Genomic DNA, 72,089 nt, shown 5'->3' with positions numbered 1-72,089 from the left:
TCTGGATCCGTCATTGACAAAAACAAGCCTAATCAAGAAGTACATCACGTGTCCTGACCTTTCATGGTCAACCCGATTGAGTGGAAGACATGCGTGACTGAGATGTTGGAAAGTGGAGACAAGAACATCGCCTTGCTGTTTCAGGACTAGATACAGGAGGCGAAATGCATTATGTGCGACCTTATACTCATATTTTATCATTTTACCGTTTTGTGTTAAATCAATGCAATATCACTACTCTTCTCCATCTTTTATCACAATCTTTCAAACTAGCTATGTGATACCCATATTTATTAATAAACTTGGAGATAGGAGAAGAGATAAAATTTTAGACAACTATCAAACTGTGGGATAAATCGAAAAGAGACATGTAGAAAGTGGCAACGACACTTGGCAAACCAAAATATCAAAATCAGGAAAGCAACGCAGAGTACCTACAAGTGTAGGGTACAAGACTCATAGCACAAAGTTAGACATAATTGTAAATGCATAAATATTTATTATTTTTATGTATATTTAATGTGGTTCAATGGTAGAACACTTACTTTACTACTAACAGATATGAGGTTCAAACCTCACTATTACCAATTTATATGGGAGATATGAGGGATGACCCTGGCTTACCAGGGTTCGAGTACTGATCTCACCCGGTTTTACCGGCTCCTCGCTGTCGTGTCGTTTTGCGGGCGTGAGGGTTGGGTTTTATCCCGGGAATCCCTCAATAGGTGGACCGCTAGGGGCTCCGTCCGTCCGGACTCTTGGCTGGCTCAGGCTACCTTTAGCCATTGGGGGCTGCGTACGGAGTACCCGGCGTTATTTAGTTGGTCGTTCCAAAAAAAAATATGTTTATAGGGTATATAAATAACAGTGTATTTTCCTCCACGCACTTCTTCTTTCACTTTTATTAGATGAGAATTTTTTTTCTCAAAAAAGGTGCATTGGTTTTAAATAATCCTAACAATTACCTTCTGATAGCTGTCGGTCTAACTAATGAATTGACTGGTAAAGGTCCCATCTTTATCAATTTTTCTTACATCAAGCCAGACTAATAAACAATTAACTCCGTTAACTTCTTGCTGACATGTCAAGCCTGCTTGTTTAAAACTTATCATGTGGCAGTCTACATGCAATCTGTATGTGTTTAAAAGACTTTTCTTCAATCGTTATTCTGCATCCAAATCCTAAAAACTTCAATTGATCCTATGAACCGGTAAGAACATTGAATCTTCATCATCTAGTTCCAAACTTTAATCGATCCTCTGAACATCGAAATGAGTCCATCGTCATCTTCTACATCTGGTTGCAAGAAAAACCCTAAAAGGTTTAAACAATGTAGGTCCAACAACCATACGAATTACAATCATCGCCAATTAAAGAACTTGATAATTAAACACCATACTTACCAGCCATAAAGGGCAACAATAGAATTCATCCCCATTTAAGAACTTCTAAGTCCAGCAACCCTACGAATTGCAATAATATTCTAGTTGTAGTAGACATTTCCCTCTAAATCAAGTTTAAACCTTCTAGGATTTTTCTTGCAACCAGATGTATAAGACGATTATGAACTTATTTTGATGGACGATTATGAACTTATTTCGATGTTCAGAGGTTCGATTGAAGTTTGCAACTAGATGATGAAGATTGATGTTCTTATCAATTCATTGGATGAATTGAAGTTTTTAGGGTTTGGATGTAGCATGACGATTGAAGAGAAGCCATTTAAAGACTCACAAATCCATTTAGGCTGCTACACAATAAGTTTTTGAGAAGTAGGCTAGACATATTAGTAAGAAGACGAAGCTAGTAGTCTGTTAGTCGGGGTTCGATGGAAGAAAAAATGGTAAAATGTGGAACCGTTACCAACTAATCCATTAGTCAACTTAACCGCCATAATCGTTAACCGAACCATAACCGACATAATCGAACCAATTTTAACCGATAACCGTCATAACCGATGGGTCGGTTTAATAATTTTTTTCAAACCGCTAAATAAGGGTCGGTTTTGGTTAAAGATAATTCCAAAACCACCATAACCGAACCAGCCCATTTATTTAACCAACAATATGTTTGCGATTAACTTCCACAAACATATTGTTGGATTACACCATTTTGATGTTTTTTGGTTCTACGCTTGTATAAAATTAAGTCGAATTTCATTGTTGGATTATATAATGTCATTCATTTTTGAAAATTTGGTATTAATATTATTGATTATATACTTTGTTGAGTTATGTCATGTCGGCTTTTTGTTACGGTTAACTGACCCATAACCGACTCACTATAACATTCAAAACCGATTAACCAAAACAGCCATAGCGGGTCGGTTATGGTTATGATTATCCATTAACCAACATATTAGTTATGGTTATGGGTTTGGCTCAAATCCACCCCAACCCAACCCATGCACACTCCTAGTTGGGATCGACAATGACTAAAATGTGATAATTGGGATTATCATAGCCAATGCATCTAACATAAAAAACAATCCTTGTATTATACATTTAAAAGAGGGGTCAAGTTATTATACAAAGGGGGACAAAAATGAGAAGGATTTTTGCCACGTCAAAAAACTCTCAAAATTTTTTTTTAAAAAATTAATAAAAAAGTCATAATTCAAAATTTAATAAAATACAAAAAAAAAAGTAAAAACACAAAAATATTTCCACCGTCTTCCTCGTTTTTATACAAAATGTTGAGGGAAAAAGATCATTGTGTTTTTTATTTATTATTATGTTTTGTATTTGTTTTCGTCATTGATTGTGTCTTTTTTTCTTGATGTTGTGTTATATTACTCAACATTGTGTTATATTTTGTTCTAAATTATATTATATTTTGCGATCTAATGCGTCTTTTTTTAGTTATGATTGTGTCTTTTGTTCAGTTTCTTCATTATGTCTTTTTTTGGGCATTGTGTGTTTTCGGCTTTTTTTTTGAACGGGAATTACGGGGATAACATTTTAGTTTTTTTTACTTTTTTTGTTTTCTATTTATATCTTGAGTAATGATTTTTTTTATTATTATTTTTTGAAATTTTTTTTGAAGGGTTAACTTTTCCATTAAAAGAGTACTTGAGTATCTAATATCTTATCTTATGAACAATGTGCTTTATAATTATAGAAACTAAAAAAAAAATACATGGAGAAGTGGCCGGGAGCGGGGCTTCATACCGTGGGGCACGTCACCGTCGCAATATATGGTGTGGTGTTCCATCAAGGCTGGCTGTTTAGGTAAGGAACTAAGGATAACGCATGGCCAAGTTTTACAAGACATGTGACCATTATTTTGTTTTAGAAATTTGTTTCCTATGCTGGACAAATGTCAAAAACATTAGAACCCAATAAAGTTATTAATAAAATATACTTATTACTGGCCAACGAGGGGCTAGAAAGAACACAAGCATCAGAATTCACATTCACAAGTTAGGATAAGTTACACCAGGCCATACATGGATCCCAAAGACCACTCAGATCCAGGTGTTTATGGCCCGATTAAACCTGTTTGACAAAATTTGGTTCGAACCATTAACTCAAGTCTCGAGTACTAAAAAAGAAATTGGCCGGGTTGGGTTGGTTGTCCGCATTGGCCATTTGGCGGATTAATGATTTAAACAATTTTTAAATTATTTTAAAAGTTCATTTGTATTAAGATTTTTAAAATGATATAAGTTTGTTTGAATTAATTACACAGTTAGTTTCAAGTTTCAAACAAGACAAAAACGCTATCAAAACACAAAAACCAAAACGTTTGAATCTCAAACTGGCTAAACTAGACGATTTAATTCGGTTTTCACAGTTCAGACGGTTTCAATTGTTTTTAAATGAGCGAACACCTAAATTAGACAAATCCTAGCGCATTCCCAAACATATGACCATGATCAAATCTCGGAGATCAATTATGACGAGGATCTCACTATGTTACTAAATACAATCAAATTGCCAATCACAGAAGTCTTTAGTTAGATTGTTCTGGTTTATCAAGCACATTCAAAAGAAGATAAAATGTCTTTTTTGGTCAACATGATGAAAACCTTTTTGATCTAGATCTCTGGAGCAAGACCAACTAAAGAGAACATGGTCGTCACTTTACACAACATGCACACGTTGGGAACAAAATCAAGTGTCTAGAATAGATTGCTTCTTCCAACAAGTATTCATCCCAAACGAAAAAGTGGTGGTGGCAATTTCCAATACAAACATGTCGCACAAACAATTAGGTTTCGGGTTATTATACCTATACTCGTTTAACAAACGGGTAGCACTTAGGTTGGCGCTTAATTAAATAGGTGGACTTGCTAATTCGTTTTAGCCCATTGTATACAACCTACCAATCCGATTAACACGTTCACAACTTAATTAATTATTACCCACCAACCCGCTTTACATGTTTAGATAAACTGGTTAAATATGAAGTAGCTGGCTTAATATCTTGATATTTAGTTGTGTTCATCTGGGTTGATGTTTTTAACTGGATTAAAGAAGGGCATTACTTTGCCTTATGCTTGAAAATTATGTGATTTCACTTTCTAATGTTTTCTGATGCAAATTGTTTAAAAAATTTGTCTTTCAAACAAACTTAGTCAAAACTAACCCCAAACCAAAAATTGGATACAGTATTACAATTTAACTTTATGCTTAGTGAGGAGTTAAAATGTGTACCTTGATCGATGCTATTTCCCAACAATTTACTAGAATGTGATGTTCGTTCAATATAACACAATACATATCCTTTTTTATTTTGTAGTTACAAACTTGCAATCCCTTATTTGGTCTATGAAGAACACGAATAACCTTTCCCCGGTCCAAATTGGGCGTGCATGTTATTTTCAAAGTGGCAAACCACGTTTTACAATATAATGCATACAGGGCCGGCTCTGAGAAAGGCTAAAAAATTTTGGGCCAGAGACGAGCCTAAATTCGGGCCTAAAGACTTAAGCAAAATAAACTCGATAACTCATAAAAAAAATAAATCATACGATGATAATAGTAATTTCAATACACAAAACATAAATATTGTAGCAAAATAATCTAATTTAAATACCTAAACGAAACGTGATGCTCTCCTTGCATTTTTTGAAGCAAAACTCTCGATCAATTCTTGATATCTATGCTTTCCAACACATCGCTCTCAATAGATATCATCGCCAAGCCGTTAAGTCTTTCTTGGAACATTGTGGATCGCATGTAAGTCTTCAACAACTTCCAATTTTAAAAAGCTTCTTTCAGCCGAAGCCACGGTTACCGGACTAGTCAACAACACTCGATATGCATTTACCACGTTAGGAAAAAAAACCGTGTTGCACCGCATTGTTTAAAGCATCTAAAGGGGTGACAATATCACTAAATAAAAATGTCTCAAACAACTTCAACTTCAACCCCAAAAAAAGTTCCTCGACGTCAATATCGGACTCTTCTCCATGCTTCAATGCTTCATGAAGAGTATAACAACACGACTTAAGTTTTGTTTCATCAAGCGCCTTCACCCTTTTAGGAAACAAAAAACCAAATAGTTTTTTCGTATTGTTCGAATCTTGTTTCAAGAGAAGAAATCGATTGGTCAACAATACATAAAAAGTAGTTGACTTTAAAGTATTCCTCGGGTAAAAATAAAACTTCTTGCTCACGAAACTCATCAAAATGTTTTTTCCTAATAATCAGACGGCTTTGAGAGAATACCGGATCAACACCCATTTCAATGGCAATTTTTTTAGCATCAACAATTGCCTTAGAGAATCCCACTTCTCTATAATTCTTGAAGTATTTAATCAATTTCTTCACTTGTTTAATAGCCACATCGAGAATCATATCCTTGGATTGCAATCTTTTGCTCACAACATTCACCGTTGATAATATTTCATACCAAATGACAATTGCTAATAAAATTCAAACTCACAAAATTCATTCTTTATTATCGTTTTGATTCGTTATCGGTGCCCCTAACTTTAAGCAAAGCTTCTCTTACATCCGAAAGTTGAAATCTAATCGGTTTAACGCCATCCACACGACTTTCCCAACGAGTGGGACACATTGACTTAAGAGTGATCCTTTAACATTGTCTTTCAAAACCGCACAACTCTTAGTAGAATTAGCAAAGACGCTATAAATCCGTTGTATGACACCAAAGAATTCCCTAGATTTAGTGCAAGCGTTTGCCATGTCACATGGTACAAGGTTAAGACTAAGACAACCATATGCGGCATAAAAAGCTCTAGGATTTATATTTAAGAATCTCTTTTGAACTCCTTGATGTTTTCCTTTCATATTCGATCCATTATCATAGCCTTGATCACGCATATTATTGACATCAAGACCAAGAGAATTTAATTCCTCAAGTGTAACATCAAAAAGTCCTTTGCCAGTGGTATCATCAACAACTAGAAAACCTAAAAAAGATTCCTCAACGGTAACCGCATTAGAATTTAAATTGATATTGACATACCTCACAATTATAGACATTTGTTCTTGGTGACTTATATCCGGGGTGCAATCGAGGATGATAGAATAATACTTTGCTTGCTTTATCTTCTCGGTGATTTCCGATCTAATCCGATGTGCTAGTAAACCGATTAACTCGTTTTGGATATTGTGACCAAGATAATGTATGTTGAGTTCATCACTCATAATACGTCGTACATGTTCTTTTATAATTGGGTCGAACACTTCCAACACCTCAATCAATCCCAAAAAGTTTCCATTATTTTTCTGGTATAACTTCTCGAAGGATCCCCGAAATGCTAAACCATTTTTAGCAAGAAATTTCACAAGTGCAATAATCCAAAAAATAACTTCTCTCCAATAATGTCTTTCTTTCTTGAATTGTTCGTACGCTACTTTGTCGATGGTTTCCTTACAATTCAACATTCTACGCATTTCAAACCATTGTTTCATACTCTTCAAATGTTCGATGCTAAGATCATGATCTTTAAGTCTAATGGAAGCGTTCTTCCAATTCCCAAAACCATCGCTATCTAACCCACCTTTCGGACGCCCTTTTCTAAAAAGTTTACAACAAAAACAAAATAGCTTGTCAACCTCCTTTGAATACACTAGCCATACTCTATCATAAGTCTCCCCATTAGATAGATGTCTAGTATACATGCTTGAAGGAAACTGTCTTCCAATTGAATTCACCGGACCCTTATCAATAGACAAATCTCGTTTTGGACCTTTCTCAACCAAAATATTGATCATGTAAGGATTAAGGCCATCCTAATTTCTAGCATAAAAAATATCAATGTTTGTATTTATATTAGCTCCATCTACATTAGCACCATCCATATTAGCATCAACATTATCTTCATCCACATCATCTTTATCTACACGAACATCCACATCAATACCATCTTTATCAACATGAACATCTGCATCAATATCATCTTCATCGACATTAACATTAGCTTCGACATTAGTCACATTTTCATCAACATAAACACGTTCTTGTTCTTCATTAACACTTGAAGTTTCAGGTTGTTTTGTAAAAAACTTAAATATATCCCTAGATTAAGACTTTCTTAGTTCTTCCTCACGTTTCCTCTTTTTACGTTTTTCATTACCCGATAGGTATTTGTATTTAGGAGGCATTTTTCCTGCAAAAATAATATATATTAATATTAGTTATTTAGTTCTGAGTTCAGTTAGTTACTTAGTTAAATGTGTTATTCGTCTTACCGTTTATTCGCTAAACAAACTGATTAAGAACTGAATTTCAAGCATACTGTTGTTGACATAAACAACAAATCAACATAATTAAATAAACAAACAAATCTGAATTATGAACAATTAAATCTAAGATACTATAATTCTAAGTCAATGACTTTTATAAAACTAATCAAAAAAATAACTAACCTGCATTAGAAATTCAGAATTTTGGAGAATCGGAGGCTGGAGGCTGGCGGCGGTGGTGCTGCAGTGGTCGTGCAGTTCTGGACTAGAAACTGCGACCGGCGGTCCGGTGACGCACGGACAGAGTGACGGAAGCAAAGGGCCGTCGTCAGTCATGCGGTGCAGATTAAGTTTGTTTTGCTTTCTAGCTTTCTGCCTTCTACTTTTTGAGCGCTATAACAAATTAACAATCAAAAAAAAATTTGCAATTGGGCTATGGGCCTACAAATAATTTGGGCAATTGGACATGATTTTATATGGGCCTAAACAAAATTGAAAATTTAAGACTATAAGTTCAAATACAATTTTTTTATATCATATATATATATATATATATATATAATTCTTTTTAAAAATTTCAGGCCTAGCGGGTAGTTGAGCCTATGGCCGTCGACCACCCTGCCACATATAATAGCCGGCCCTAAATGCATATCCCTTTTATTTTGCAGTTACAAACTTGCAATCCCCCATTTGGTCTATGGAGAACATGAATAACCTTTTTCTGGTCCAAATTGGGTGTGCATGTTGTTTTCAAAGTGGGAAACCACGTTTTACAATATAATACATATCCCTTTCATTTTGCAGTTACAAACTTGAAATCCCCCATTTTGGTCTATGGTGAACATGAATAACCTTTCCGTGGTTCAATTGGGTGTGCATGTTGTTTTCAAAGTGGCAAACCACGTTTAACAATATAATATATATCCCTTTTATTTTATAGTTACAAACTTGTAATCCCCCATTTAGTATATAGAGAACATGAATAACCTTTCCCCGGTCCAAATTGGGTGTGCATGTTATTTTTAAAGTGCAAAAAAAAAATATGTTTTACAATATAATACATATCCCTTTTATTTTGCAGTTACAAACTTGAAATCCCCCAATTGATCTATGGAGGAAATGAATAACCTTTCCATGGTTCAAATTGGGTGTGCATGTTGTTTTCAAAGTGGCAAACCACGTTATACAATATAATATATATCCCTTTTATTTTACAGTTACAAACTTACAATCCCCGTTTAGTCTATGGAGAACATGAATAACCTTTTCCCGGTCCAAATTGGGTAGGCATGTTATTTTCATAGTGAAAAAAAACATGTTTTAGAATATAATATATATCCCTTTTATTTTGCAGTTACAAACTTGAAATCCCTCATTTGGTCTATGAGAACATGAATAACCTTTCCGTGGTTCAATTGGGTGTGCATGTTGTTTTCAATGTGGCAAACCACGTTATACAATATAATATATATCCTTTTTATTTTATAGTTACAAACTTGAAATCCCCCATTGGGTCTATGGAGAACATAAATAACCTTTCCATGGTCCAAATTGGGTGTGCATGTTGTTTTCAAAGTGGCAAACCACGTTTTACAATATAATATATATCCCTTTTATTTTACAGTTACAAACTTGCAATCCCCCATTTAGTGTATGGAGAACATGAATAACCTTTCCCCGGTCCAAATTGGGTGTGTATGTTATTTTCAAAGTGAAAAAAAAACACGTTTTACAATATAATGCATATCCCTTTTATTTTGCAGTTACAAACTTGCAATCCCCCATTTGGTCTATGAGAACATGAATAACCTTTTTCTGGTCCAAATTGGGTGTGCATGTTGTTTTCAAAGTGGGAAACCATGTTTTACAATATAATACATATCCCTTTCATTTTGCAGTTACAAACTTGAAATCCCCTATTTGGTCAATGGTGAACATGAATAACCTTTCCCCGTTCCAAATTGGGTGTGCATGTTGTTTTCAAAGTGGCAAACCACGTTTTACAATATAATACATATCTCTTTTATTTTGCAGTTACAAACTTCAAATCCCCCATTTGGTCTATGGAGAAAATGATAACCAATCCGTGGTCTAATTAGGTGTGCATGTTGTTTTCAAAATGGCAAACCATGTTTTACAATATAATATATATCCCTTTTATTCTATAGTTACAAACTTGCAATCTCCCATTTAATCTATGGAGAACATGAATAACCTTTCCCCGGTCCAAATTGAGTATGCATGCTGTTTTTAAAGTGGCAAACCACGTTTTACAATATAATTAAAAAAGTGAGGTGTCCTTTTTAGCTGTCAATTTCTTCTTTTATTTAGTCTAAGTGTCTAACCATGCATGAAAAAAATATATTAAATAAAAAATTGATTTGTTGCATTAGCTAGATAGAGGATAAACATGTATATCTATCTTTCATGTTCCATACTTTGATGCAACATTATTTTGAGACCTCTCTTAGAGCATCCGGCCAGAATGGGTGTGTATTTGTGTGTGCTTTTGGCATGCTACATGGCCATTGCCCAGTCAAACAAATTGTTTCTTTCTTTTGCCTCTCTTGCACGTGTACGAACACCTGGTTCCTCTCCTCTCTATAATTAGAGCGTCAGCAATATAGATATATTGTATTTAGGGGTTTATTAGGTGCAAACAATATATATTGAGATGTAATTCCTAAATCCTTACTTTCCCCCTTGATATGTAGTCTTTTATAGTAGGCAAACACTCCGAAAGAACAAGATAAAGAAGCTAGATATTGAAGCAACTTTTCATCATAATTATCATTACTTCAATTCTAATAGAAACAACCTTTTATAGGCAAAACAAGTAAACAAGAAAACTACCCACTATCCTAATAATTAAACTCATTACCTAGAATACTAAATAATAAAACAAACAAAACAAACTAGAATTCCATGCATGAGAACATGGAGTTGAGTTGTTGCATGAACTGGGAACGTGGGTATGGCCGTATGTATCATGCACGTATCAATGCTCTTGCCTTAAAAAATGTCCTTGTCCTCAAGGACGAGATCCGTTTCCTATGGTGGTCGCCACTCGACTCTTCCCACTGCATTCGGTGTGGTCTCAATATCACGCCACGGTGGTCGTCACGCATGTCTTCCGATGGCATTTGGTTCTTTGTTGTTCAGAGTCAAGACCCAATTGGTGTGTTTGTATGGGTGGGTGGGTGGTTCATGTGGTTGCAGGTTTAGGGATAGCCTTTGATTTCGGTTTAGCGTTAGTAGCAGTGGAAGAGGGTTGTTTTGGTGCGGGTTTGGGGTTTGGTTTGTGGTCCTGATGGGTCCTTTTTTGGTTTTTGATGGGCGAATTTGATGCAAGAAGGGTTTTGGAGCAAACAGTTTCGATGGCGGTGTAGGAGGTGGCAATGGCGGTTCATGGCGTAATAGTGGTGGGCGAGCAAGTAGCGGTGGTGGAGGCCCTAAACCTAATTGAGCGTTAAGAAGCATGACTTGTTGGCTCTTCTCAAGAATGGTCCACAAGTCAATCGAGCAAGGACGTGATGTGAGAGACCATGGTGGAAGGTGAGTAAGCAAACGAAAGCACCAAATGATAGGTAGCCTTTTGTAGAAGGCAAACTCTCTCAAAAAACAAGAAAAAGAAGCTAGATATGGAAACAACTTTTCATCATAATTTTCATTACTTCAATTCTAATAGAAACAACCTTTTATAGGCAAAACAAGTAAACATGAAAACTACCCAGTATCCTAATAATTAGACCGATTACCTAGAATACTAAATAATAAAACAAACAAAACAAACTAGAATTAAACTAGTGGTGCATGCATGAGAACATGGAGTTGAGTTGTTGCATGAACTGGGAACGTGGGTATGGCCATATGTATCATGCACGTATCACCTCTCCTCTCTGAGAGCACTCCCAATCCATCCCCTAAAATTATGTGAGGAGGGTTTGTAAATTATAGGGTGGTGTTGTGAGTGGTTGTTAGTGTAAGTTAGTGGAGAGAGAAAATGTAGTAATTTTTTTTAAATTTGAGAAAAAGAGAGTTTTTTTTACCAAATAGGTGTACATAAAAAAAATATTTATCTATTTGGTGTACCTTGTAACATATTTACCTATTGGATACTTTCAATTAATTCTATTATTTTTATTAGAAAAAATATTGTATATTATTGCTCTCCCATCAGAAGATGATTTGATTCTTTCTCCAACATCGACGGTTTCATTCAATTTTGCTCGGTTCGATTTATCTTCGTTAAGTTTGGATATTCGACTTGATTTTCAGGTGATTCGATTTCAGCCGACCGCGGTCATTCGGTGAAACCATGGTGGTAACCGTTGGCATTCCGGTGGCCATCGGAATTTCCCTGATAAGATTTACCACAGCTCTTGATATTTTTATCTAATTCTTCTCCGGTGATGTCTTTTCTTCTCCGGCAACAAATTCCGGTGGCTTCAGACAGCACTTTTAGATGACGATTTCAGATTACGGTGGTCTCAGACATCGATTCGAATGATGGTTTGGGTTTGATTAGAACGTCGGGTTTGTTTTGTGAATGACGTGTGCAGAACCTTTTAATTTATTACAAAAAAAAAAAATGTTGAATTGATGCAGAGTTTTTATGCTGAATTTTGCAAAATGTTTTGTAAAATTTGATTCGAACAAAAATAGATTAAATAATACTTGTTTCTGTGCATCTAATTTTATGGTTGGATTGAAAAACATAAAAGAAAGTATAAATTATGCAAATTAAAGAGGATAGTAAAAGTACCCAAATAGGTAAATATGTTTTAAACTACACTAAATAGGTAAATACTTTTTTTATTTACCCCTATATGGTAAAAAACTCGGAAAAAGATAGTGATTTTTTGTAAATTATATGATGAAGAGAGAAAACTGTAATGATAAAGGTATAAAAAAGTATTATCCAATTGAACATGAGAGAGAAATATAATGTATTTTAGTGTAATTATAGAGATGGGGATAGACATGCTAGAAATGCTCTCATATGGAGTCTTCATCACATAGACACTTTGTGATTATTACTTGGAAATGAGAAGTGGGTGCTAATCCTAACCGTTAGATCTAATAAGGGAGAATGCGTGGTCATCCCTCTTACCTTAAATAAGAGATTGTATATTAGTGATATCTACTATTTTTCAGAGAATCCCAGTGAATCCTTTAATATATATTCGAACTAGTCTGCATCATTGTGTTTGTATGGTGTGGCATGTTTCTGTTAGTGTGGCATGTTTCAGTTAAACCGCACACATTCCTTTGAGTATTTCATTTAAATAAATAAGCATATATTCGACTCTTTTTATAAAACTAGGCGGGTGCCTGCGCAATGCGGCGGGTGTCCGAACGCAAACACTGCGAATCACATAACAATTAAGAGTGTTTATGGTTCGGCTTAAACCTTTTAAACCAGTCATCAGTTTGGTTTCACAGTCGGTTTTTTTTTACTCTCACTCGGTTGGTTGGTTTCAAAATTTTAAAACCGTAGCAAAAGGTTTGGTTCACTTATTATGCTGAAAACCGGCCATATGAAATTAGGCCAAACTTAAATGTTATATACATTTTAATCTCTTTTATTATTTAGTATTTGACAAGTTCTGTTATATATATTAGATATAGTTAAGATATAAATAAACAAAGTTTTTTTTTAATACAAGTAACATGACTATTCCAACTTTAAATTAACCTAATTCCAGTACGATTTTTTATAATCATCGTTCTTGTTATAATTTCGCATCCTAGGTGTTCAATTAATCTTTATCATTTATGTAGCTAAAATTATCATTTTTCCTACTTTGTTATATATAAGAGAGTTGGTAACGATTGGGTTTCAATTTTCAATGATTCAATTTTGGTTTGGACGACGAAAAATCGATACTAATGGTTGGGCTCACAAGTATAACTTACAACTCATAAATAACCGACATCGAGCACCCCTACGTAACTTATTAACTTTTTAAAATTGAAAGAATTATAACAATATCATACTCAAATTAAAAGAATAAAAATGCTCGATTTTATGATGCACTTTTTTTACAAAAATAATAGCGTACGAAAAAATTATGGTCGTTTAAAAATCATGGTGGAAAGTTAGTTTAAGATTAAAATAAAAAAGATAATATGGTTAAAGATGAGGGGGGCAAACTTGTAAGTTATGTGAATTGTGTTTAAAAGACAAGTTTACCCCTTCTTACACAATTACTTTCTGTATTAACATTTGTAAAACTCTTAAAATCAATTGTCTTAATTTACCTTTGTCTCATGTATTATATAAAGTATATATATATAGATAGTTAGGATATAATTGAACAAAGTCATTTTTAATACAAGTAAACATGACTATTAAAAGTTTAAATTAACTTAATTCCAGTATGATTTTTTATAATCTTCGTTCTTGTTATAATTTCGCATCAAAGGTGTTCCATTAATCTTTACCATTTATGTAGCCAAAATTATCATTTTTCCTATTTTTTTATATATAAGAGAGTTGGTAACGATTCGGTTTCAATTTTCAATGATTCAATTTTGGTTTGGACGACGAAAAATCGATACTAATGGTTGGGCTCACAAGTTTAACTTACAAACCATAAAAAACCGACATCGAGCACCCCTATGTAACTTGTTAATTTTTTTAAAATTGAAAGAATTATAACAATATCATACTCAAATTAAAAAGAATAAAATGCTCGATTTTATGGTGCAATTTTTTTTACAAAATATTAGCGTACGAAAAAATTATGATCGTTTAAAAATCGTGGTGGAAAGTTAGTTTAAGATTAAAATTAAAAACATAATATGATTAAAGGTGGGGGGGGGGGAACTTGTAAGTTAAGTGAATTGTGTTTAAAAGACAAGTTTACCCCTTCTTACACATGTACTTTCTGCATTAACATTTGTAAAACTCTTAAAATCAAGTGTCTTAATTTACCCTTGTCTCATGTATTATATATAGTATAGATATAGATAGTTAGGATATAATTGAACAAAGTCATTTTTAATACAAGTAAACATGACTATTAGAACTTTAAATTATCCTAATTCTAGTATGATTTTTTATAATCTTCGTTCTTGTTATAATTTCGCATCCTAGGTGTTTCATTAATCTTTACCATTTATGTAGCTAAAATTATCATTTTTCCTATTTTGTTATATATAAGAGAGTTGGTAACGATTCGGTTTCAATTTTCAATTATTCAATTTTGGTGTGGACGATGAAAAATCGATACTAATGGTTGGGCTCATAGGTTTAACTTACAAACCATAAAAAACCGACATCGAGCACCCCTACGTAACTTATTAATTTTTAAAAGTTGAAAGAATTATAACAATATCATACTCAAATTAAAAAGAATAAAATGCTCGATTTTATGGTGCCCCTTTTTTACAAAAATATTAGCGTACGAAAAAATTATGGTCGTTTAAAAATCATGGTGGAAAGTTAGTTTAAGATTAAAATTAAAAACATAATATGATTAAAGATGAGGGGGGGGGGGAACTTGTAAGTTAGGTTAATTGTGTTTAAAAGACAAGTTTACCCCTTATTACACATGTACTTTCTGCATTAACATTTGTAAAACTCTTAAAATCAATTGTCTTAATTTACTCTTGTCTCATGTATTATATATAGTATAGATATAGATAGTTAGGATATAATTGAACAAAGTCATTTTTAATACAAGTAAACATGACTAGTAGAACTTTAAATTAAACTAATTCTAGTATGATTTTTTATAATCTTCGTTCTTGTTATAATTTCGCATCCTAGGTGTTTCATTAATCTTTACCATTTATGTAGCTAAAATTATCATTTTTCCTATTTTGTTATATACAAGAGAGAGTTGGTAACGATTCGGTTTCAATTTTCAATGATTCAATTTTGGTTTTGACGACGAAAAATCGATACTAATGGTTGGGCTCACAAGTTTAACTTACAAACCATAAAAAACCGACATCGAGCACCCCTATGTAACTTATTAAGTTTTTAAAATTGAAAGAATTATAACAATATCATACTCAAATTAAAAAGAATAAAATGCTCGATTTTATGATGCACTTTTTTTTCAAAAATATTAGCGTACGAAAAAATTATGGTCGTTTAAAAATCGTGGTGGAAAGTTAGTTTAAGATTAAAATTAAAACTATAATATGATTAAAGATGAGGGGGCAAACTTGTAAGTTAGGTGAATTGTGTTTAAAAGACAAGTTTACCCCTTCTTACACATGTACTTTCTGCATTAACATTTGTAAAACTTTTAAAATCAAGTGTCTTAATTTACCCTTGTCTCATGTATTATATATAGTATAGATATAGATAGTTAGGATATAATTTAACAAGTTATTTTTAATACAAGTAAACATGACTATTAGAACTTTAAATTAACCTAATTCTAGTATGATTTTTTATAATCTTCGTTCTTGTTATAATTTCGCATCCTAGGTGTTAGCTAAAATTATCATTTTTCCTATTTTGTTATATATAAGAAAGTTGGTAACGATTCGTTTTCAATTTTCAATGATTCAATTTTGGTTTGGACGACGAAAAATCGATACTAATTGTTGGGCTCACAGGTTTAACTTACAAACCATAAAAAACCGACATCGAACACCCCTACGTAACTTATTAATTTTTTAAAATTGAAAGAATTATAACAATATCATACTCAAATTAAAAAGAATAAAATGCTCGATTTTATGATGCACTGTTTTTTACAAAAATATTAGCATACGAAAAAATTATGGTCGTTTAAAAATCGTGGTGGAAAGTTAGTTTAAGATTAAAATTAAAAACATAATATGGTTAAAGATGAGGGGGCAAACTTGTAAGTTAGGTGAATTGTGTTTAAAAGACAAGTTTACTTCTTCTTCCACATGTTCTTTCTGCATTAGTATTTGTAAAACTTTAAAATCAATTATTTTAATTTACCCTTGTATCATGTATTATATATAGAATATATACTAGTGATTGAGTGAAGTTGAGCCTTTGTATTATATAATTGATTATTTAATTATAATTAAGAGCCATCCAAGATTTGATGACTATTTAAGTAATGAGTTTGCAATGAAATCTATTTCCCTTTTACGATTTTGTGTTATGGGCGTCACCCATCTTTATACCATCATGATGAAGATGCCAAACGCCATTACAATCCATTCAATTGAGACGCCAACGTCACATCATTTTATTTTTTCAACCCTTATTTATTGGGCTCTTGTTGTAGTTGTCTTCTTTGTTTGTATGGGCTCTTGTAAATTACAAGTTGCCCATTTTTCAGTTTTATTATATTGGTCTTTCAAAAAAATAAAAAATTAATAAAGTTGTTAGTACAGAAACAATCACACGTTTTTAGGAGTTATTAGTGAAAGCTCTTTTTCTCACATCATGGTAACGTGACAATACTTTTGGTTAATAACACCCCCTCCGTAAAATTCACTCACTCGGTCGAAGTGAGATAGCCGACTTTAAAACTACCGATTGAGGCTGAAATCGCTCTTGCTAGCTAATCACTAATAATTGATTTAATTGATCTAAACCAGGGTTCGTCTCCGAGATTCGTGAAAACTTTTTAGGCTAAAGGCAAAAAAAAATTTGCCCTTAAATTAGTTGAATAATTGGTTTAAACATTAAAAATACTTATTTTTTAAAAATATATATAATTAAAAAAATAAAAATTCAGGCCTATCGGGGTGTCAGGCCGGGATCGGTCGACCACCCGGCCCTGCCTCATAGCCGCCCTTGATGTATAGAAACACGATAATAAATAAATTTAAACACATAGGGTGCAAATTTCTTCTATTTGGTTTTAGAAAGCTTAAAATCGAGACATTACATCCTCTTCTTTTACTTTATCAAACGTTTCTCTTTCGACCACACAAATTAAAGCATTATTAAAATGCTCGTTACCCATTCGGTTGCACAAATCCGTCTTGATAAGCTTCATTTTAGAAAAACATCTTTCAACGGTTGCGGTTGCAACCGGTAAAACTAACGCTAGCTTCAATATTTGATAAACCAAAAGAAAAGTGGTGTGATTTCCCGTTTCCACCATTACACGAGCAAGGTCCACACATTACACCCATTTTTGTAAATTTATCATTTTCCTTTAAAGTGTGATAAAAGGTGGTAAGATCTCACCTGAAATACACTATCTTTCTTCATTACTAAAATCATTCGGACGCATCTCATAAAATGACACTATCTTAGATATATAAAACTTAGAAAATAAATTGCAAGAATTTAAACCAGACATGTTTTCATGTTTTCTAACAAACTAGTTGAGACCTCACTGAATCTATTTTCATGTTCTTGAATTTGCATATCCAACACAATATTAAAAACTTCAACCTCAAAATGGTGTTGTCTGGTGCAACGCTGTTTGATGTCTGGCTAGTTTCCAATTTCCAAACAACGAGTATATCTTTTAAAATGGTTAATGGGTTTTAATTGGTTTGGGCGTTAAACTTTGGTTGGCTTTTCTTTGATTGAACTTTTAAATTTGTTGAGCTTTAAACAAATAGGGGTAACGTCACATTTTTTAGGGGTAACGAAATACGAAAACCTGCCCAAAAAAATAATTTTTTACACTATCGACTAAAAGTTGAGGGGTAGCAGAGGCTACCCCTGATAAAGAGCTAGGTCCGCCCCTGGATTTAAACAAGCATCTATACAAACAATACACTCCATCTACACCTTATCAACTTTATGTTTTGTAATTACAAATTTGCTATGGATTGCAAACATATCCGATTACAAATCATAACCTAATTAATGTTCTCCTATTCAATTTCATACATCGATAATTACAATGACATGTTACAGTGACTATAGTCTATACACAACCCAATAACAGAGAAAAGTAGAGAAGAAAATCTATGTTATGAACTTCCAATTCGATAATTGCAAGTTTGTCTAGATGTATAAGAATCAAATTATCCATGTAACACCCATACTTCCGATAATATGAACTTCCTATTCAAAACATTTTGTCTGCCTTTGGTTAGAATAAAACACCGTAATTATTAAAGCTTTTTTATTTTCATAAAGTAAAAGGCGAATGAGTTTATTTACAACATGTGTAGACATTAAAAGACTTGAGTAGGATTCGTGAACAATGACTTACTTCATTGGATGGATGATGGTGTGTATTTGTAACAACGAATTAAATATTGCGATATTCCTACAATCCTATATACATTAATAAAGAGTCCCACATCACCAGCCCACAACCGTAAACTTGATACGTACACATTACATTCAACATTAATAAACATACTAGTTTATTCCGCTACACAGTAATTACACCACTAAGCTAGTGCAATGACTTCGGTGCACATGATAACATAGCATACAATACTGGCTTACTTTCCTACATAAACACCTATCATGATGCTCGACTGATCGACCAAAGACCTTCAAATCTTGAGTATGAAGGTATCGCAAGTAATTGAAGCACTGAAGTGTTCTTGTTGTCTTTTGGAGTGTGACTATTAATGGAACTTGAGGAAAGAGGATAGAGGGGACTTTAGAGGAGTGGGTCGAGTGTTGTGAGCGCATATGCTATGATTTTAACATATGCGCCGCATATGTTATGCGCCACATATATGATATACGCTACAACATATGTGCCACATAGGTTCTAGTATATAAATACTTTGTTTGTTTCGTTGTATTGTAATTTTTAGATTCTGGAGCAATAAAATTCTCTCTCTTCTTCATTTCTATTTTTCTTTCATTTCATCATTTTATATGATTACATGGTATCAAAGCTTGGATATTAAGATCTGCTCTTCGTTTTAACCGGATTTACCAATCTTTTCTTCGGTTTTTCTTTCTTCATCAACTGCTTTCTCTTGTTTTTCTGATCTTTTGATCATTATATTCATCTTGTTCCTCTGTTTCAGCTGATATTCATCTTGTTTCTTCCATTAATAGCTTCTTTTTCATCTCTTTCTCATAGTTTTATGAGTTTTCACGATCAAAATTCCATCAAAATCTCTCAAATTGTTCTTTTCTTGTTCCTGAACCTTTTCTCAAGGTTTCAGATCTTCTCTCTCATTTTTTGCCAAATTTTCCTTGTTTACACTTACACGCCGCATAAGTCTTTGACTTTGCGGCGCATAAGTTCCATCTTCATTATACTTATATGACGCATAAACTTACGTGGCACATAAGTCTGTTTTCCTTTCATTTCAGCGCATAAGTCTGTTTCTTCCAAACGTTCAAGTTCATTTTCCGTGTTTTCCTAAATGGAAGCCCCGAACACTTTTTTTGTTCAAAACATCACCATTGATTCTTCAAATCCTCTTTACCTTCATCCGTCTGATCACCCTGGCATGATTCTGGTTTCAAAATTCTTTGACGGAAGTGGTTTTAGAGCCTGGAAACGAGCAATGACTATTGCTCTTTCAGCTACGAACAAATTAGGCTTCATCAATAACACCGTCACCATGCCAGCTAATCAACCACATCTTGCCAATTAGCAACGATGCAATGATATGGTGATATCTTGGATTCTCAACACTCTTAATCAGGATATTCGTGATAGTGTTTTGTATGCCGAAACAGCTCAAATACTTTGGAATGATCTTAACTCTCGATACGGCCAGGCAAACGGTGCTAGAGTTTATCAACTTCAAAAGAACCTTTGCCAAATCACCCAAGGAAGAGGTGGCATTGCTACTTATTTTGCTAAGATAAAATCCGACTGGGATGAATTGAATGTTATAAACTCCATTCCTTCTTGCACGTGTGGTGCTGCTCATGCCTTTGCTAAACGAGAAGAGGATCAAAGGTTTATTCAGTTCCTTAATTCCTTGTTGGACTGAATCCGATCTATGATATGATCAGAAGCAATATTCTGATGATTCGGCCCTCCCTTCTATTGATCGTGCTTATGGGATCTTGATGCAAGATGAAAAGCAGCGAGAAATACACACCACCACTGATTTCATTGCATCCTCTGCTTCTATGCATGCAAACAGCGGTGGAACTATGGCGGGACTGGAGAAAACAGAAGAACTTTGGTGTGTACTCATTGTAAAAGGAATGGGCATTCAGTGAGTAAGTGCTATAAGTTGATCGGTTTTTCAAATACTACAAATTTCCTAAAGGAAAGAAATTTGCTAATATGTTGGAAGAACAAGGAAGAAATGATCAACCTCAATCTGATCAGCAAGGAATTACTCAGCAACAATATCATGACTTGATAGAACAAAATTCAAACTGAATTTTCAAATACTTATGCTGCTAATGATGCTACAACCATCAATCATGATTCTTTCCGAGGTATAATGTCTTGCAAATCTTCTAATTTTTTTTTCCAACTGGATCATTAACACTGGTGCTAACGATCATATGTGTCGTGATCAAGATTTGTTTTCAAGCGTTTCTTTCTTAAAACTTCGATTTTCATCACTCTTCGTAATGGCACAGACGTTACTGTTCATCCATATGGGATTGTTCCTCTAACTGATAAAATTTCTTATCAAAAGTTCTTTTAGTTTCATATTTTAGAAATAATCTTCTTTTTATATCAAGGTTATGTTCTGATACTGGTGGTATTGTTCTTTTCTTTAAACACAATTGTGTTTTACGGGCCCCCTTTTTGAAGAGCCCTCTGGTTCTTGGTGAAATGCTGATGGTCTTTATCTTCTTGAGGCAACTAAACAATTTGTTGATCCTTCGCTTGTTTCCAATAATGTTTGTAATGCTGTAAATAGTGAAACTTGGCATAATCGTCTAGGACATTTGCCTGTTTATAAACTGAAACAATTACCTTTTCTTGCTAATATTTCTTTCAAATCTATCGAGCATTGTGACATTTGTCCTAAGGAACGACAACATAATTTTCCTTTTCCAATTAGCTCTACATCAACTAGCAAATTTTTTTAGCTAATTCATATTGATGTTTGGGGGCCTTATCATACAACTACTTATAATGTATAATGGCTTTAGATACTTTTTAACCATTGTGGATGACTATAGCAGAACCACAAGGACACATTTTCTTTCCACTAAAAGCAATGTATTTCCCATCCTTCAATCTTTTATTGAAACAGTTAGCAATCATTTTGGCAACACTGTGAAATGCATTCAGTCTGATAATGCTTTTGAACTAGGGACTGGGTTAGTTCAACGTGCTTACTGATTAAGTAAAGACATTATTCATCAGACTGCTTGTGTAGCTATCCCTCAACAAAATGGTATTGTTGAACTAAAGCATAAATATTGCTTGAGACCTCTAGAGCTCTAATGTTTCAATCTAAACTTCTTTTTCAGTTTTGGGGTCACTGTCTTTTAGCTGCAACACATTTGATCAATCGGTTTCCCATTGAAATTCTTAACAATAAAACCCCATATAAGGTTTAACAGGAAAAATTCCTTCTTATGCTCACATAAAGTCTTTTGGCTGTCTTGCTTATGCTTCCACTTTAGCTCATGGACGAGACAAATTCAAACCAGGGGTTATTCCTTGTGTTTTCCTGGGATATCCTCTTGGTAAAAAGACTTACAAATTATATAATCTTGACGCAAATAAGGTCATCATATCAAGAGATGTCCTTTTCTTTGAAGCTTTATTCCCTTCAATCACCAAATCTAAAGAAAACTTCATTTTTCCATCCATTGACATCATCAATCAATTTTTTAATGATCCTTCTCCATCTTCTACTTCTACTCTGATTCCCGATTATGTTCCTTCTATTCCTAATCCTTCTGATACTTTTTCTAATGATCCATCTGTTAGGTCTTCCAGAACTTCTGTTCCACCTTCTTATTTGAATGATTATGTTTGTAATCACTTTGATTCTTCTCATCAATGTTTCCACGCTATCACTAATTCGTGCTTCTCTTCTGGTTCTTGTTCTCCTTCTAAACTTCTTCCTTTCAGTCAATCTCTCACCAAAGCAATATCTGATTTACATGAGCCTACTTCGTATAAAGAAACTTCAACTATTCTTACATGGCAAGATGCCATGAAAGCAGAGTTTTGGGCTCTTGAAAATACTAATATATGGGTTGTTGTTGATCTTCCTCCTGGAAATAAGGCAATTGAAATAAAATGGGTGTTTAAAGTTAAATATAGAGTAGATGGCACGGTTGAGCGTTGTAAAACACGATTTGTAGTAAGAGGAGATACTCGACAAGAAGGGATTGATTATACTAAGATGTTTTCTCCTGTTATCAAAATGACCACCATTCGAAGTCTTGTTGTTGTTGCTACCAAACGTAGTTTGCCTCCTTTTCAACTTGATGTTAACAACCCTCTTTTCTTCATGGGGATTTAGATGAAGACATCTATATGCTACCACCACCTGGTATGCAGCTCCCTAATCATTAAGTGCTTAAACTTCAAAAATCTTTATATGGTTTAAAACAAGCTTCTCGACAACGGCGTGGAAAATTGTCATTTGCTTTGCGGTCACGAGGGTATATAAGTTCCCAGAATGACAACTCTTTGTTTCCAAATCTATGGGATCATCAGTGGTTTATGTCGCTTTATATGTTGACGACATTCTGGTTACTGGGAACAATTTGGAAGAGATCAATAATCTCAAAACTTTTCTGGATTCTTCTTTCAAGATTAAAGATCTGGGACCACTCAATTATTTTTTTATGAATGGAGGTTCTATCTATCACTAAGGGTGTTATCATGTGTCAAAGCAAGTTTGCTAAGGACATGCTTTCTGAATTTGATACTTCCAATCTTTCTATCATAAATTCTCATTACCTCATCATTTACAGCTGAAAGCTCATGATGGTCTTGCTATTACTGAAGCTTTACAATACAGGAAACTTGTTGGTAAACTCAATTATGTTACTCACACAAGACCTGATATTGCTTTTGTTGTTTAATTTTTAAGTCAATTCATGCAAGATCCACGGATACCTCATTGGAATGCTGCCATTCACACTCATTAATAATCCTTCCTTTGATTTACAAGCCTTTTGTGATTTGGTTTGGGAGGCTTGTCCTAATATTCGACGATCGGTCAGTGGGTTTTATATTTCTCTTGGTGGTTCTCCAATTTCTTGGAAATCTAAGAAACAACCCACTGTTTCTTTAAAATCTGCTGAAGCTAAATACAGATCGTTACGCCGTGTTACGGCCGAACTTGCATGGTTGACTAGACTTCTTACTGAGTTCAATGTCCCTAATATTACTCCTGTCACCCTCAAATGTGACAGCCAAGCTGCAATTTATATTGCCAAGAATCCTGTCTTCCATGAGCGAACCAAACATATTGAAAGCGATTGTCATTTTATTCGCGAGAAGTTACAAGAAGGCCTCGTGACTTTAATACATACAAAGACAATTGACCAGCTTGCTGATCTATTTACCAAGAGCTTACCAGGGCTTCATTTTCACAAGCTTCTGCGCAACTTGGGGTTTTCTCAGCCTCCAACTAGAGAAGGGGTGGGGGAGCGCATATATTCTAGTATATATATAGTTTGCTTGTTTCAATGTGTTGTAATTTTTAGATTCTGAAGCAATAAAATTCCCTCTCTTCTTCATTTCTGTTTTTCTTTCATGCCATCATTTTATATGATTACAAGTGTTGAGATTTGTTGAGGAGAAGTGACTATCACAACAACCTGGCCGAATTCTTCTAAAGAATGAAGAATCGACTGGTACTGTGTCAATGGTTGAAATTGAAGGTGAAGACTAAAGAATAGAAGATTGTCTTAGATTGAATCTCTTGGATTGAAGATAATCATTGTTGTTACACTTGTAATCTGAGTACCAACGACGAATCCGACAAATTATTTGGTCTGGGAAAAAAGAATAAAAAAGAGCGGATTGCAGTTGAGTATTTTGTTTTCTTATTGTTTCTTTGAATAATTTAAATAATTAGTCATTGTTTTTAGTAAGTAATTAACCCTATCATTTCAATCTAATTTAACAAGAGTAAAGGGTATGGGTGGTCTCAGCCCAACCCCATCGGGTAATGGCTTTGCTGATCAGCTACTCAGGCATGTGGTGTTGAGTTTTCGATTTAATGCTGGCTATTGAACATGAGGAGAAATACAGACGCGCAAAGGAGAGAGAGCGCATTGGGTTGTGTGACAACCCTAAATTTTTGATCAATTTTATTCAGCTAATTGTTTAATCAAATTATTATAGCCTACATAAATAACAAGATCAATATGATGATCATATTATATATTATAATATTATAATAAGACAACCGTTGTATATAACGTCATTATACCAATTTAAGTAACATTACATGATACAGTAAGACGAGATTATAAAACACTTTGTTATTAATTTGAAATAATAATATGGAAAGAGAAAAATAAAATATTAATCTTATATGAAGTAAACTATTTAAAATAATTATGTCTAATATGACGTTTAAGTTTAGCGAGCCAGCTCGATATATGCGGTATATCAACACATGTATTATAAAACGTCGTCAAAAGTTTAATATGACTGTTGATTGTTTTATAACAAAGAATGTAAAGTTAGATATTATAATATTTTTGACAAAATAAATTGAATCTACAATATTGATTTACAACTAGTTGTTTAAATATTAAAAATAAAAGAACATAAGGGGCCATTTGATTATATAAGTAAACTTGAGTGGAGTAGAATGAAAATTTAAAATGAAGAAAATCTTAATAATGAAGTAAACTGCTTTCAACCGGCCATGTTTTACTCTACAGATTGACACATACTAAACCTATTGCTTCAAATTAATAAAAATATGAGTATTGTATCACACACATGCAATCAATAAACATATTAACAAAACAAACAGAGTTAAGGGAGCCGGGAGTGTGAGAGCGGATGGTCGATAGCGGTCCTCGGTGGTTCAAGGCGGTGACGAGTAACCAGAGAATATTGTTACGGGTGATGAACTAGCGGTGAGGTCGTGATGATCATTGCGGGAATACATGATGTTCGCTAAAATTCACGGTAGTGCTTTGACCGTGTTCAGTGATGGTGATCGGTGACCATAGTGGCGATGAGCGACGGTTTTATTTATGGCTTTCATCCCTAGTATTCATAAAATAAGATGGCAAACATGTCAGCAGCAACGCTAGTGTTCAACCATTGTGTGGCGGTGGCCGCGGTTCAAGTTCGGACGAACGGTGGTGGTGATTTATATGTCAAGACGAAATGGTGGATGTAAGCCATGGTGGTGTACGACCATATTGTGTCACGGATGATAGACCTTGATGGTGATTGACATATTTTCGCCATTGTTTAGTTTTCCGACAAGTCCGTTTCCCCGCAATGCTAAAATGTTAAGAACTTTTGACAAAAGTTATAGTTTTGTGCTCCTACCAACCCGAGCTATCCATACGAAATGTTTGGGCTGCGAAATGAGAACATCTTTCGGACACGTTGCAGATTCCGGCCATTGTGGTGGTGGCTGACGGCGGCAGAGGCGACGATAATTTTCTAGTGACCGATGAAGAGAGTCGAGACCTTGGGCTTTTGAATCACCCGATTCGGAGTCCATTTGTTCTAGTTATGAGCGATTATTAAAAGATTCGGTTCGCATCAAAGATAAATATTCGGTGTTTTAGTACTGAAAATAGCATGATCGGAAAGGTATAATCACACACGTGAACTCGTTAGACTCACATATATGTTATTTTAACTTGACACACCAAACCGACACGTGAGACGACGCTATAAACTGATATTAAAAAGATATGGACAAATACATATTAATTATATTATGAAATTAAATATAAAATAATAATCAAGTAATTGACGATAGTATATTTAATAAAATCATTTTCAAAAATATATGGAGCTTATATATTACACATATTTATAAAATAAACATTAAAATTTTATAAATAGTTTCAATTTTAAAATCATGATATATATATATATATATATATATATATATATATATATATATATATATATATATATATAGGATCAGGATCAGGATCATGTGTGAACTTTTTGAGAATTGAGAACTATGAGAACCATTTTAGACAAAAAAAACCCAAAAATAAAAAAAATCATAAAACAAAAAAAAACACAAAAATAAAAAAAGTAAAAAAACAAAGTTCTTATTTATCATTCCGGTTTCTAAAAAAAACGTAAAAAAAAAATTCTCGGTTTAGCTATTATACATATACATATATGTATAATATGTACATATATGTACACACATATTTTTTTCCTGTACACATATGTATAATTTAAGGTAAATGATAATGTACATATGTGTACATTACGTAACTAGAGATTAAATGAAAGTATACATATGTGTATAGGTATAATACGAATTAAAAAGAAAAAAAATCGGTTTTTTTATTATACATATATGTATAATATGTACACACGTATTTTTTCCTATACACATATGTATAATTTAAGGTAAATGATAATGTACATATGTGTATATTACGTAACTAGAGATTAAATGAAAGTATACATACGTGTATATATATAATACGAATTAAAAAGAAAAAAAAATTTTGGTCTTTTTTTTAATGAAATCGGATTGAGATATAAGAATTTTGGTTTTTATACTTTTTAAAAATTTTTGATTTTGTTTGTTTTATAATTTTTTTAATATTTTTTTAGAGGGTTTTTTTAGTGGTCCAAAATTGTTCTCAAAGTTCTCAACTTGCCAATGGTTCTATTAGGATCCTTACCCTATATATATATAGAGGAGGGATCTTTTGAGAACCATGGTGAGTTTTAAGAACTTAAAAACTTCATTCTAGGCCACACATTTAATTAAATTGATTGGAATATGTGGTTGAAATTAAATCTGACAAAAAAGTCAAAGTAGGAGAGAGAATAAAGATACAAGCGATTACCACTAACTTTTACGTCCGTTGCACATGTGTAAAAAGTCGACTCGGTGCGTAAAAAATTATGTAATTTTTTACGTGTATGTAACATACATATATTACGCATGTGTAAAAAAAATTCGAAAAAAAAAATTCATTACGTTGAGTTCTTTCGAGTTCTTAAAACTCAAAGGGGTTCTCATTTGAAATATCCCATATATATATATATATATATATATAGATAGGATATTAAATGATTGAAATTATATTTACATAAAGATATAAATATATATCAAAAAGTACTTATTATTTTTTTTGTTTTTTAGTTAAAAAATATATTCGTAAACTAAAGATTATGTATAAATATTTTACATATAAATATACGTTGTTGTTGTTGTTGGTGTTTATATATATATACTAAGAATCCTTTTCATTAATTGTTATATTCTTACCAATAATGTTGTTCTCGTAATATCATTGGTTATTATATATTACAAATCACATTTTTGCAAATAAGACATGTTAGGTTAAATAAGAAAACAAATTAAATTGTGATAAGATCCTATTTGTATCCGTGTCCAAGTGTTAAATATATTTTGTGTTAAATTTAGGAATTCAGTTGTGATTGGATGACTGCTATTAAGATCTTGACATCTGTAACATCCCGAAATTTCAAGATAATATTAATTATATTACTTAATAATAGAGGGAAAGTTTACTCGGGTTATTAGGAAATAAATAAAAGAATAGGAGTTGGTATGGGTCGGGCTAGTGTTGGGTAATGGATGTGGGTTATGGACTTGGATTAATAGAGATGGGTTAAATGAGAATGGGCCTTAGGTCCATGGGATTTCAGGGATATAAATACCCTAACACCCCAAATATCTTCATTTCTATCATTATCCAAACACACACACACCCACACTCACACGCCACAACTTCGCCGGCCGAGCCAAGGGAAGAATCGGGCAGGTCCGAGAGAGGGCGATTAGTGTGCCAGCAAGTTAAACGAGATCCAAACAAGCTCAAAAAGGTATGATTCTTGATCTTTGAGGTTTAAAGATCCAAGCTTTTTAGTGTATAAGCGACCAAAAATGGTCGGGAAGCGTAGTGGGTGATATTGAACCATAGCAAGGGTGTTAAAATCGCTCAAAATGCTGAAAGAAACCGAACAGCGGCTGTCTGGGTAACTTCGCCTTCATCTGGGCAACTTCGCCTTCAACGCGATGAACTTCTCCTGCAAGCTAAGTTCGCCTGATGAACTTCGCCTGCAAGCTAAGTTCGCCTAATGGCAACTTCGCTGTAAAGTTAAGTTCGCCTAACTGGCAACTTCGCCTGAAGCCAAGTTCGCCTGATGGCAACTTCGCTGTAAAGCTAAGTTCGCCTAGCTGGTAACTTCGCCTACAGCTAAGTTCGCCTAAGGTTAACTTCGCCTAGAGCTAAATTTGATTAGAAAATAAATTAAAAAGCGATAAGTTAAGTAAGCTACTACTAGGCCACCAGATTAGATCAGGCGAGTATTGATATGTATAACTTGTACAGTCAGCCGAGCTCAGTTAGAGAAGGGATTTACAGCTATCAGAGAAAGAAGCAGAATTCAGGTGAGTTTCTAGCCCCATTTATGTGTTACGTTTTCGGGGTTGTGTGCATACTCAATATGTTTGTTAATACACTTATCCTAAGAGATAAGTGTATGCCTTATATGGATAATGTGAAATATATGAATGATTGCTTGATGGTACGTGAACGATCTTCGGATATTGCACGTACTGTCAGGTTGCAGCGCTAAGAATAAGGTAAGTATGTTATGTATGTTTATGTGTATGAACATGATAGAGATAATAGAAGAAAGAAATGATAACGTATGGTTGTATGGTTACGAAGAGGGTACCGAGCCCTAGTAATACTCGAGGAATGTAGGGCGTAATGCTCTTTATAACGTAAGATATGAAAGTAAGATAATACAAAAGAAAGTAAGAAAGTATGAACGAAAGGATATAATTTTATGTGTATGCCGTGTATGGTATATGTGATCGATACGATTGATTGCTTGATGGTACGTGAACGATCTTCGGATATTGCACGTATCGTCAAGGGAAGTGACTAGCTCTTTACATGGATATTAAATAATAAAGTATAGTGTTCCTTTTATGGAAGGTATAGTGTTCCTTTTATGGAAGGTATAGTGTTCCTTTTATGGAAGGTACAGTGTTCCTTTTATGGATAGTAAAGTGTTCCTTCTATGGATAGTATAGTGTTCCTCCTATGGAAATTATATATGGTAGGGTAATGGTAATGGTTCTTTTAATAGATATTACGTGATGATCCTCCTATGGATATTTATACAAGGTTAAGGTAGTAATATGTGTCTTCGGATACGGGAAGTAATATATGGGAATAGGTTGTATGTTGCCTGATTAACTAGAACTCACTCAGCGTAGCTGACTTTTAGTATGCACGCAGGTGAGCCGATTACAGAGCTAGCAAGAGGATGACGCATGGCATGGATTGAACGGCTGGCATCTGAAGAAAGAAGTAAAGATGTTTTAAATATAAAGTTTTGTGTTATGGTATCAAAGAAAAGATTTAATGTTTTGTAACAAATGATTGATGTTTTATATTCCGCGAAAAGTTTTAATAAACTCTGATTTGAAGGACTGTGTTTATGAGTAAATCCGACGCTAAAGTAGGGCTACCGGGTTCGGGGCTTTACAACATCGATTGGTGTATTATCACGCTTGAATATTATTTATGCTGCAGCAAAGGGACTAAGTGATAGCGCGTGAAACAAACCACGAGCTGATATTGCAATGGGTACCTACTAAACCGTGAGTTTCATGACCCCTCTCTTTGAACAGTTTTACGAACTTTTGGGGTAAAAAGCATGTTTGATTATATATACATATCTGAAACGTGTAATGATGTGAATTATCTAAGTGCTAACACATGAAAGTCCCCACTAACACAGTGATTAACTTCGAGCCGGTGGCTTGTGAATAGTACTATTGCTTTGACAACCCAAACAGAATCGGCCTGGTTGCCGTGTCACATAGCGCCGTTTGCACATGACCATACTTATACAATCAGGCTATGTAGTGTTAGACATAGCTACCAGGGCATGTTGTGGGCGGAAGGGGAGCCACAGTGGTTGATTAGGCGTGGGAAATGGATGCACACAGCACAAACAGTCAAGGCTTCACTGTAGCTTAGCATAATTACATCGTTTACATACATACATACTTATATCATAATTACAAGTGTTAACTTCATAACTGTTTTCTTGAAACTCGTGAAACTCACCAACTCTAGTGGTTGACCCATTTTATACGTGCTTTTCAGGTATGGTACCAAAGTTGGAATAATGTGATGACGTGTTACCCGTCGTGGAACATGCTCGATGCTAAGTGAATAGATGCAAGTTACTAGTAAGGAGAGGGACAATTAATATATAATTTTGTTTGTATCACTTAAACTGTAGACAATGATAGAAGGATGTAATATAATGAAAATTAGTTTGTATTGTTTATTTATAAACAATGTTGTTAATACCAGAGGTGTTTGTTACATTCCCGTTTTACGCTTCCACATTTTGTTAGCCGGGGTGTGACAGGTTGGGCAGTGTCTTGCAATAACATCGCCACTAATGATGAATGTTCGTCGGGTACCGGTGCTAAGCATTTGAGTTATCGATGGGTGGTTGAATGTTAGGCGGCTACCGAGTATGACCACCCCTACCACCCTAAGTCTTATAGCCCAAACTCGTTACATAATGAAATCATGTGATCCAACGGTGCAATCCGTTAAGACATAGATTTGTTTTAAACACGTGAGTATGAACAAAGTAGAAGGACTATTTTTATCTTTTATTTCACACTTTTGGTAACATTTTCAGGATCACTCAAAAATGTATTCCTTCGTTGAAAGAATCCACTCCTAATAATAATAATAAATCAAAGTACAGCGAATCTCCTCTTTACTTCCACACAAGATTATTCTCAATTACTTAAATAAAATCATCAAGTGAGGTCTTTCTGCTGGTCTCAACTGCTGCTTCTTTCACTTTCCGCTAACTCAGATTCATTTCAATTCGATTGTAAGTCACTATCCTTTTATTTTTATCAATTTTCATTCGTTTGCGTTTAAATCCTGTTGATATTATTATTATTATACTGTAGAAGCTGTTTCGATGTATCTAGAGGTTAATTTTAATTGTCGTCGTAGAAGAACCTAACGTTTAGGGTTTATTATTATTATTTTGCGGGATTGATAGTGAAACCCTTGGTTGAATGTTAATATTCCGTGATTTGATTTTAGGTAGAGATATATTACAGCAAATATGTTTCTGTTCACGTTTTTCATTTATGAAACCCTGGGTTGAATGAACAGTTTGGATTTGTAAATTTGACTGGTTAATTAAATTAGTGTAACAAGCCCACTGACATGCCCTAATTTTGTTGGTTCATGTAGGAAAATTTTCCTATGGGTTCGGAAATTTTTGATCCTTGGATTTCTAAAATCCCGACATCGGGTCGGGGCAGGTAATGAAATGCAATAGTCTACAATGACATCAGCACAATAACGGATCCTATAGTTTTATTTACAAGAGGCAAATTTGGTCGAATTAAAAATAAGGTCAAGAAAAATAACAAATGGCGATAAAATAACATTAACGTGTACAATGGTGGATTTCATGACACAATTTTTACAAATGTTTTCCTTAAATCTTTATAGAAGAAAATAGCAAATAAATAATCCGTACAAACATACGAGTAACTTTGATAGTTTCTAAGAAAGTTTGTTAATCATTCTAACTTGATTAACAAACATATAATAAACAGAATTAAGCATAAACAAATAATAATTAATTAGAAAAATTAAAGAAGAATTAAGTACTTCAGGATCGAACATGCGACCTACTAGGACGGAAAGCACGGCCTTACCAACAGACCAGTATTGAATTTTGTTATTGTCTTTCGCTGATAAATTAATGGGTCCAGTCTTTAAAAACCTATGGGTTCGCTTGGCTTTCAATAATGTAAAAGTTTTACATATAAAAAGCAAAAAAACTATGGGTTCGCTTGACCCGGTCTCTTTTAAATAGTTCCGTCCCTGTTCATGTTTTAGCTTGTGCACTAAGCTTTCACAACCATAGCTGCCAAAGGCGCACTCGGGGCGCAAAGGGTGAGCCTTGGGCCTGGGTGCGAGGTGCTTAATAAGCGAGGGCCCGAGATAGCATAAGCATATGATTTTTTGGGGTTTTAGACATGTTTTAGGCGTGTTTAAGGATAGTTTAGGATGGTTTCATACCTTCATGTTTATGGATGTTTCAGTCCAAATTCGCGGAGTTTTCAGCTTTTGTCCGGAATCTCACCGGAATTTGACCAAAATCTGGCTGGAATCTTACCCGAAGGTCGCTGGATCATCTGGATGGCAGCAATCTGCTTCCCCTGTGCCTTACCCTGCCTGAGGGCCTAGGCGCGCCCGAAGGGATTTTGACAATATAGTTTATAATCACTGTAATATTTTGTAACACGGTTAAGTGATTATGTTTCTTTTCTTGTTAAGCTTGATCTGTATGTTATTGTGATACCTGTATGTTGATGATGCATATTTATTAGTAACTAATAAACTCTAAATGATCCCTAGTTGTTTATGATTTGTGGTTATGTTGGATAAAATTGTTTTTAGTTGTTTTGAGTGTTTGAATGTAAGAATAAGTGCAGAAATTTTGAACTCAAAATGAAATAAATAAAATGTTACTGCTTGGGAAAGAATGAAGTAAATTGTAATTATTTAAAGAAAATATTTTGAAGGATTGACTAACCAAAGATGTGTACTTTTATTAGCTGTCATATTTAATCACAATCTGCTTTGTAAATGGTAAATGATTTGAAATCAAGATGTAGACCTTATGATTTAGCAATTCATGTCTTAGTACTTATTCTGCATGCTTAGTACAAATTGTGAAAGTATAAAAGGCTAGTCGTATATTTAAATTCAACAAATACATGTGCATTTAACTTATTAAGTGTCGATTCTGAAGCATTCCATACTTTACTGTTAAAATATTCAACTCCCAAATTTCGTTTATGCATGTGCATGTGTGCATCAATTTTTTGTTTTTCTAGGTTATCAGTAACAATGAATTCAATATATTGATACTAATAGCTAATCACAAATATGTCCTTGGCTATTTTAAGTTTACTTCTATGCCTTTTTGTATGTATACTTCTTCAAAAACATGTGAATGAGTATGTATCCATGGTGTACAACTTATCATAAGAATCACATTATTGCATCTACCTAAATATCATCATGCATTTTGATTCACAGATTTTCTGTTTAAGCTGTTTATGCTACTGTTGTGAAGCCATGATAAAGGAAAATGACGGTTCTGTTCCCGTTACACACACGGGACGAGTCCGGCGCCGTAGAGGTTCAAATGAGGTACCGGATATTGTAAAATTTCTTACAGTCGTCGTAAAATATATTACAAACATGTGGTTATGTTTTATTTTCATGAGTCTTAGGTTCCAGCTGATGTTGACCAGTCAAATGGAACCAAGTTGCTGGCAAATGATCAAAATAAGTATAAATCAATGTCGGTGCGTGCATATTCAACTATTTGGATGATTGGTGGTTTTATATTTGTTGTCTACATGGGCCATCTTTATATTTGGGCCATGATTGTCATAATACAAATCTTCATGGCAAAAGAGCTTTTTAATCTGTTAAGAAAAGCACATGAAGACAAGCAGCTTCCTGGATTCAGGCTATTAAACTGGTACACAAATGACATTCTATTAAATAATAAAGTTTTTAATCATATCCATTGATAATGACATTCTATTAAATAATAAAGTTTTTAATCATATCCATTCATATCAGGCATATCTTCTTCACGGCGATGTTATTTGTATATGGTCGGATTCTTAGTCAACGGCTGGTCAACACGGTTACAACAGACAAGTTTTGGTATAAACTTGTGGGAAACCTGATTAAATATCATATGGTTACCTGTTATTTCTTGTATATAACAGGTTTGTCATTTCTGCAATTGTAACGTTTTAGTTCTTTTTTTAATGTTATGATTGAACTTTAAACTCTATTTTACATTGGTTAAGGTTTCGTGTGGTTCATCCTCTCATTAAAAAAGAAGTTGTACAAGTATCAATTTGGCCAATACGCTTGGACACATATGATCCTTATTGTGGTTTTCACTCAGTCTTCCTTCACAGTTGCCAACATTTTTGAAGGAATTTTCTGGTATTATAATCTTGACCCCTTGCATTTTATAAAACAGCCATGTATACCTTATCGTTTTGCTAGTTTAAAATGAATTCACACCGTTACAAGCTCATAATACTCTTTGCAAGAATAAACTAAAGGTGGACACAGTCTGTAAACGAACCGAACGAACACGAATGAGGCATGTTTGTGTTCGTCCGTTTAACTTTAACCGAACAAATGATCAAACACGGACAGTTAAATGAGCGTGGTTTTATTGTTTGTGTTTGTTTATTAAGAAAATGAGCACGTCCATGTTTGTTCATTAATAGTATTCACGAAAGGTTCACTAACGTAAAGTTGTAAACGAACAAATATAACTGAACATAGATGAAAGAATATAAACGAACATAACCGAGCAAACACCAATTCAAGGTAAACATGAATATCAGTCTGTTGGGTCTAAAACACTAATAAAGCTAGACTAAATTATAATTTGTGATATTTTAATTTAACAAAACTAAATTAAATTGTAATGGGCTTAACAATTTAAATGAATACATAAACGAACAAAGTTAAAACAAATGTAAACTGATGAACATTAGCTGACGTAGCAAACATAAATGAACGGGCTAGACACGCGTTCATGTTCGTTCGTTTTACTAAATGAACAAAAAGTTTTGTTCATGTTCATTCATGTACTAATTAAATGAACTTCCTACTGAATGGTTCCCGAACGGTTCACTGAATGTTCGGTTCGTTTACAATCCTATAGGCAGGTGGCAATATCCAACCACTTTACTTATAAACAGGGTTTTATGGGTTGTGTTTTATCTTAAACGGTCATATGAAAACAGGGCAATTTTGTAAATGGTGCAGGTTCCTTCTACCAGCATCCTTGATTGTCATCAATGATATTGCTGCTTACATATTTGGCTTTTTCTTTGGAAAAACTCCATTGATTAAGTTATCCCCTAAAAAGACATGGGAGGGATTCATTGGTGCGTCAGTTACAACCATCATATCTGCCTTTGTGGTGAGCACAAACATGATATTTCATGTGAATTTGACTGATAAGTTGAGTTACTATGTTTTGATCATTCATTTGTGTGATCTTGATTTTCTACAGCTTGCTAATATTTTTGGTCGCTTCCAGTGGTTGACTTGCCCTAGAAAGGTGATATATCACTATCTTAATTCTTAACTAGCCTAAATATTATTATTATTATTATTATTATTATTATTATTGTTATTATTGTTACCTGTTTTTTTTTTTTTTTTTTTTTGGCTTGCGTAGATAATAACTTAACAGGATTGTGATTCAGGATCTATCAACTGGTTGGCTTCAGTGTGACCCTGATCCTCTATTCAAACCAGAAAACCTTCGCTTTACCTGGATGGCTTCCTGAATGGGTAATTAAGTAATTTTCAAGTTTAAGTATCCTTGTTTCATCTAACTATAGATATTACGGAAACAAGTCAAATGGGTTGAGCGGGCCAAAAGGGTTTAAATTAGTTATAAATGTACTCAAAAGATATAAATCTTTTAACTCGATTAAATATAGATTTTAAGTTATTAGTTTTAATGTTCATTGTATACTTTTGCAGTTTCCATGGACAGAGATTCAAATTCTGCCAGTGCAATGGCATGCATTAGGACTTGGACTTTTTGCTTCAATTATTGCACCTTTTGGTGGCTTCTTTGCTAGTGGTTTCAAAAGAGCTTTTAACATCAAGGTGCATACATACAGATATACCACTCAAATAGTAATTAGTTTTCATGAGTTTCTCAAATATTTAGCATTCATTTTGTTTTAGGATTTTGGCGATAGTATTCCTGGACATGGTGGGATGACAGACAGAATGGACTGCCAGGTCAGGAAAATGAAAATATTACTTTATTTCTTCAAATAAATCATGTCAAATAATTGACATAATGAAATGTTTGTTATTTTGAACTCCCGTAACTCGGGCCACAGATGGTGATGGCCGTGTTTGCATACATCTATCACCAATCATTTATTGTAGCTCAAAGTGTATCTCTTGGAATGATTTTAGACCAGGTATGTTGCCCTACCTTAACCGTCTTCTAAAACTGTTTCATTAAATCAAAATCTCGGGTTCAAGATTTTGAATTTTTTGTTTCAGATTGTAATGAATTTGTCATACGAAGAACAAAGAGAACTGTACTCGAAACTTGGACAGATCCTCAAGGACCGAGAGTTTGGAGAATCATGAATGAGATCATCACGGATTGACTAGTTATGCGAGTGAGTCATGAATGGGGTGTGTTTGTATTTTTTGTCCAGACTGTTGTGACTTGGATTATTTTTTAGAATTGTTAGACATGTACTTGTTGTACAGTGGTCAACTCCTTTGACTTTATGTTCTTTGGTTAGAACTATAAGCTTGTTGTAATCTACATATTGAAACATCATAAGTGCAAATAAGCTCATTATCTTTATGGTAGGTAAAATTAGAAAATAGCATAAATGGGACAAATGAGTTAACATTATAAAGTAGATGGCTAATAACATTTCATTTAGTTTTCATGATTGCCGATTGAGGTCATAAAAGAAACAATATGTTATGTGAGGTAACGTTAAAGATATTACAATTTGTTGTCATGATGACATATATATTAATTATATTCTTGTCTGTGTTACCACTCTGTTTTTTAATCTCACTAATTGAGATGTGTTTTTAATTAGGTTCTTGTTTAGAGCATTCTTAGCCTATTCCCTATATTGTTGTGAGAGAGTTTTGTAAATTTATTGTATGGTTATGAGTGGCTGTGAGTAAAGGAAAGATAAAATGTTATATAGAAAGTTAAATTTGAGGTTTTACTGTTAACATCGTATATTTTTTTAATATTTTCTGAAAGTATTGTAAGTGATGAAAGAGAAAAGATAATAATGAATGTATTATGTAATTGAATAGGAGAGAGAAAATACTGTGATTTTTTGTGTAATTGTATGATATATATAAATATATGGTAGGAAATTAGCTAGGAATGCTCTAATGTCTAATATTTCAAGCTCATTTAAAGTTAAAAATGTGCTAATTTGTTTTGTCAGCATTGATTTGTTGTGTTATGAAGTGATCATAAAGTTTTTTTTGTAATTGTTTCAAAGCTTATCAAGGTTTAATGTTGGTTTATGACCTGCATGTTGATAGGCATAACGGCTATTCTAAATTTTATGTGTTCTTAGCGAATTTGGTCTACATGTGCCCTCAAAACATATATGAAATTTCTTATTTTGGTTTATGGTTTTCTTTAAAAAATAAAAGCTTTTTAAATGATAATTTCTTATAAAGAAATGAATTATGGTTTGTGGTTAAACTTGTTTCTTGTGTTTGGTTATTGAATTGCGGAGGATGTTAAAATATGTAGTACAGTTCAATATCAAACACATATATTAGTCGAAGGGTAGACTAGAGTCAGGGTTTGCGACATGGGCTTATTAGTATTAATGGTTTCTTTGCATATATACTCTTATAACTTATTTTTTTTGAATGTATTAGATAAAACCTACAAGTTCACCAACCCGTTTGGTTGACCGTTTTTATCCATGTTTTTCAGGTCAAGAATAAATGTAAGTATGATTACGTGTAATAAGCTTTGAAGGGATGTTGAAGATTTAGAATAGTTTTGTAATGTAAAATATGGCTTAGAGCCCCCAATTTGTAACCGTTACGTTTTAGTATTATAATAAAATATGTGTGTGCGTGTGTTTATCTTTATAAGCATACGCGATGATATCTTGTTTCTTCACGCCTCATGTTTCCGTTTTAGCGGGGTGTGACATAATATATTAAAATCTAAATTAAAATTAATTTATACATTGAACCTTGAACTTTGAAATGTTTTATAATTGGAATAAAATTAATATGTTTGGTTTCAAATTATACACGAATTAATTTGAGAATTGCTTGAACATTAACACACGGAGTTTTATTAATTAATCGAAAATAACAGCAAACTAATGAACGGAAACTTCAATCGTCGGGAAATATTTTATTAATAATATTAATAATAAATAATAATAAAATACATCGGAACGACCCAACAGGTAGTGTTAACGAATTCAAATACAAATACGAATAGAAATAAAAATTGAAGAATGTCACAATACACTCAAATAATCATCTGACATGTATATATGTGTGTGTGTGTGTGTGTGTGTGTATTAACATAGAGCCATGTCACAAACATAGAAGGAAATTAGGTTGCTGATATGAAACATGAATGCCCGCCTCCATGACTCGTTATCCCCATCTAAACGATCCCATTTTTATTTTTCATTTGTAAAACATTTGATAAGAAAACTTTTGAAAAGCTCAAGAACTGACCATGACCCTATAACTTGAGCATTAATAACAATAATTAACAATTTACAACTTTGGCTTTCGTGCAAACTCAAGCTACTCTAAAGCAATAAACATTTTCATTTTTTTTATCACTTTTTCAAAACTAATACTTTTCGCGTCCCCACACTTAAACTTTACATTGTCCATAATATACATTTTCGTTTTAAAATCAAGTGTGTTACACAAGTACTTCATGCCGTTTCAACCAAAACATTTCTAACCAAAATAGGAAACCTAAACACGACATAACATAACCTAACTAAACCACTTCACCCCAAGATCTAGCAAAATTAAAATTGTTTTAACAACCAATGCAAAGGAAAGAAACACATGGACCTGATTTGAATCCCTCTTGTTGAACAGGCCCGCCTGATGAGTATTGTTACGTCCTTGGCCCGCACTCCTTGAACTATAATATGATGATCTATGCTCCAACTAGCTTGATTGACCCATCATGAACTTCTCCACACTTGGGATTTACTATGGTTGCTATAGACAAACAAAAATTAACACACAAAAAGGAAAAAGAAAAAAAAAACGAAATAAAGCAAAACAAAATAAAAGGCCGGGTTGCCTCCCGGTTAGTGTGAAGTTTTGTTAAGATCTTTAGCCGGACCGCTACCTCATGTTGCAATTAAGGTACGTGGTCTAATGGAGTGCTTACCTTCCTCCACCTCATTTGGTGTGCTTCTCCAGCACTCTGGTAACTTCTTCACGTTATTCCACCTAGGCCCAAAACACGCCAACCTTTTTTGTTCATTCTTGAACCCCGGTGGTTTCTTTACTTTCTCTTTCTTTGGTGGTTTCTTTTGCTTGTTTCATCCTTCTCCTTATTAACCACAATTTCCATCACAGTTTTGATGCCATCTGTTGAACTTACCAACTCCCCAATCTGAATCTCCACCACATTCAACTCTTCTTTCTCCTTCGCCCACTTCAACCTGCCAAACACACAATCTTCCTCTTTGGTGTCACCCTCGCTTGCACGAGGAAGACACTTGTTAGTAACGCGTGACCTAAAATATTTATTTTCAAAAGAATAATCATAATATATTTAAAATTAACTTACAGTTACCAAAGGTCATGCAAAATGTTTCGTCTGGGTAGTTGATCTGAGCATTTGATGTCGCCAAAACGGTCTCCCCAATATTACCCAGGTTTCTTCTTCCTCCTCTGATGGTTCATAATCAAGCACTAAGAAATTATCAGTGTAGTAAAAATACCCAACCTACATGTACTTCAACACCAATCAACTTCCCTAGGGGCGTCTTCATGAGAAATTCGCTACCACCAATGTGGTGTCAGCTTCTTGCAAGGGACCAAATAAGACTTATCATATATGCTTCCCAGTAGAACGCATACACTTGCACCAAAATAAAAAACTTCCTTGGTGGCCATGAACTCCCCCATCTGAATGGGAATAAGTGGTGTCCCTATTTCAACTTCTTCAACCGTGTCTTTCTCTTCATTATCTTCAATGGTGATGGCATTAACACGTGCATTTTTGGAATTGGATGAACTGCTGCTTTGTTGATTCGGGTTCTTCCTCGTGTCACTCGGGAGACGTCCAGAATCATTCCTTAGTTTGGCCTCCTCTTTTGCCACTCGACTAATCTGATTTTCTCTCACTACATTTGCCTATCTACAATCTCCTTATCCTTCCTGTACTCTTGCTGACCTTCCAGAAAAAATGTTATCAATGCATCTAACATGGTAGTCATGTCATCTTAACCTGATGACCCACTTTGTTTATTACCCTAATTATATCCATCCCGGTTAGTGTAACCTTGGCTATTATTATGCCGATACAAGCCCGTTTGGTAACCACTCGAATTATAGTTTTGCTGCTTCTGACCAGACTGGCAACTTGTTTTTGGTGAGTTTCCTTGAAAGTACTGGTTTGACTGGGTATTGGCATTCCTGCATCTAAAGTTAGGATGGTTTTTGAGGCCTGGATGATAGGTGTTTGAGTTTATGTTGTTGTTGTTATATCTCCTCTCATCCTAAATTAAGTTGACCTCTTCTTCATCATAAACAACCCCATCTGTAGTCAGATCATGCCTTAGCTCCCCACATTGTTCACAAATTAGGAATGTTTTTCCCATTTGGTTATTCAGTTTCGCATCAGTTACCGTTAACTTCTCTAGTTTCTTTTCCAATTGAGTCATTCGGTTTTCAGGCACAGTATTATCCACTACTTTTACCACTGACCTTTTTACCATCCTGTTTGACAGAGCTTGTCGTTTAGAGTTGATGACATGTCTTTCCAAATGCCTCCGGTCCACATTTTCATCATTAGTTAAGAATGATCCATTTGCGGTGGACTGAAGATTCCAAACATCATCATTCGAAAGACAGTCATGAAATGGCTTTCTCAATTCTCACTGAGCAATCCCGTGATATGGGAAGTTCTCAACAATAGCTTAAACCTTTGAAATGTCTCGTAAAAGGTTTCACCCGACTGTTGTTGAAAATTTCTGATGGAATTTCTTACCTTAGATGTTCTTTGAGCTGTGTAGTACTCATCTAGGAATTGTTTTTTTAAGTCATACCATGTACAAATGCTCACTGATGGTAATGATAAGAACCGTTGCTTGGCTGCACCCTTCAAACTAAACTGAAGCACTACTAACTTGACCTCATCTGATGTAAACCCATCACTATAGATGATGGCACAAATAGAGTTAAAATCACTCAGATGCAAATAAGGTTCTTCACTTTCCTTGCAATGAAATGCCGGTAACCCGGTCAAGCTAGGTTGTCTTATCGAAAAAGTTCGCCCATTCCTCATCGGGATGATCAGAAGAGGGTTGGTCGCCACTTGTGGAATATAAAGTGACTTCGAAACCCTTGGACCGGTGGTTGAATGCAGGCTCGGGGAAACCCATCTTCATAATCGTTAAATTGAGCTGGTGGTCCTCTGTTTATCGGTAATCTGGGTGCTTGTTGCTGTTGGTTATACTAGTACTGGTTCTTATTTTGTTGATGGTTCTGGTTTTGTCGAGGTGGTTGATTATTTTTCCGGTATTGATTCTGGTTCTGCGGATGAAATTCCCACTGATCATCTTCATTATCCTCTTCATCTTCGTCCTCATTAAACTCATTCCATTCATCCCCCTCCTTCCATTCATCAACCCTCTACATTCTCGGACCATCCCAATTTCCGTTATTTTTGAATCCACTTAATCTTAATGAAAAATTGGAGATGATCTTGTAGATCTGTTATCTTGATGCTCAAAATTGGGAAAATCATGAGTTGCATTTTGATTAACTGGTGGTCTTGGAATCCAGTTACTAGCTCGACATTGGCTTTGATTTGGATTTTGGTGTTGGTTATTTGGGGGAGGTGGTGGCATCCTTTGGTTAAATGGGTGTTTATGGTTTTGTGGGTAATTTTCAGGTTCGTCTTGATCATTGCGGACCCCATGGTGTTCGTTTTGACTCAAGCCTGCTATTCTCTGAGCTACTCAGTTTCTTTTTGCGGTTTTTTAAATTTTTGAGTCAAGGAAAAGAGGCTCCTTGTTCTTTGATTTCCTAGTCTGTATGCACTTGAAAGACTACCTGCACACAAAACAAAGAAACTTCATGTAAAACTAACAAAAATGAAAACGAAAAGAAATTACAGAAAGTAAACAAAAATGGTTGGTGCATATTCGTTGTGACAACAGCTTAATAGATATAGGTTGCGCTTGTTTATAATGTAAGTGGTTATATTATGTTAATGTTTTATAGTTAGGCGAACTTGAGTGGGCCAGCGAACTTGTTAAGCGAACTTAACAGGTTTGGCTAGACCAAAGCGCAGGCCCAAGCCCAGCGAACATGTCATGTATATAAATTACATATTATGTAGGGTTTTTGGTTATACATAAAAAATATCAAAGCCACCGATTTCGTTCTAGGAGTTGGTTGTGTTTTCCATAGACGAACATACCGTGTTCGTGATTGGCGTTCTAGTATTGATTGTAATAGTCGCTATAATCAATAAAAGAAGAGAATACTGAAAGTGATCGTGTTCATGTTCTTATTATACTCATTATTACTCGTTGTTGTTAATCAAGGGGATTCCGCACCCTTGATAGATCGATTCAGTCTTGCCAAGATCCGGCTAGGGAACTACAAAAATATTGAACTAGCCCTTTACGCTTTGATTCCCCGGAAATGACGGTATTTTTTATGTAGATGTCGTGCTCTAATAAAAAACAAAGTAATTAATATCTTAATCACCTATAATTAGTATGAGTAAGTAAGTTCGTCTCTATAAGGAATCAATGGAAAGTGCAATTCATGTTGTTTGTTTACTAATTAGTTATACTATGTGGGCAAGCAATGTCAAGCAGTTTAAATGATTTTTTTGTAAAACTATTTGAGAAAATGGTGGCAACACTTCAGGTTCAGGTAATGTAATAAACTAAACAATTATAACTTCTATCAGATGGATGACATGACTTGTCAGTTTAGATCGATAAGTAATTACTAGACACGGTAGTTTGATCGTGATGATTCACAGAACCTAATCCGTTGAATTAACACAATGGAACTCAGTCTACCTAATTACCAATTCGTTAGTATAAAACTCCTCATAAATCAATGATTAAAGGTAAATGGTTCATGACTATAAGAACTTAATTCTGAATGTTTATGAACACAAAGTAATCAATTAATGATATACGGGAATCCTAAAAAATCAACTGTTTAATCAACTCAAATAAACTTAAAGGTTTAATTAAACGAAAACCTAATCAAAACTCAATCCACACACATAGATAGAAATCACAAAATCTTAAGTTCATACAAAACCTTACATCTGAAGTGGCCACAAAAGGTTTAGCCTTACCTATGCATCATGATTAGCTTGATTGTTGGTTGGAATCTTGAATTCATGGAAGATATAATGATCTGGAGGTGTTGGTTTGAAGAAGAATAGCTCCAAAATCGTCCAAAGCTGCTACCTGCTAGGGTATGAAGACATTAAGACCTATGGTGAAACCGGACCTTGAATATAGAATAAAACTGACAAAATCCAATTTCACGCATCCAGTGTGCCATAAGCTACAGCCCTGCCGTAAGCTACAGTGGTCAAAGTGTCCTTACGACATTCAACCTCTAGTTTATGGTGTTCTTTTATGCCCATCCAAGACCGTAAGTTATGGTAGGGTCGTAAGCTATATCAATCCCTTCACTCAAATATTTTTTTTTTTCATTTTCTGGATGCACATAAGTCGTTATGATCCCCCAGTTGCTTTCCTTCATCTTCTCTTTGTAGGGTAAATATAATACGCTTACCTATTAGATAGTATTTCAATTTAACTTGTCATTTCATTTAGCTTTCGCTTAATTATTGTATAGGCATGATGCCCTTTTGGTTCTAACAAGCCCAATGGGCAAGTCCGTTTGGGTCCATTAATGGAAAATCTATGAGGCATGAAGTTCCCTACAAAAGGGACACTATTCACCCCATAACCTCTTTGGACATCTTGAGCACACTCTTAACTTTCTCTCTCTTTCTCTTTCTCTCTCTCTCTACGGTTTGCGAAAACTCGATCCAAGATCCGAGTGTTATTGGTGATTTCCGTTCACCTTTAGCACGGATTGATCTGAAACATTGTTGGGAGATCCATCCAGGAATCTACAGGCTTCACTCTTCACCATCTTGAATGCTCCAAAGTTAGCTCCTTTAAGCTCCGAACACCTTCAATCATAAAAGCAATCAAAGTAATCATGTTCGATATAAGCAAACTAAATTATACGATATTAAACATTAAAACCGATTCTTTACCCACTCATCACCCATTACCCACACAAACAAACAAAAACCCACTATTCTTCTTCATTCCCTACATGCAACAATGGAACAAACCAACAACAAAAATTTTATAACGAGAAAAAAAAAAGTGAATTAAATGTTGAATGGCCAAACAAATGCTATCGGGTATTAGCACCCGGAAACACTACCCATAAAGGAGTTTCGGGGTGGGTGGCGATATGTACCATGAGCAGGCCTGTTCAAAAATGGATATCCGAATCTTTCGGATAGTGAAAAAAAATCACTATCCGAATCCGAATCTGAATCCGAAATTTCGGATATCCGAAAAAACAAACAAACCTACTTTAATAATAAAACCAATACATCATCTCATAAATTCAAGTTTCCAAATCCGACAAACCAAACATAAAACAACCAAATAACACACAATTCATTCCATAATCCAACAAACCAAACATAAACCAAAGCATAAAACAAGCAAATAACAAATCAGTACTTGAAAAGTGTGGAAGATGATTTGAGTCTGGTCTGACAAAGAGGGTGGAGCCGTGGAGGAGCGTTTGAGTCTAGTCTGACAAAGAGGGTGGAGGGCCGATGGAGGAGGGTAGACAGCCGGAGGAGGTGGACGGACGGAGGAGGAGGCGATCTAGGGTTTGAAAAATACAAGAGTAGTCAAGAATGAAAAGAGGCATATATTATGATTTATGAAAATAGATATGGGGATTTGTAATATAAAATAAAAATAAAAAATATTAAAATTATAATATTGGATAGTTCGGATATCCGAACTATCCGAAAAATCTAAAAACTGATATCCGAATCCGAATCCGAATTTTCAGATATCCGGATTCGGATATCCGAATTTTCGGATATCTGAAAAATCGGATAGTTCAGATTCGGATAGTCGGATACAGATTCGGATAGTTTTGAGTACTCATGGTACCCGAGACCTTTACTCGCAGCCCACCACCTCCACCCTAACAAATTAACATTATTAAATTTTATAGGTTTAAATAATACAATATATTGTTCATAAGGGAGTTACTCGAGCCAAATCAACTCGAATTAATACAATATATTGTTCATAAGGGAGTTACTCGAGCCAAATCAACTCTAATTTTTATACGAGTGTTCTATCTTCGGGTTGAACTTGGCTCTTTTACTGAAGCTCAGCCATCTCAAGCCAACTAACAAGTTAATAACATATACGAGTTTTCGAAGTACACGTTTAAAAAACCCGATATTTAGTTATGATGAGATCTTGGAAAAAGTTGGAACGTACATTTATAGAAGATAGTGAGTTTGATTTTTGTTTATGATGGAAGAGTTAAGAAAAATTATCAGTTTGATGAATACGGTCAAAATACATGATGAGTTTGAGATTCAACGTACATAGACATGCTTTGAAGGTTCAAAGAACCTGGTCATCCTTTTGTATCACGGTTTTGGTTTTCCACTTCTCAAGTTCAATTAACTAGCAAACAAATAAGACAAAATTGCTAGACTTCTAGAACTGTGAACTTCTTCACCTACTACTTAATTAGACACTTTAGATAGGATGAAGATTACTTTTAATCACGCATTTATCATGTATTCCTAACCGTCTTGGATCAAATATGTTTTCAGTCCTCCATCAACAAATTTTAGAAATTATCATTACAAGCTTTTAAGGTTGTCAATAAGCCAGTCCAAGGGTCCTTCTTAGAGCTCAAGCTATCTATCTAAAGATTGAAATCGACCCGCTTATTATTTATTGAATATTTAGTTATTTTTTATATACACAACTATTTATATGCATAATTATAACAGTAATTATTTATTGAATCTATGTTTTGTACATATTATATCATCAATTTTTTCTCCATGGAATGTATGTTTGCGAGCTTTAGATGTTACTTTTTAAAATACAACCATTTTAGAAAAAAAAAAGAAAAAAGTTAAGTTACCAAAACTCCCTTCTACTTCACAAAAACTGGTATTGTTCGTCATCTTTTTTCAAAGAACTAACACCTATCCCAGAACCAAGAACCTCCTTCAACTGGTATGTCCTAATTACTCACGCTTCCAGAACTTCCAAACATGCATGTAGCAAACAAACACACTGCACACATATATACATACATATAAAGAGTTGGTTTAAGTAGAAAGCATATTTTGTCTGAGTAGCTTGATAAGCAAGTAGACGACACGTACATGATTGGGATTACATTGGGCGCGAGTGGTATTTGCGACCGCTCATATACATGGATTTTTGGCAAGCATTACAACATCGTTAGTTAAGTCGTTAAAACCACACATATTTAACGCATAATACACTATTTAGGCCCACACAACATAAAATTGTGATAAGTGCACGATATAGATGGTATGATCGTACGGTTATATAGCACAATGGTATTGTACATTTTAAATGTCATTAAATCAATATTATACGCTCATTAAAGTTAAAAAATTTCTTGATATTTTGGTATAAATATTTTTTAAGAATAAAGAAATATATATAATGTATTTTGAGGTAAAAAAAAGCAGGTAACATTGATATTATTATATTAAGAAACTTGGTAAAGGCAAAAATACAAAGGAAGTAACAAACAAGAAATGCAAGAAAGATTTATGGTCATACAAAAAATAAAAAATAAAAAACAAAAAAATTCAAAAAAAAAAAACAATAAAAAAATCATAAATCAAGATATAAATAAAAAATGAAAAAAAAAATAAAAACTCGAAAGTTTCCTCCGTCATTCTCATTCCAAAAAAAAAAACCGACGAAAAGAAACAATGCCGAGACCAAAGACACAATAGATCGCAAAATATAAAACAATGTCAAACAAAATTTAACACAATGCTGTGTAATATAGCACAATATCAAGAAAAAAAGACACAATTTCAAGTAAAAAAGATACAATCAATGACGAAAATAAGTATAAAACACAATGATCTTTTCCCTCAACATGGTTTTGTTTTTAACGAGGAAGACGATGAAAACATTTTTATGTTTTTTACTTTTTTCATTTTTTATTAAATTATGAGTTATAATTTTTTTTATTATTTTTTTATAGTTGTTTTAAGGGTTTTTTTTATATTGCTATAAATCCTTTTAACCCTTCTCATGTTTGTCGCTCTTCGTAGAATAACTTAACCATAACAAAATCAACCACTATCATTGATGCCGTCCTATCTTTGGTTAAGACAAGTAATGACAATTTTACAGGTATATAAAAGCTTAATATGTTGACTAGAGGATTGTGTGTATAATTAGTAAATTTGATTTGTTTTTTCAAGTTTTAATTTGAAAGCACGAAATCATAATCAAATCTCCTAAAAATTTTCAATATCACAACTTTTTAACAAAACCAACCCTCAAAATCACATACACTGGGTGAATCAAAAGGAAATATCTGGAGGATCTTTGCGCATTCCATCACCAAATTAGAAAAGTAGAGACATCCCTTTTGTATATAAAACGGATAAAAGAAACATAAAAAGGTTAATTAAAAGACTAAGTAAACAAATAAAACTGTTTTCAATATACAAAGAATGTTTTTTCTTAAAATTGGAACACAAAATATTTAAAAAGAAAAATCAAAACAATCAGGGGTTTACTAACTTAGTAAGAAAAAAAGGGTTTTGGGTATCTTTCCCATTGAATGACCCTAGACGAGAAAATGTCCACATTCATTTAAATCCATACGTATTTAGTCTATAGAGCATATTCATTCGCACGTACACATCTTCTCTCACTCACTCTATATATATTTATATATCACCATTCACCGTAGTGTCAACACCCTTGCACACCCTCTACGGCCGCCAATCTCTTTTATCTCATGTCAACATTTTTAAATCACTTTTAGGCATTCCGGTCATATATTTATAAATCCCAAAATCTTTGAACCTTATCATATTTGTGTCGAATCATTGAAAAATGGGGAGGTTTTGGAGAATGGCAGAAGCATTTGAGGTGGCGGCAAAGGTTAAAGATTGTGACAGCAGCAGCGGCAGCGAACACTCGCCCGAGACAATGATGGATTTGTCTGATTTGGTAAACTCGTTTATAGAGAACGGTAATGGTTTTGCCATTAAAGATTTTGATATGCAGATTAATGAAGAATCCGGTTCAGATGGAATCGATGATGATATGAAGGAGATGAAGGAATCATTAAAGAAATTGCTTCGAGTTGAAAATGATGATGATGATGTGAGATCAAACTTGATATTAAATGTCGAAAAAGCGATAAAAGATAGCTCGACACCACAAACTTTAGGGTTTAATAAAAGACAAGTTATGGCTCGTCTTCGCGACCTAGATCTTGATGCTGGTACGGTTCTGATACCACATTTTCTTTATCTATATATTGTTAATCACCTATATATATTAATAGAAATATACTACCATAACTTATAATATAAAATTAATCAAGTCATATCTTTTTTTATATGATAAAGATAATTGCAATATAAAAACTCTTAACTAATATATTCTATATGACATAGGACTTTGCAAATCAAAGTGGGAAAAGAAAGGGCGGCTTCTAGCTGGCGACCATGAATACATTGATGTTAACATTTGCCAGGCTCGTTACATAATTATCATATCTTTGTTAGATGAGTTCGAGATAGCTAGGCCCACAACTACCTATGCTTCTTTGCTCAAGATTCTTCCCCGAACGGTAGTTTTGAAAGTCGGAGATTTTAAAGAGATAGTGAGGATAATGTCTAGAGCCATAAAGAAGTCGATGAGCCAGATGAAAATGCAGGTGCCACCATGGAGACGAAGGGAGTATGTTCTGGCGAAATGGTTTGGGTCTTACAAACGAACCACAAATGATTTTCCGTCTAAAAAGACACCAGATGTGAACGTGATCAACAAGAAAAGTATCGGGTTTGTATCGATTCCTGATATTTGTTTCAGTAGACGTGAAGAGCAAGTTGCTAGGAAGGATTTTGGCTATAAAATGGGGAATTTAGCCATGGCCATGAATGGAGCAAGCTAAGATATTTTTTGCTCTTTTAGTAGTTATTTTGCTAAATTGTAGTCAAATTATGCAATTGTTTTGATTTTTGGGTGAATCATATATATATCATTGTAAATATTCATGTGAATCATGTGAATCTCATTTTTATTTGTAGTCCCTTAAAAGTTTCTTCTAGTTCATTTTAGTAATTACTTGCTAAAAAGCTAAATGCTTTTTTTTTCTTGAATATCAATTTAAAAACTCAACGTAATGGTGAAGTAAGCATTTGCTTTATAATCCCCACGAATGTGTAAGTAACTGGTTGGTATAAAGTGTAGACAGAAGGAAATAAAAGAAAATTTTAAATAGTAGATTTTGATTACTAACTTGGATTGCACGTTTTATGATGTAGGATAGAAATCTACCATGCATGGTTCTCACAACAAAATTTTACAAATCACAAGTTATTGAAATATCTCAAAAAATATTAACTGAATTATAAAGCATATTACTATTACTAATAAGTATAAAAAAAAACTTTGGTGTCGCTAAGTCTCATTGGGCTACTTTGCGGCACCTTATTGGTCCGCGACATTTTGGTTTTGGTTTTCTTTTTTAATTCTGGTACCTTAACAAACGTAAGGAAAACCGACCGAACGTCAGTTTTGTTTTTGTCTTAGTTCCTATACCGTAACAAACGTGATCGAATCCGACCAAATTCGTGTGGACCCACCATGTTTTGTTTTAATTCTGGTATCGTGACGAACATAACGAAAACCGTCCGAATGCCAATTTTGTTTTTGTTTTGGTTCCGATATCGTAATGAACGTGATGAAAACCAACAGACTTCGTGCGACTTACCACCTCAACACCTGGGACCGACAACGCTTATGTTTATCGTCCTAGGTTTTACCAACCTGTCCCGGCGTAACGCGCCGATTAGTACCACTAGTTATCAATATTAGAGATTAGAGACACATCCAATTCATGCTATTATTATTAATTGTATATTTTAAATATGTATTTTCTAGTAAAAGTTATAATTAAATTGCTAGTCAAAATCATACTCAAAAGTACTGTTATTAGACTCATTATACGCTAGGCTAGGTTATGTTTTTCTACATGGTGTATATATATATAGCATAAGTTGTGAATACAGAACAAAGTTAACCATTTATGGTATAAGAGCATTTTTATCCAACCCCTTTATTATATGAGGGATATTTTTATAATTTAGAGAGTGATTCAGGGTGTTATAAGTGAAGAGTTTTTATATTTTAGAAAAAGTAGTGATTTTTCTGTATATTTGAAAAGTTATTGCTCATCCCCTATAATTTTTTAATATATTTTGAAAGTGGTTGTGAGTGAAGGAAAGAGAAAATGGAATTATAAAAGGTATAAAAAGTATTATTTAATTGCAATAAAGAGAGAAAATAAAGTGAGTTTTAGTGTAATTTTTGGTTTTGAGATAAAGGGTGGGATGAGAATGCTCTAAGAGCAGTTGTAATGAAAATAATCAGCCATAGGCACGTCACCCACCACCCCTAAATTTTTTTTCTGACTATTTCGATCCCCTAAATCCAGGGTTGGCTCCGAGAAAGCAAAAAAAATTTTAGGCCGAAGGCGAAAATTTTTTTGAGCCTTAAGTAAAAAAAGCATTTTGTTAGGTTTAAACAGTCTAATTTCTATATAGGCTTACTTGGTTATAATTTGGGTTATGTAAAATACTTTTGTATAAAAAAAGATTAAACATGTCTCAAGTGAGGATAGAAACCACAACCTCTTGATTGTGAGTAATACGCATTTGCCACTAGACCAAGCAAGTGATTATGTAATTGTGTTTAAACATTAAATATACATATTGTTTTTAATGAAAGTACATATATTTTTTTCAAAAAAAAAAAAATTCGGGCCTAGCAGGGTGTCGGGCCTGTGGCCGTCAACCACCCAGCCACACCCATGGGCCGGCCCTGCCCAAATCCAGATCCTTGTTTAGGGTCTCGATCTAAACAAGTATATATATATATATATATATATATGGCAAAACTCCTGTTTTGGGTAAAAATCAACAAATGTAATTTCGTAACCAAATTAGTAAGTGAGGTTTAGGTGCTTGATAGAAATGAACGTAAATGCAATGACACAAGGATTTGTTGCGAGGAAAAACCCGTTATCCTGAGGATAACAAGAAAAAAACCTCGGGCGGTGAAAACTATCACCACCAGTTTATTAATAATTGAAAAACGTTACAAATGTTTGGAGCTTTCTTCTCTAGATCGTGTTTACAGAGGAATGCTATAGCTAGAGTGTAGGTTGTGTGTCCTATATGATCTAAACAGCTCCTATTTATAGTTACAAGAAGGATCACTAGATAATAACTAGCAATAAAGAGCATTAATTGTCCTGATTATGATCTTGGAGCGGTTATGGCTTGCATATCATTGTTATAAACGAGTTGTAACTCCCTCCAACGTCTACAATCTTTAATACTTTTTTAATTGTTGACCGTTTCTTGTCGTTTGGAGGATAATGCATCCTGAAGTTATCCTGAATATACCGCATTTCAGGATACCAAAAATCCCATGTATAACAGTTGCTTAGTGGTCTGAATCTTTAGGAGATCATGTGAAGTTGTATGACCTGGTAAACATCAAAGAAAGGCGGTTGAACTGTTAGTATAACGATATATTAAAGATACCTGTTGCTTGGGAGGATACTGTATCCTGAAGTTATCCTGAACATATCCTTTACTTAGGATACTAAAAATCCGAGCCCTAACAATTGTCCCCAAAATTAACGGCTGTAAAAGGTGGTTTACAGCTGTTGATTTTTTGAATCTCGAATTCTTCACCCGATCATTATCCAGGTAAATTTCTTTCTCTTTGCTCTTCATCTTCAATCACCATGAGTAAAAAACTCAAGCTTTCCGTCATCAAGTCCAGGCTTAGGAGACTAAGGCTGCTGGGTTGGAGACTCTCTTTTGGGACGTAACTTCTTGGAAGAAGGTGTTGGCGGAGTTGACTGGAGAGAGCATGGAGGAAGCGGGCCCGAACCGAGCGAAGAAGGTAGCGGAGAAGGCTGTGGAGGTGGCGATCAAGGATGCAGTGAACACGATTGGTTATGAAGCACAACTGGGCAATGAAGGCGAAAAAGACAAGGTCTGAGCCCAGTTTTTTAAGTATGTTTGTTTGTGGTTTTGATGTTGGTTTGTAATGGCTTGTTGAACAATTTACTTTTCTGTCTTTTAACAAGGATTCTTTAGGATATATGGGTGGAGGGATCTTGATTTTTCAAGACGAAACCCATGTTATCTTGATTTTTTGAACATCTAGTAATGCTTGGGTGGAAGGATTTTCCACTTATTGAAGATGAAGCCCTTGCATTGTCTTTTTATCCATCTGCACTTAATGTTAGTAACAACATAACCTTTTGGTTTTTACATTGTGTTATATTTGTCATTTTGAATAACTTGTCTGAGTATGTTTTGGTTAGGATATATCTATGAAATATTAATTATCTTGAGGATAATGTATCCTAGACACATTTCTTGAATTCATCCTACTTCAGAATAAAATACTTTAAAGATTATATCTTTATAAAATATGTTTTGGATCTTTATTACGTATTAAGACAAAACATCTTTAAGGACAATGTATCCTTAAATCTTGTGTATATGTGAATCGTCACAATTGAACCAAAAGATTAAATTTTGAAAGACAAAAATATGTAAAAAGACTAGGTGTAAACTAAACCACAATATTATGTCTTGAAAGACAAAACATGTAAAAAAGACTAAGTGTAAAGAGTACCTTTGTAGAGAACATTTATAAACTTAATAAGCTTACTTATGATGTCCCCAGCTATTGACCCTTTTCCATATCATGCCTTTGGATTTTGCTAAGTTAAGCACAACTTAGTGATATTTTTACACTTAGCGATCTAGCCGATCTTCGATCTGTCAAAACAAAGTTAGATAGTTCGGGCGATAAAGCCTTATTACTGGCGATAAAGCCTTTTTACTGGCGACAAGGCCTTTATTTGAGAGACATGAAAATGTCTAAACCTTAGATAAACTGGGGAAAGTCCCAAACGTGAGGGCATGAAAATGCCGAGACTTTAGATAACATGAAAATGTTATAAACCGTATGCGTGCCACGTCTGCCACTTATCTTAAGGATCCGGTATATAGCCAACAACAAACGGATTATCAACTTTTCTGGTCCGCTTGTCTCGAACTATATCCGAATCATCGTGCGCTCCAAGCGGCGTTAGAAAGGTGAAGACCTTTAAACCTTAGGAGATATTAGGGATATCATGTTCATGTGGGAGGTGATCAGCCTCTAGTGGTTGTTAAGATAACATATCCTTGGGATAACTGCAAAACACTAAACTTATACTGAGCGGTTGGTGTTAGCTTGGCTAACACCCCTCCGATGCAGTAAACTAGATTTAGAGATAATAACAGAAATATGTAAAAATAGATAAGGGGACATACCTTTATCATGAGGATACGAACATACCAGTTAAGGAAACTAACAAAAATATGCCTTAAGGTGGATAGCATTCCAAGCTCTTGGTATTGGATCACCTTCCATAGTGATTAACCTGTAGGCCCCTTTTCCTGCTTCTGAATCAATCAAGTAAGGACCTTCCCACTTTGGAGCTAGCTTTCCATCTGCTGGGTTAGTGGTATTTTGAAATGCTTTTCTTAACACCATATCTCCTACTTGGAATCTTCGAATTCTTATATTCTTGTTGTAGGACTTGGCTATTCTTTGTTGGTATGCTGTAATTCTGATCCTGGCGAGATCTTTGAGTTCTTCAATGGTATCCAGGTCTTCAGTAAGGCTTTGGTTGTTGGACTCAGTATCTTGGATGCTGGTTCTTGCTGTGGGGATCACCATTTCTGTAGGGATAACAGCTTCGGCCCCAAACACCAAAGAGAAAGGTGTTTGTCCTGTTGCATTTTTTGAAATGGTCCTATCAGCCCAAAGAACAAATGGTAGTTCTTCAACCCATTTTACCTTCTTGGAACCCAATTTCTTCTTCAAATTGTTGATGATGATCTTGTTACTAGATTCTTCTTGACTATTAGCTTGAGGATGTACTGGAGTCGAAGTCACCATCTTGATTCCCCAACTTTCAAAAAAGCCGATTGTTCTACTACCGATGAACTGTGATCCATTGTCACAAACAATCTCTGCCGGGATACCAAATCTTGCCAGGATACTACGTTTGATGAATGAGATCACATCATTTTCTTTAACTTGGACAAATGCCTTTGCTTCGATCGACTTGGAGAAGTAATCTGTCATGGCAAGCAAAGACTTTTCCACCAGGAGCCTTAGGCAGCTTTCCCACAATATCCATTCCCCATTTCATAAACGGCCACATGGATATGATAGGATATAATGGTTCAACTGGTTGATGTAAGATGTTGTTGTGTCTTTGACAAGCATCACATTTTTTGAAGAAGTTCATTGCGTCCTTCTTCATTGTTGGCCAGAAGTAACCTGTCCTCAGTATCTTGGATACTAAGGCTCTGCCCCCAGTGTGGTTTCCACAATCACCTTCATGTATATCCTTGAGAACTTCTTGTGCTTCTTGATATTCCAAGCATCTCAAGTATGGACCTGCAAGTGATTTTCTATACAACACATCATTTACGATAATATACTGAGTTACCTTCATTCGGAATGCTCTGGGATTTTCTCTTTCTAGGATCATGTTATCCTAAAGATATCGTATTATGGGACTGGTCGAGGATATTGGATTGTCTTCAGGTAACGAAGTCTCCATGACTTCATGGTTCTCCTTTGTTGCTGGAGTCAAGATATGAACAATGGGTATCTTGATATCGTCTAGTATCTTGAGAGCTGATGCTAAATTTGCTAAGGCATCTGCTTCAGTGTTCTCTTCCCTTGGTACATGTACTATATCAAATGTTTCGAAACACATAGCTAATTTCTTAACTATTTCTAAATATTTTTCTAAGTTTTCTGCATTCACTGCATAAGAGCCATTAAAATGGTTAGCTAGTAACAAAAAATCAACATAAACTTGAAGATACCTGACCTTCATATCCTTAGCTAATTGCAAACCAGCTATTAAGGCTTCATATTCAGCCTCATTATTAGTAGCCTAAAATTCACAGGATATGGATAGAGGTATAATGTCCCCCTATGGCGATTTTAGCAGGATACCAAGACCTATTCCTCTTATGTTGGAGGCACCATCTATATGCAAGGTCCAACTTTCCTTGATCTCTAATTGGTGAACTTCTTTTTCCACTTCTTCGAGTATATCCTGGCTAAAATAAGCCACAAAGTCGGCATGTGCCTGTGATTTGATGGTTGTCCTTGGTTCATACAGTATATCGTATGCACTAAGTTTCACAGCCCATTTTGTCATCCTTCCTGACATTTCTGGTTTTCTCAAAACAGCCTTAATAGGATAGTAAGTTTTTACATGGATAACATGAGTTTCAAAATAATGTCTTAATTTAGTAGAAGCCATTATAAGTGCTAAAATTAACTTTTCAAGATAAGAATACCTGGATTCAGCATCTAGTAGGCTTTTACTTATATAATATATTGGATGTTGTTGACCTTCATGATCTTTGACCAAGACAGCACTTATTGCACTACCAGAAACGGCTAAGTACAAGGATAATGGTTCACCATCAACTGGCTTCATCAGGAGTGGCGCTGAGGATAAGTATTCCTTCAAGGATATCAGAGCTCTTTCTTGCTTCTCTCCCCATTCGAATTTTTGATTCTTCCTCAGGATATCATAGAAGTCTTTACACTTATCTGAAGATCTTAAGATGAATCTGTTGAGAGCAACAATTCTTCCGGTCAATCTTTGGACATCTTTGACGTTCCTTGGTGATTTGATATCCAGGATGGCCTTAATTTGCTCAGGGCTTGCTTCTATTCCTCTTTTGGTGACCATGTATCCAAGGAATTTTCCAGCTTTAACCCTAAAATGACACCTGGCTGGATTCAACTTCATGTTGTATTCATCCAGGATGTCAAATGTTGTTGCCAAGTCTTTGAGATGATCCTCAGCCCTCCTTGACTTTACCACCATGTCATCGATGTAGACTTCCATCGTGTCCCCCAGTTGGTCTTTGAATATCATGTTGACCAGCCTTTGGTATGTTGCACCTGCATTTTTTTAATCCAAAAGGCATTGTCGTATAACAGTATATACCTGTGGGGGTCATGAAGGCTGTGTCTTCTTGATCTGAAGGCTCCATTTGAATTTGTTGAAATCCTGAGGATGCATTCATGAAGGTTAGCAGTTCATGACCAGCAGTTGCATCCACCATTGAATCAATGTGTGGGAGTGGAAATAGGTCTTTTGGATAGGCCTTATTCAGGTCTGTGAAGTCCACACACACTCTCCACTTTCCATTATTTTTTTGGACTACTACTAGATTGGCTAACCATCTAGTAGTGGACTTCTCTTATCATTTTGGTCTTGAGCAGCTTCTGCACTTCTTCTTGTATGATAACGTTTCTCTCAGGAGCAAACTTCCTTCGCTTTTGATGTACCGGCCTGAAAGATTTATCTATACCAAGTTTATGAGTAATTATGGACTTAGAGATACCTGTCATATCTTCATGTTTCCAGGCGAAGGTAGAGGCTCTTTTCTTTAAGAAGGATACCAATCTTTGTTCGATATCCTCAGGCATACCTGATCCTAACAATACTTTGATCTCGGCATCCTGAGAATCTGAGGATACTTCCTTCACTTCTTGGTCTCTAGCCTACAGGACCTTCCCTGATTGTTTCTGTAATTGCTATGCCTGAGTGGGCTTTGTAGTCCACTTCATTGATGATGCATAACAATCTTTTGCGTCTTGCTGATCGCTTTCAATCTTGATAACTCCCCACAGACTTGGTAGTTTCACGCATTGATGATAGGTTGATTGTACTGCCTTCATGCTGTGGATCCATGGCCTGCCTAATATCACATTACAACAAGATAAAGAGTCAATAACACAAAACTTTTGTAGGGAGTTAGTTCCCTTAATATATATGGGAAGTTTAATTTCTCCCAATGTGTTTTTGGTTTTGCCACTGAATCCCACAAGAACTGAGGACTTTGTGATAATCTCCGTTTCCGGGATATCCATTTTCTTCAATGCATCCATCTGGATAATGTTCACAGAGCTTCCTCCATCAACGAGTATCATCGATCTTCCTCATCGAAGGAGATGATTCTTTGAGTTGTCAACGTGGAAGTACGGAGAAGTCTTTCTCCATTGTCCATCTTCGTTTCTTTGGAACGCTTCTTAGCTTATGAATACGAGGTTCCACAAATGTCCGATCCTCCCGAGATTAAGGATACAACCTTGGCTCCTGGTGGTGGAGAAGGTGCCCTTTCAGGTATCTTGACAGAATCCTGACTTTTGTTCTTGGTTCTTCCAAATAGTTCCTTCAGGTGTCCTTTGCTAAGAATGTATCCTATCTCCATCCGAAGTGCTATACAATCATCAGTGCGATTGTCAAAGTCTTCATGGTATGCACACCATTTAGACTTGTCTTTGCTGGATCCGGGCTTCTCATTTTTCTTGGGCCATCTGGCCTTGTCACCTAAATCCTGCATGGCACATTTTACACCACCAATATCAATATTAAAACAATATTCGGAGATTTTAGGATACTCTTCATCGTCTTCATTTTCATCCACGGCGTTTATCCTGGAGGTATCTTGTTTGGAATAAGGCTTGGGCCTAGAGAATTTCTGTGGAGGGTCTGACTTCCTGTTGGTAGACTCATACTTCGGGATAACCAAACTTCCATGAGCCTTTTTATCATCCTCTAGCCGTATGTATCTTAATGCATTGTTTCTGACTGCATCAAGATTCCTGCATGGAGTCATGACAAGATCGTCATAGAAGGATGAATCCTTCTTTAACCCCATCTTGAGAGCTTCAACAGCAGCCGCCATGTCAAGGTTGGGGATATCCAAAGCTTCCCTGTTAAATCTATTTATGTAATCCCTTAGGGATTCATTATTAGGTTGAACAATTCTATATAAGTCACCTGTCATTTTCTCAAAAGATCTACTACAAGAAAATTGATTATTGAATAAGTTAATCAAATGAGCAAAGGAAGTAATAGTATTGGAAGGAATACTTAATAACCATTTGAGGGCCGGCCCCGTTAGTGTTGAACCAAATCCCTTACATAAACAGGCTTTTTTGATTTCAGCGGGAATTGGGTTAACCTCTATCCTCTCTCTGTATTGAGCTACGTGTTCCTCAGGATCCATCATACAGTTTCATGCTGGGTGTCTGGAATTTCCTAGGGATCTCCACGTTGCATATAGGCCAAGTGAACCTGGATAATCTGTGACTGCCTACCGGAACTTCAGCGATGGGACGGATTATCCTTAGGATATTGGAAATCATATCCTTCATTTTCTGCAATTCCCTGGCTATCTCGGGAGATATCCCCTTATCCTGCACAGATCCACGGTTAGTGTATAAATTAGCATTAAGTAAACTGTTATCGGGATCGTGGTTAGATCTCTGGTATCCTGAGCCTTAACAGCTAGTTCCTCCATTGAGGGTATCCTCAGGATAAGGTGACGTCTGCATAGGGATGTCATCTCCAACATGTACTTCAGAGGATACCATTGGAGATCCTGACGTGAATATGACGGCTGGCGTGGTTGAACGAGGCTGCATGTTGATGTAGTCTGGCCTCATCGGTCTGGGTAACTCCGAGGATACCGGAGGACAGATTCCCCAATATCTTGATTGCTACTGAGACGGGATCCTTGTTGGTTGTGTCCCCAAGGATCCGGGATTCTGAAGGATAGATGATCCTAGAGAATCATAATCAAGAACCCTGGGCATGATTGGAGTATTCTCCTGCCCTGGTTTCTTTTTGATCCCTTCAATTTCCTTGAATAACCTTGAGTTGGTCTTTTCTTGCTGCTCCATGTGATTTTTGACCTGTTTCATCAAAGCAAAAATGTCATTGTTAGATATAACCAGATCTACTCGTGTAGAGGTTCTCGGGTACGGTGGAAGTTCTCCTCTGGGTTGAGTGTTTTTCTTCTGGACCGGTGGAGGACCAGGGTTAACACATGAAGCAGCGGTGACCACCGGAGCAAAAATGGAGCTGGTTTTTGGTTGTGAAGACATGATGAAAGGATGAAGGTGATGGAGAATGAAATAAACGGTTTTGAAAGATTGAAGCACCGATTGCCCCACGGTGGGCGCCAAATTGTTTTGGGTAAAAATCAACAAGTGTAATTTCGTAACCAAATTAGTAAGTGAGGTTTAGGTGCTTGATAGAAATGAACATAAATGCAATGACACAAGGATTTGTTGCGAGGAAAAACCTGTTATCCTGAGGATAAAAAGAAAAAAACCCCGGGCGGTGAAAACTATCACCACCAGTTTATTAATAATTGAAAAACGTTACAAATGTTTGGAGCTTTCTTCTCTAGATCGTGTTTACAGAGGAATGCTATAGCTAGAGTGTAGGTTGTGTGTCCTATATGATCTAAACAGCTCCTATTTATAGTTACAAGAAGGATCACTAGATAATAACTAGCAATAAAGAGCATTAATTGTCCTGATTATGATCTTGGAGCGGTTATGGCTTGCATATCATTGTTATAAACGAGTTGTAACTCCCTCCAACGTCTACAATCTTTAATACTTTTTTAATTGTTGACCGTTTCTTGTCATTTGGAGGATAATGCATGCTGAAGTTATCCTGAATATACTGCATTTCAGGATACCAAAAATCCCATGTATAACAGTTGCTTAGTGGTCCGAATCTTTAGGAGATCATGTGAAGTTGTATGACCTGGTAAACATCAAAGAAAGGCGGTTGAACTGTTAGTATAACGATATATTAAAGATACCTGTTTCTTGGGAGGATACTGTATCTTGAAGTTATCCTGAACATATCCTTTGCTTAGGATACTGAAAATCCGAGCCCTAACAACTCCGACCCTGTCCCCTCAACATCCTCTACCTACCTCACGATTACATTTTGGTACTCCTTCAAACATAACTCCTTATTCCCTTATGCAGGTCCCGATAGGGTGGATCTAACAACAATTCTTGGATCAATCTACTTGGTGTTTAGCGAAAATCACACCAAGTCACCTAGATCTCGGATCTTGTTTGTGTGTTGATTTATTATCGGCTTTTGGTTGAGAGGATAAGTTAGATATATGAGAGTTGTTTTGCTAATAATAGACATTTATTATCACAGCTTGATAACTTAAAATGGTCCTTATTTATGCCTGCCTTGGTTTAATTTTCCCCTAAATCACTCTAAGTTTCTTCTAGTTTAGTATCTTAATATTATCATCTAATTTCCATTAACAGCTCCGAATGGTGGAATTACACAATAAACTTGAGATAACTTTGCTTCCTGGAAGGAATCTCTTATGATTAATCTTGCATGCTTGTATTTCGACTATGCTCTAATCGAGGATGAACCTCCATCAGTAACCGCTAAAAGCACTCCTTCTTAGCATTTACCGTTCAAAAAATGAAAGAGATGTAACTACATGCCTCTAATGCTTATGAAAAGCTCGATTAGCATGCCAATAAGAGGATCCATTCCAGACTCCGAAGATGCTAAAACCTCTCTGGCTTCTGTGGAGGAGCAATTCAAAGGAACATCTAAGGCACATACTAGTAATCTCATTCTCAAGCTGGTGACTACTAAGTATAATGGTAGGAATGGCATTCGTGGGCATATTATGATGATGAATGACATGATCCATATGCTGAAGGGATTAGACATGGAGATCTGTAATGGTTTTCTGGTGCACTTCATTATGACTTCTCTTCTAGCTGCCTATGAAGCTATCAAGATCAATTACAACACCCAGAAGGAGAAATGGACTATGAGTGGGCTGATTGCTATGTGCGTGCAAGAGGAAGAGCGCATGAAGATGGATAAACCTGAAGTTGCTCACCTTGCCACCAGTTCCAAGAAGAGGAAGAACACTCATCCAAGAAAGGAGTTTGCTAAAGTTCAAAAGACTAATGCAGGTGCTTCATCTAGCTCTCAGAACTTCACTGGAAAGCCTTTATGCAAGTTTTGTAAGAAGTACATTCATAAGCAGAAAGACTACTCAGACTTTAAGGAGTGGCTGGCTAACAAAGGTAATGATCTCTTTATGATACTTGAGTCCTATAATTTAATTGTTCTTACTAATACATGGTGGTTTGATTCTGGTTCTATGGTTCATGTGACCAATTCTACTCAGGGATTCCTTTTAATACGGAAGCTGGAATGAAACCAAAGAACACTAAGACTAGGGAATGATAAAGAACTTGAAGTCAAGGCTGTGGGAACTTTACAACAAATAATTAATACTGGTTTATGCATTAAACTTTATGTACCTTATATATTCCCGAGATTACTCGGAATCTTGTATCAGGACCAAAGTTAGACATGGACAGTTTTGATGTTTCTCATGGTCATGGCAAACTTACTATTTCTTTTAGTTCTCAAGTGTTTGCTTATGGCTTTTTGGATGGTAGTCTTTATAGATTAGAACTAGATGATATTTTTCTAAATATTTGTTATCATATAATATTAATGAATCACTCACAAAGATTAAAGAGAAAAGAGACTTAGAGACTTCTTCTATGTTGTGTCATCAATGTTTAGGCCACATCTCACGAGACCGGCTAGTCTGACTCATGGAAAATGAAGTCTTACCAAATCTCGATTTCCCTGATTTTGGAATATGTGTCAAATGCCTTAAAGTCAAATGACATTAGCAAATAAGAAAGGTCCCACCAGGATCTCTAATTTATTAGAACTCATTCATACTGATATTAGTGGTCCTTACCCCATTGCTGGCATAACTTGACATACTTCATTTATCACTTTCATTGATGACTATTCCTGCTATATGTATCTGCATCTCATTAAGGAAAAATCTGAATCTGTTACAACTTTTAAAGATTATAAATGAAGTTGAAAAACAATTAGATCACTAAATAAAGTTGTCAGATCAGATAGAGGAGGCGAATATTATGGAAGACATACTGATGTGGGTTAGGCTCCTGGTCTATTTTATGAGTTTTGTAAGGGCCATGAGATCATAAACCAATACACCATGCCAGGTACTCCTTAGCAAAATGGTGTCACTGAACGTTAGAAATCGAACCCTTATGGATATGGTACGTAGTATGTTAGTCAACACTAATTTACCTCTATTCCTCTGGACTATAGCCTTAAAAGAAACCGTTTATATACTCAATAGAGTTCCTTCAAAGGGCCTATATTTATCGTGTACTCACTCGCAATATTGTAAAACTCGCTAGGCGGTACCTAGGCGACCGACCCCCTTGTAGTGAGTACTCGGAGTACTCGTCTTGTACTCGGACATGATAAATATAACATAAAATGATTATTGGATATTATATATATGTTAAGACAAGCATAATTCATTTCAAAATAAGCATAATTCATATGAAAAAAAAACATGATTCAAAAAATTCATGTTTTTTGGTTATTTTTTTTTTATATTTTGCTAAAAAGAAAAAAAATTGATGGCCGAGTTGACCTTTAAGGCCGAGTAATCCCGAGTACTCTGATTTTTGACCAAGTTGGATCTTGGCGAGTAATGGTGGCCGAGTTGGGAAAAGGCGGTAAGGTTGATGTACTTTTACAACACTGCTTACTCATATAATATGCAATATTGCAACCCAACTGCAGCATGGTCTAGAAATGAAATTGACTATTTTGAGTCTAGAGATCAGATTTTTAAGCAACATTCCATGACAGGTTGCATTATAAACAGCTATATATTCTGCCATCATAGTGAAAGTTGTCATTAACTGTTGTTTATGACTCCTCCATAAGATGGGGCCTACATGCTAACATAAAGATATACCCCGAAGTGGATATCTTATCATCTTTGCATTTAGCAAAGTCAGAATCAGAATAACCTACCACTTCTAAATTATCACTTCTTCTGTAAATTAGTTTGTAGTTGTAACATCCCGATTTTCGAAACCCTAAAATGTAATGTTTATTCGAGTTATTAAATCGTGAATTAATGGGAGTTAAACGTAATTACTATAATCTATTTCGTTTAGTTACAAGATAAGAAAATAGAAGGAAAAAAACGTTTTTTTTATAAAAGTGATTTATATAATTATATTTTATACTAAATTTTTGTATTTCTTTTAAAAATGTAATGTTTTATCATTAATGAAAATGATGCATTGAATTCTGACCTACTGTAATGGTGGCACGTCAGCCCTAGATCGGGGCGGGGTGTTACATTTATAGTATCAGAGATCAGGCTCGTTTTCTATCGAAAATATATTTTTTTAAATAAAACCTGTGGAGTAATGGGTAAAACATCGATCAAGATCTCTTCCGTGTGCTTGTCTATTTTGTTCCATATCCACTTGGGTGAGCAATTCGTCAGGTGGATACGACGCCGTAAGTTTGTTGAACCATCTTTTCTTGTAGAATGCCTCAAATTAGAAAATCTACCCGTCGTGACTCAAGCAAACCTTCCCGCCGTCGTATCATTAATGATGCAGTCCAGCGTGCCATCAATGGTCTACTCCCTAACCTTATGGAGACAGTTTCTCAACGAATGCAAACCGAGCTACTCCCTACCCTAATGCAAACCGTCAGGCAAGAGATGTAGGGAGAAAAAGATTATCGATTTCATGAAACTTCCCGCTCTCCAACACCACTTCGTTTTGCAACTCCTCCCCGATCCCCAACTCCTCGATTCCCAACACCTCCTCGTTCACCAACTCCTCCCCGTGACCCGACACCTCCCCATTCGCCACCAAAGGCCAAGGCAAAGGAACCATTGACGTCGTCCACTGTTGACATTCAAAAATGGCTTTCTAGATTCCAAAAGCAGCATCCTAAGTCTTTTAGCTCTACAAAGACACCAATTGACGCACAAAACTGGATTTCTCATATAGAGAATATTTTTGAAGTTTTGGGTGTCAATGATGAATTCAAAACAAGGTTAGCTGCTTATAAGCTTGAGGATAACTCAAGGTCTTGGTGGACTTTTGTTAAACATGCTAGAGGGGGTGATAAGTTTGCTGCTAGATTGCCATGGGATGACTTTAAAGCACTGTTCTTCCAACAATACTTCCCAATCGTTTTTCGGGAGGAATACATTTGTGAATTTGCTTCTATCAAACAAAGGGAAGACGAACCAATGACCGAATTAATGGAACGTTTCACAAGATTGGCCAATTTTTCCGGGCCTACCGGAACTCCAAAAGAACTGGAGGGGAAATTGAAATGGGCATTATGTGAAAGGATCAAGTGGCTTATTGTAAACCAAGAGTTTAACGACATTACTGAAGTGGCAAATGCAGTCCAAAACCTAGAGATTGCCAACAAATCTATGAAACTTCAGTATGACGGGAACCTCTTAAAGAATCTTATTATGAATGTAACTTCCACCCAAACTCCATCTTCTGCCAGTCATAAGTCGAACACAAATCGTTACTCTAATAACCAGAATGGAAGCTCTCAGCGTTCTTCGCATAATGATAGGGCCGTTGCTCCACAAAATCGAGAACCATTACCGCCTTGCAAAACTTATGGGAAGATTCATCCAGGTGTATGCCTCAAACTCACCGGAGGGTGTTATAAATGTAAACAACCTGGACACATGATTCAAGATTGTCCGTTCATAGAGAAAACCGCCGATAAGAATGCAACAACACCTGCTACCGGCGCAAACGCCATACCTTCCACCGCTAGCGGAAGAGTGTTTGCTTTAACCGCTGACAACAAACCGACAATGCTCGCGGAAAAATATAAACATCATGGCTATGATGATATTGGCCGAGAACCTTGAAGAATTGAAGCATTTTCATAGTTGCACTTCTTGTCGTTCGATTTTTAAGACTTTGACTTTCTTTATATTTGAATCTTTTTCTATAGTTGCACTTATTAATTTTATGAGGATCAATATATATATATATATATATATATATATATATATATATATATATTATTGTCTAATTTTGAGGACGAAATTATTTTTTTAGGGGGTGATAATTGTAACATCCCGATTTTCGAAACCCTAAAATGTAATGTTTATTCGAGTTATTAAATCGTGAATTAATGGGAGTTAAACGTAATTACTATAATCTATTTCGTTTAGTTACAAGATAAGAAAATAGAAGGAAAAAAAAACGTTTTTTATAAAAGTGATTTATATAATTGTTTATTAGCATTAAAGGTGATTTTTATAAAGATGCAATTAGTAATTCTTTTAAAATGGAAATCATTTATTTCTTATTCATTATTAGTCAACGATATTTACTTTACATAAAACAAGATTCCTCAAAATGACACTTTACTTGACAATGAGTCCTTGACACAATTCAACGTCCACTTCAGTGTGGTCAACCATTGATAATAGTGGGTTTATACTAAGGTTGTAGGCTGTTCTTTTATATATTTGTATAATGCATGTTCAATTTTAATCGAGCCGAGGGTCTCACCGGAAGCAGCCTCTCTATCCCTATGGGGTAGAGGTAAGGCTGTCTACATCTTACCCTCCTCAGACCCTACTATAGCTTTGCTATTGGTGGGATATACTGAGTACGATAACAACGATAACGACATAACGACATGTTCAATTTTAATAATAGAACTTCGATGGGCATATTCAATTATTCAAACTAGAGTGCTCCTGACGCGCTTTTGCGGGAACTCGACAACGGACCCTCATATTAAAACGCGAATACGTAAACACATCGTAACGAATATCACTTCGGCACAACAAAATAAAAGTTTATATAACTATCAAAAGGATTTGGTTGGTATTGGTTAGACTCATTACGGCATTGATGTGGTACTGACACTCGGTATGTGGTTAGAATACAAAAAACGTATTCTATTGTGAAAACAACTCTGTTTTCATCGGAACTTACATAAATTGTTGCGAATACAACTTCGTTTCAACGGCATGACGTATAAAAATATGAGCATGTCGTAACGGCATACTAAAGTTTTTAAAATATCGTATGCTAAAGATTACCAAAGAACCAATAACTTAAATGTATAACTAATAACATATACTATATGGGAAGGAAAACACATGTTAAGTTACATACTAAAATCATGAAAACTTTGGGATACTAAAGTGAAAAGTAAACAAAGCTTAGCAAAAAGAAATACCATAGATCAAAACCGAAATAATTTAAAATTTAGAGGGACTAAATTAAAACAATCTAAAATTGAAAGACTAATATGTAATATTACACTATATTTCAAAGAAAACACTGTAGCAGTGTTTCGTCTTTAATATATAGTATAATTGTTATGTTTTGAATGAGAAATAAATATTGGTATACAAGAGTTTCTTCCTAACCAAATTGACTTTCCTATTAATTCATTTTGTTTCTTTAAACGACATTAGTTTAGTTTCTTGTTTTGGCATTTAAATTCCGGGATTTTAGTCAATGATTACTCAAGAAAATAATGGATATTAAATATTGATTTCTTCTTTTATAAAAACAAAACTTGCCTCCTCTATAAAGCATTCGTTCCAAACCGTCTTTTTGTATCGAGTTCCTTCGCCGCCGCTGCAATTCGGCAAAGCCGGTGGTGAAGTTTAAGCAACGATTTGAGGTAACTAACTATTCGATCTACTTCCTTTGATCTCCCGAAATAATGTTTGTTTTTGTCTAATGGACTTTTGAAACCAAAGCAAATGCCATACACCAAATATTGATGCAACTAAATTATAAAATCGAAGAAGGGCTAGCTGGTCATGCTAATAAACCTTTGGTTAGCTAATTATTATTATTTTTTTTCTTTTCATATCTACTCAGAAACAAATTGGTCTATTAACCAAGGATGATGATTGTTGCTTTTAAAATTGTTAAAAAAAACCACCTTTCTTGTTTTGATTTCATATGAACTAATATAGTAAAATTAAATATTTAAAAAAAATGTGACTCTGTAATATCTAAATTCGTTTAATTGGTTTTATTATACACCCCTTTATATGTTATAAAAACATTTTACATAAGATCTAAATAATAATTTATGAATTATAAAGGGTTGTAAAATTTTTAAGATTCTATACGAACGAGTTTAGATGTCACTCACACAAATCATAATCAAAGGCATAGTGATAATTATAGGTTCCTAAGGCAAAGTTTACTTCTTGCTTAAGGATTCGTTTTCACTTTGCTATTTGTCAATTCAGGTTTGAACCTCTTAACAACTTATGTGTACGGATTGGGTTTCCATTACTTCGTAATAGGGAATTTTAATTCGTTATTTAAATTGCTTATGTGAATAGAGTGTATTTATTGTATATACAAATAGTTATATATAGATCTATTGGATTATTGACACATTGAAAAATTGATTGCGTCTCACTGAAAGGTAACGCGCTGAAAAAGTGATTGTGACGCACCGAAAGGTGACGCGCTGAAAAAGTGTATGTGACCAAGTGAATGTGTTTATTTGACCAAGTGAATGTGTTTATTTTTACCAAGTGAATGTGATGAATTGACCAAGTGAATGTGAATTATTGAAAGTTTATGTATATTAAGTGATTGATAGCTATTGAGTAGGACATTGCATTATCACTATAGTTGTTCCACTGAGCAAAATTTTACTCAAACGTGCATATTTCTTTTATATGTACATCAGGTAACAGGGCTATCCGGAAGGATCTGATCGAGGGCTCAAGGGAAAACTTAAGGACCAAGAGTTTCATAAAAAGAATGATTAAATTATATTTTATACTAAATTTTTGTATTTCTTTTAAAAATGTAATGTTTTAGCATTAATGAAAATGATGCATTGAATTCTGACCTACTGTAATGGTGGCACGTCAGCCCTAGATTGGGGCGGGGTGTTCCAGTAGTCTTTCGTCCTTTGCAGATAACGAAGCACTTTCTTAGCTGCTTTCCAGAGTTCAAGGCCAGGATTAGTCTGATAACGGCCTAACATTCCAGAAATATAAGCAATATCTCTGGGCGAGTACAAACTTGAGCATATTGTACTTATTTACATTTTATTTAATAAAATTTACTTAGTTTTGATTTTGTACGTCTCTTAATATGTTCTGCATGCGTAATGACATATAGACAAATTAGTAAACAAATCAAATATTTGAAGGGTTTACTTATAAATTTTCATCATAACTATTTAGGTTTTAAACAAAGACTATAGCATGATTAATGGGGGTCATGAGCTGATATTCAATTTAATGAGTGTATTTTTCTACTCCAATTTAAAGTTAAAGCTAAATAATAAACGAGTCGAACAAAAGCCAAGATCGAGCTTGAAAAACTACTCACGAGCCAAGCTCAAGCCCTTTTAAATTAAGCGAGCCTATATTATTTATTTTTTTATTACTATACTAGCTTATTATATAATTTAATACATTAACTATATTTATATAACAAATAATAGAAATTTTAATTATTTATTTAAAAATATCTATATAAAACAAACAAAAATTATAACTAAAAATTATTTATTTAAAAATATATATATGAGTAAACAAACAATTTAATAAATAATAAACGAACCGAACCGAACCCAAGCTCGGGCTTGAAAAACTATTCAAAACTATTGTATTTATATAATAAAAATTAGAACTAAAAGCTACTTATTTAAAAATATCCATATAAATACACAAACAAGTTAATAAATAATAAACGAGCCGAACCCAAGCCAAGCTCGGGCTTGAAAAATCACTCACGAGTCAAGCTCAAGTCCCTTTAAGTTAAACAGCCTATTATTCATTTTTTATAGCTTGGGCTTGGAAAACTACTCACGAGCCAAGCTCAAGCCAAACAAGTTAGTAAATAATAAACGGGCCAAACACAAGCCAAGATCAAGCTTGAAAAACTACTCATGAGGCAAGCTCAATCCCTTTTAAGTTAAACGAGCCTATATTATATATTTTTTCATTATACTTATTATATAATTTAATACATATATTAACTATGTATTTATAAAATAAAAATTAGAACTAAAAACTATTTATTTAAAAATATCCATATAAATACACAGACAAGTTAATAAATAATAAACGTGCCGAACCCAAGCCAAGCTCGGGCTTGAAAAACCACTAACGAGCCCAGGGCCGGCTTTGGGAAAGCAAAAAAACTTTTTGGCCGAAGGCGAAAATTTTTTCAGGTATTAACTAAAAGAATTATTTTGTTGGGTTTAAACAGTGTAGTTTTTATATGGGCTTACTTAATTATAATTTGGGTCGTGTCAAAAACTTTTCTATAAAAAAAAAATTAAACATGTCTCAAGTGAGGCTAGAACCCACAACCTCTGGGTTATGAGTAATACCCATTTGCCACTAGACCAAGCTAGTTGTTATATAATTGTCCTTAGACATTAAATATACATATTGTTTTTATTAAAAATACATATAATTTTTGTCAAAAAAAATAAAATTTCGGGCCTAGCGGGGTGTCGGGCCTGTGGCCATCGACCACCATGCCATCCCCAAGGGCCGGCCCTGAACAAGCCAAGCTCAAGCCCTTTTAAGTTAGACGAGCCTAGTATTCTTTTTTTTTATAGCTCGGGCTTGGAATACTACTCATGAGCGAAGCTTAAGCCAAACAAGTTAATAAATAATAAACGAGCCGAACACAAGCCAAGATCGAGCTTGACATGTAAAATGACTAAACTTCCCCTCCCTCACATGTGCCAAACTGTACGACTACTTTCTGTTTTCTGTGGATTTTTGAACTAGACTGACAAGCATATGCCAACGTAGTGATATATCTATGTTGCATCCATATTTTCTACTGCTTCATCCCTTTGAATAACAAACCAATCGACAATGGAACTGTATCAATCAGGCCCAGATAAAAACTATCACTCCATTTACTTGGATATTGTCTCTGGTGACTCAACTAATACCACTTCATTTTGTCATATATCAGTCCTTGTTACAGCCATCACTTGATAGATCAAAATATTTATGACTCCAAATGACATACTTGCCCTTGCCAAAAATATTGAGATTTAGCTTGTGCAGATGAAATTAAATGGCTTCATTAAACTGAGTAAGAAATTTCAAACACCTAAACCAATTAAGCTCAAAGCAAATTTACTCCCTATCCCAAACTTGACTAAATCTGAATCTGAAGTATAGAAATAAGACCCACCAGAAGTCCATTTCCGACGGTTCAGTTTTCAGGTTAATCGGATGGGGTGAGTCGGTTTAAAAAAAAAAACTTTCCCGCAATTCTATCCTATTAAGGTTCGGGTTTGCAAAACACAAGTACTAATAATAACAATAATAAATCATATTAGTCGGTCCAGCCCAAACATGTAAGAACAACCACCCATTCCAATCACAGCTCATATGTTCAAAACAATAATATTGGTCCCTTTATTACCTGATCTATACATAGGGCTGTAATCGAGCCGACCCAGGGCGAAATCGGGCTCAAGCTCGAACTTAATCGAGCTGGCTCGAGCTCGACTCATTAATAGCTTGAGCCGATCCCTAACTCAAGCTTTTGTACCAAACAGATAAAAACTTCCCAATTTTTGTCTTATACCCAAAACGCCCTTTTGTCCCAATTCTTGTAAATACACAAATATAGAATTTTGGTTTAAGATGATATTAAGTATGTGTCTATACAATAAATGCTTCAACACATTGCAACAAAGTGACTAAAAGTTCCATCAGAAAAAAGTTGACAACACAAGGAAAAACAACTAACAGCTTGTAAACTTGAAAGAGTTCCATCAGAGTAATGGCAATACCAATTTGCAGTATCATTCTAAGACTCCATAGTATCAAAATGTCAGCAGTTTGACTTTGACTTTGCAAGCAACTATGACTTTTAGTTTCTGCAATAAGCATAAGCCTTTGACCTTGAGTTTGACTAAGACTTTCGCACGATATACATTAGGTATTGGCGCATAGTGTTTATTCGGTTTATGGATTATTGTGGATCAAAAGGTTTTGGCGGGTTTATGTAACAAATGACCATGAGACTTCGCTTCTGAACACCTATAATAATCGGTTTTTTTGAATTTTTATCAAACTACAACTTCTGGTCTAACGGTTAGGTACTTGGTTGTCAAAAACATTGTCAGGGGGTCGAACCTCTGAGCACCTGATTTTATTTCGAGAACAATTTTTTTCATTCTCAATTTTCAAAACAAATATATTCATCGTTGCTATATGCCATATGAAAGACACATATTTGCAATTCTTATTTATCAGTTGCTTGTGGTGTAATGATCAAGTTGTTTGTTGCTAACTTGAATGACCCAAGTTCATATCTTCCTACCTCCTTTTTTATGGTTAGTTT

General features: G+C 34.8%; 1 protein-coding gene and 1 pseudogene across 2 annotated transcripts; both read left to right on the top strand.

Annotated features, from left to right (window-relative positions):
- The first annotated feature begins 31,500 nt into the window (after nt 1–31,500).
- On the top strand, nt 31,501–37,092 carry LOC143529676 (phosphatidate cytidylyltransferase 1-like; annotated as a pseudogene). The gene is made up of 12 exons (XR_013134709.1): nt 31,501–31,537; nt 33,778–33,891; nt 33,975–34,228; nt 34,333–34,484; nt 34,569–34,710; nt 35,551–35,707; nt 35,801–35,848; nt 35,997–36,084; nt 36,280–36,408; nt 36,490–36,546; nt 36,651–36,734; nt 36,820–37,092. The product of XR_013134709.1 is annotated as a phosphatidate cytidylyltransferase 1-like (transcript).
- Nucleotides 37,093–48,621: 11,529 nt separating this feature from the next.
- LOC143529672 (uncharacterized) lies at nt 48,622–49,947 on the top strand. Its single transcript, XM_077025414.1, has 2 exons — nt 48,622–49,125; nt 49,301–49,947. The coding sequence occupies exons 1-2, from the start codon at nt 48,732–48,734 to the stop codon at nt 49,798–49,800; spliced, it is 894 nt and encodes a 297-aa protein (XP_076881529.1). The 5' UTR covers nt 48,622–48,731; the 3' UTR covers nt 49,801–49,947.
- The last annotated feature ends 22,142 nt before the right edge of the window (nt 49,948–72,089 follow it).

Source organism: Bidens hawaiensis, unplaced genomic scaffold (genome assembly GCF_021521415.1).
Source record: "Bidens hawaiensis isolate Kalapana, Puna unplaced genomic scaffold, B.hawaiensis_p1.1 tig00008636_1, whole genome shotgun sequence".
Classification (NCBI taxonomy): domain Eukaryota; kingdom Viridiplantae; phylum Streptophyta; class Magnoliopsida; order Asterales; family Asteraceae; genus Bidens; species Bidens hawaiensis.
This window is presented reverse-complemented; position numbering and strand designations above follow the sequence as displayed.

Bases quoted from the DNA above. Each gene is read 5' to 3' on its own strand.
- LOC143529672 (XM_077025414.1), top strand. From the start codon at position 48,732: ATGGGGAGGTTTTGGAGAATGGCAGAAGCATTTGAGGTGGCGGCAAAG. The intron at 49,126-49,300 runs GTACGGTTCTGA...TATATGACATAG, and splicing joins CGACCTAGATCTTGATGCTG to GACTTTGCAAATCAAAGTGG.